The sequence below is a fragment of the Delphinapterus leucas genome, chromosome 15, assembly GCF_059928025.1.
Source record: "Delphinapterus leucas isolate spDelLeu-1000000601 "Yukka" chromosome 15, BTC_Dleu_Yukka2, whole genome shotgun sequence".
Lineage (NCBI taxonomy): Eukaryota > Metazoa > Chordata > Mammalia > Artiodactyla > Monodontidae > Delphinapterus > Delphinapterus leucas.
Window position 1 is genome coordinate 37,569,367 of NC_143143.1, and position 68,492 is coordinate 37,637,858.

A 68,492-nucleotide genomic window follows, 5' to 3' on the forward strand; every position below is an offset into this window, starting at 1 on the left:
CCCATTCTTGTCTGAAGTCAGAGGTGTTGGTTGTGTCCACCTCTGGCTGGAGGATCCCAAGCCTGTAGGCAGCAGGGAGGGTCCAGCCACCCAGAGTCCATGGAAGGGGTCCGTGGGCGGCTCCTGCTTCCTATCCCAGGCCAGACTCTTGGGAGCCCACAGGAGCACTTTGGGGGAAACCCGTTGGCCTCCTGGGACTGAGGTCATGGGGAAAAGGTCCTCCTGCTCCCAGGGGTCCCTGGGGTTCTACTCACTTCCCTGCACCCCACATCAGCTAGAGAGCAACTCAAGAGGCCTTACCAGTCTCTGATGCCTTGTAACACGGAGACCCCTGTTCCCCATCGGCAGAGCGGGGAGACCCGAGCACCCCCCACCCATCTGGACTCTGCCTCCGGAGCCCCTGTCCACCCCTGGTGGTCAGCTCATGTGCCTGACATGAGGCGCTGGGGTCAGCAGTGACCACAGTGGGCCCGCCGCTGCCCTCTTGGGGCTCATGGTGTGTGGGCAGGAGTCCAACCTGTCGCAATGACAGCTGATGGTGACCTGGGCTACTAGGGAAATAATCAGATAGGCTCATTATGTGGGGTAGTGCAGAAGGCTTCTCGGAGGAGGAGGCCTCTGGGCTGAGGGTGACGGGGCCAGCAGGGGAGAGGCAGGGCAGGCACGTTTAGCACTGAGGACACCACTCCCCACTTCTCCCAGGAGGGGAGATGTCCCCTTATGGCAGCAACTTGTAGGACGGTCTGGCTGGTGCGCCTTCCCCTTCCTCCCGACAGTGGAAGCAAACGGGTAACCCACTCAGTTCCCGTCAAGTCTCCTGGGAAGCGGTAATGCCCGTTCCGGCCTCTCTTTCTTCCCCCATCTCTCTGTCTTTAAGTCTGGTGCAGGGACATTCTGGCCAGCCAGCCCGGCTCCCCTCGTTGAACCCTCCCTCCCTGCCCATCTCCTCCACCTCCCCTGCAGCCCCCACCCAGGGGCGGCTCCTTGGAGTACTCACCAGGCCAGGCTATTTGCATCCCCTCTTGACACCCACCCAGGAGCCAGGCGCTATACCTGGTTAATTGTTTCCTACCACTGTTGGGAGCCCCCACACACACACCTCCCCCAGGCTGCCCCCTGCCTGCTCCAGAGCTCCCAGAGTCTGTGTGCACCCCTGATGACCCAAGGGCAAGGTCTCTGGGGCCGCTGGGCACGCGTGTCTCCGTTTCGTGGGCCTCCTCCGCAGGGGCCACCCAGCCTCACAGCCTGGCCCAGCACTCATGGTTCTGGCTTATCCACCCCATGGCTGCATAGGAATGTCCCAATTTAGTCCATTGCTCAGGTTCCGTGGGGCTCAAGCCTCTGCTCACTCAGGCTGACCTCCTGGCTGCCCATGGGGGAAGCTGCTCCTCTCTTTCCCCGTTGGCTCCCTCGCCGCTCTGAGGTGCCCAGGCAGGCGGACTTGGGTGCCCATTTCCCAGATGGGTAAACCGAATCTGAGCCTTCCCAATATGCCCAGCCCAGGGGAGCCAGCAGGGACCGTGAAGCGGCCTCTTGCTGGGGTCCCAGCATCCATCTGGGTGGCAGGGTAGGAGGGCATTTTGCAGACTGGAGCTTCAGGGGCTCAGTATCAAGGAGGATTTGGGTGGGGCCTCTTCGGGGCTTCATGCAAATGAGCCTGCGCTGGGGCTGTTTTGTAACAGCCTCGCCCACACTCCGGATCTGCCGCGCCCGCTGCCGCCCACGGACCCTGCGGAATTAGCTCGCAAATGGGAGGAACAGGTGACAGGGAGCCCGCGTGAGGGGAGTCAGCCCCGCCAATCTCACACCCGGGTGTGCGGAGCGGGAGGCAGGCGGGGGCGAGGGCCCGCGACCCCATCAACCCATCACAATCAAGATGTAGTTTGTCTCCTTTCCAAAGGCACGGAGCTGGCTGTGTCCCTGCTTTGCAAGAAAATGACTTTCCTGTCAGCTGGGAGCAGGACGCCCACCTCCCCAAAGCTCCAGCTCTGTCTTCCTCCACAACAGCGCCTGCTCCATCCACACTGCGGGCATTCCCGAGGCGATGAAAACCCCCGCTCAGCCTGGCCTGTGACATCCATCTGCCCAGCGGCGGGTGGGGCTGGGGCTGGTGTTTCATGGAAGGAAACACTCCAGCCAGTGCTTCCTGCTCAGGTTGCCTTCTGTCCCTGCCGCTCCCTCTGGGCCTGGCGGTCAGGTCACGGAGGCAGGGCCGGGCCAGGCTCCGCGTCCAGCAGCCTGCAGTGTGCACCCCACCCCCACCCACCACTCAAGCCAGCTCCCAAGGGTGCCTGCGGGGCCTCCCTGGCCTCAGGGCCAGCGTGAACATCCAAATGTGCTGGCCGCCCTCCCGGGGTGTCCAGAGGGGTACAGAACATTTTCTCAGCCTTAGATCGTCCTCTAACTAGGACACCCGAGAATGCTTCCCTCTGTGGGTGATGCCAGCGCCTTCGGGTCCCCTGGCAGCCCAGCTTGGGGGCTGATGGGCCAGAGGCACCTCTGGCATGACCCACCGAGGCAGAGCCCAGGAGGAGCGTCTGAGCCCACAAGCCCCTTCCATCCAGCTGACAGAGTAAAGGCCCTTCCCCTTCCCAGCGAGGAAGCCCACAGTGCTCAGAGGACAGACAGGTGTAGGGTGTCCTTCTTTAGGGCAGCAGATCCTGGCGCGCCCTGCCGCTGGGGACTTGCCCCACTTTGCTCTTCTGCCCAGGGCTTGGCCTGCAGCCCCGGCCAGCAGAGTAACCATGGGGGAATCACAGACCCTTCAGGCCTTTGCTGAGATCACACTGGCTGAGCACAGGCCAGCCCAGTGCCCAGCGCATACTGTACGGTCGCCGCTGTCCTCACGACCCCTACCCTCTTCTGCACACCCGCCTGCCCCCCCAACCCCTTACGAATAGATGCCTCCCCAGGTCCTCACAGAGCATGTAGGCTTCCTCTTTTAACAGGACCATGCTCCCCACCCAGACATTCCTCTCCGGGGACCTGGGCAGCTGTGAGGGGCTCCCGCCTGCCTTGCCCTCCTCACCCTCAGCAGGAGAAAGGCGTTCTGGACTCCCTTTCACCATCGCTCTCTTCACCATCACTTACCTGTTTCAGGATATTTTCTTTCTGTCTGCTGAATAGAGTGGAACATTCCACAATGTGGAAACGTGGGGACATGGGTCCCCTGACTCTGGGAAGAAAAGTTCCAGAGACCCCACTTTCCATAGAGTGATCAGCAGAACTTTGGGTTGATTTTGGAAGAAATCCTCCTACATGTTTTTCTCACTGCCCTGCCTTAAAAAAACAACAATAAAACAAAACGCAAAAACCCTTATCCTGGATGTGAATGGAATCTCCCGGGTAAATGGAATCTCACGGTGATCCCTGCCTTGGGAGGCTCCGTGATGCCAGGCTCCTTCTCCCAGCCGTGTTAGACCCCAATGTGTGTAAAGATCATAATTCACTTACTTACTCAAAGGGTACTTGGGAGGCTCCCAGTTTGCAGCCTACAGGGAACCTTCTAGTCTTGTGAGCACAAGAGCTTTTTGGCTGTGTGTGCACACCCAGGAGCAGGACTGTGGGGTTGTAGGGCACCTATGTGTCACCTGCAGGTAGGACTAAAGCCATTTTGAGGGATGAGGCCCTGGTTCCCTACATCCTCTCCAGCACTTGGTGTTTTCCCTCCTCTTAATTTTGGCCTTTCTGGCAGGTGCCACCCCTTCTGGAGAAGGGAGTTCACACACGCTTCAGCTGTTTCTTGATAATTCAAGGTCTCAATCATCAGTGTTACTCACAGTTCCAGATTAAGTAGCTCAGAGCAGACCAGCCCTCCCCATGTTGTGTGCTTAGCTCCCCCCTCACAACAACTCACCGTGCATAGACCACCAGAGTGCCAACCAGAGTGCCCGGGGCTCCCAAGACCTCCTTTGTGCCCTGTCAGCCACACCTTTTCACTCCCTGCCACTCCTGTACAAATATTGTCACTATCTGAGACATACTGAAAGAGAAAACAGTGAGTCCCTGGGCATCCTGCCATGCTGCTGCCCTGCCCTTCTGTGACCACTGGGCCTTTGTCCGGCTTCAGGCTTTGGAAGAACTGAGACTCGCCTCATCTTCCTCTGTTCATTCACAGATTCATAGTCAGCAAATACTCCCTGAGCATCTGGTCTGTGTCCAGAACAGCCTATGTCATGGATGAAGCTCAAGCACAGCCACAGTCCTGACCCTGTTGAGCTCGTAAGGCCACCCAGGGGCACACTGCCCATGCTGGGATGGGGTTGCCCCCCCAACACTGCCCCCACCCACAACCCAAAGTGCATGTTTTCCACAGAGGGGCGTGGGCAGTGTGGGACCTCCCACACTTGTTTATTGGGTGACCACCGTCCTGGTTCTCCAGGGACAGAGGGCCTCCCAGGATACATGACAGTCAGTGCCAAAGCTGGAAATGTCTGGAGAAATTGGGGTGAGTATGGACCCAGAGTTGTGGGGGGCTGCACCTGGGTCCTGGCCCAGACACTCTGCCTGCCTTGGGTATGGCTCAGGTCTGCCCCTGTGTCTTCTCAGTGCTGCTGCCCACTCAGGTCCAGTGAGAAAAGAGCCAGCCAGGGCTGCCTAGATGGGCTTCTGAGGCTGAGTGAAGGAGCGAAGGATGATGCCATTTACCAGGATCTGTACTAGGCAAGGCTGAGGTCACAGATCCCTGCTCAGAGGCAAGACTCTGTGGAGGGGATTTCCCTGGTGGTGCAGTAGTTAAGACTCTGAACTCCCAATGCAGGGGGCCCAGGTCCTATCCTGGTCAAGGAACTAGGTCCCACAAGCATGCAGCAACTAGCAGTTTGCATGCCACAACTGAGGAGTCCATGTGCCACAACTAAGGAGCCTGCAAGCCGCAACTAAGGAGCCCACCTGCTGCAACTAAGACCTGGCGTAACCAAATAAATAAATAAATATTTTTTAAAAAAGACTCAGTGGAAACATCTCAGGGAGACGCCTCCATGACAACCCGCAGAGGAGGCTGGTCCCTGTGTAGGTTCCTACAGTCCCCTTCACTTGTCCTGTGTGACCCTTTCTTGATGCACTGAGAGGGGGGCAGGGCTATGTTAGTCTCCTTCTCCTTTAAAGTCCGGTACCTGGTGTCTGATGGTCATTGGATGGATGGAGGGATGGATGGGGAGAATGTCGGCCCTGTCCAGCAAGCAGGCCGACTCCTTGCTGAGGTGTGAGTCCTAACTTCAGCTCAATGACAACTTTGGGTGATGTGTATTTAGTGGCTGCTCCTAACCAAATCCTGTGCTAAGGACTCATCTCCCAAGCTTCTGATCACCGTTCCTGGGGAGGTACACACCATCCTTCCCATTTTACAGAGGGACCTCAGAAGCCAGAGGGGCCTACCAGATGCCAGGCACCGTGACCCTGTCTTGATAACCCCCTCCAGTTTAGAAAAATGTAGAAGACTCAGGTTTCTAGAGCTAGGGTCATCCAGGCCCTCTGGCCACCTTCATCCCACCCCTCCCTCTCCCTTTAGTGAACAAGCTCCTCAGAAGACCCATGTGACCCCAGGAAATTGGGGAGAAGGAAGGGGAGGCCCCCCCTTTGGGGGTGATGCCCAGAGTGTCCAGGCCCACCTTAGTCCCACACTTGTGTGTGAGAGGGGACGCACACACAACCATTGGGGGTACAGGGTACAGAAGCGTAGACAATACTTCCCAGTGGTGTCCAGACGCCCTGCCACCGATGAGACACTTGTTATCTGGAAATGGATGTGGCCTCTGCTCCACGCAGCCCTGGCTTGATGGAGCTCCCTCCACCCAGGGACACCCAGCACTTGCCCTCTGCCTGCACTAGGGGCTGTCCTCTGGACAGAGCAGCCCCTCATCCTCCATCAGCCGGGATCTGGAGCTGGTCCAAGTGTCCCAGTGGTGGTGTCACCTGTCCCTTAACATCCAGCCCAGGAAGGGGCATTGACTGCCTGGTCACACACCCTGCTTATTCTCCCACATCCCCATCGCCCCGAGGCAGGGGGACCCCTCTCCCAACTTGTCTGGCATTTCAGCCCCCTCCCTTCCACCCCCAAGATGACACCCAGGAGGCACAAGACATGCCGTGAAGGAGCAGGAAACCAGGGAGCCGGCACCGGATCCTCTAGGCGGTTTCCAAATCCAGCCCCCCAGGGGGTCGCAGGGAGGAGCCGGCTGATCCTCCCCCGCGATGCACTCCTAAGTCACAGGCTCAATTTTTCTGGGTGGGAGAGCTAGATCTGTGGGTGGCACTTTTTTTCCTGGTGACGTCTAAATAACCATGACAGCAGCAGCAAAGGATGGCAGAGCCTGGCTCTCGGAAGAGTTTCTTCTGGGTCTTCCAGGCTCCCTCTGCCCTCACCCCTCTCTTTCCCTCTTCTCTCTTTTTTTCTACCCTCCTCACCTCACCTGTCTCCTCTTTCCTCTCCTCTCAGTCTCTCTCCTCCCCCCTCCCCATCCCTGCCTTCTGCTTCTCACAATGCAGGGAGCACAGCCACTGCTGGCCTCTGTCCCCTGAGCCAGGAAGTAGAGTCCAGGGACCAGAATGCCCACTCGCCAAAGTCCCCTCTGTATCCAAATATTTACACTGTGTCTGCACACAAAAATTAATACATCGATTTTGTCAGCCGATTCCCACTGCCTGCTTGGCCTCTGGAGAGTCAGGCCGGTACTGGCCCGTCCTGCCCGCCACAACGGCAGCACCCACAATGCTGCCCAGAGGCCGGCTGGTAGCGCATACAAAGCACCCGTCCGGCCATTATCATTCCGGAGCCGAAATCCACCCCGGCGTGCATCTCATCGGTCATTCAGCAGCCCTTAATGACTTGTCAGTTCCTTGCCCTGCCATTTTCTGTCTAATTAATTCTTTTATTGTGCACCGGATAAAGCAAGACAAAGGCCTCCCCGGCAATAATGATTCATTAAAATGCAGCGCCTTCGCTGGCGCTCTTGGCCCTGCACCAGCCCGGCTGCTCTGCTCAGCCGCCTGCACTCCCGCCAGGCCTCCAGCACCTTAACCCTTTGCGGGGTCCTGCGAGTGGCACCCTGGCACAGGGAGCCAGCGAGCAGGGCCGACCTGACCCGGTTAGGGACCTCTTGGAAAGGCCCAGCAGCAGCCTCAGCAGACCGAGCCCTGCGTTCTGGCCCCAGCCCCCTGGGGACGACAGGGGTTATGGAGAGCTTGGGGTGGGGGGGCGAGGTATCCGCTGCACACAGGACCTTGCTGGGGACAGCCCAGCCTGGGCAGGGGAAGCAGGAAGGCTGTGCAGGCCTCCACCACCGGCCATTCTGGGGCTGAGCTGAGGAAGTCACTATGAGGCTGGGAGAGATGAGGGGAGGGAAGACCCCAGGGGTCCGGGGACAAGTCTGCCAGCAGGATGGGGCAGGAAGGTTCCTGTCCCATGTGTCCAAGTGCTGGCCTCAGGCTCACCAAGTAAATCCCCAAGGCACCTCGGTGAGACCATCATCACCCCATGGTCATGGGGGGAAACTGAGGCACAGAGGGGTTGACAGGAAAGTGGCAGAGCTTCTATCCACCGGCCCAGACTGCCTTACTGCAGGGAAGCTTGGAGGACACCTCGGTGCAGCAGGAGGGGTCCCAGAGGCAGAGGCTGGGACGGGGGCATCCCAGGCCCCTGGCCTTTGAATGCACATTCTCTGCCCATTTCACTTTTACTTAATTTTCTTACCAGCAAATCCACCTTATTCTGCAGATGAGCAAGAAGCAGCATCATGTGATTGAAGGTGGTGATAATAGCACCAAGGGTTCTCTCAGGTATCTGTGCAAATGCTCCATCGCGGGCAGGTCCTACTCTCAGAGTCCCCCCAGTATGTCAGGGGGTCTTTTCCATCTTTCCTCCCTCCCAGAGGGAGGCCAGGTATCCCAAAGCCAGCCTGAAGAAGCAGAAGACAGGACACCCCTCACAGCCTGGTTGCCCAGGCACGCAGCCAGGGGTGGGCAGTGCTGGGCTCTCAGGGCCAGTCCTCGGCCCCACTCTCTGCTCCAGGACGTTCCTTACATGAAGGGGGGGCTGGAGCCCCATGTGCATCTCCCTCTTTTGCTCCTTCCCTCCCTGACTTTTCCCCTTTGTAGCCTCCTGCAGCCCCATCCTTGGAGACATCTGTACATCTGCTCCCTCCTGGAGGAGAAGTGCCTGGGCCAGGGGGCCCGAGTTTGGGGGCAGAGTGCGGCTACAAGTCTCCTTCCTCAAGAATGATTCCTTACCCCCAGTGCCTGGCAGAACAGCCCATCTCCCTTGTCTTGGGGTCTACACTGGCTCTGGGGTGAGACTGGGGGATTTGGCATCACGGGCTTTGTGGCCTCCAGACTAGGTCCTGGTCAGCACAGGTTTTCCATGAAGCCTGTTGGAATGTGTCCAAGGAGGCCGTCCACACAGGGTGTGAGGGCTTGCCTAGTGTCTGGTGGCCATCGAGTCACCACCTGGAAACACATCCTCCTAGCCCCACCTGATGCCATGGACCGCAGCCCCTACAAACCTGATCAGCCAGAGATGGCATCCACAGAGACCCTCTGTCCTGGGCTGGACTGGAGACCCCAGCTACACATTGGGGAGGAAAGAGTTGGTTCCACACCAGGCCAGGACTCTAAGTCTGTGATGCCCATCCTGAGTGCTGTCCCCCTAAATGTGGGCCAAAGTTGCAGCAGGCTGGGTGGGTCCTGAATCTGACCCTTGGGATCGGCCGGGTGCGCGGGACTTTGGGCCTCTCCCAGGCAGCTGCTCAGAGGACATGGGCCTTCCCTGAAGCTGACAGCCACACTGGCCATGAACTCCCATCCAAACAGAAAATCCACTTCTGAAAGCCGATATCATCCCAGGAAGAGTGATTGTGAACCAGAAGGGGCCTTTCCAACCCATCAGAGCAGGGCTGGATCATAAATGCCATTTCCCCTTTCTCCTTGAACAGGGCACTCTGTTCATCTGAGATCAGAGAGGCAATGCTCTCTGTTCTGCATGAGGAAATGAAAAATGAGGAACTTTTCCTGCCGGCCTGGCCCTGGGATGGGCCAATGGAACAGTCTAAATGAGAACAGGACTCCGGACCAGCTTGAGCAGACACTCTCTTAGACTTGGGGCGAGGCCGGGCGAGGCCGACCTTGGGAGTAACCTTGTCTGCTGGGCTTTCCTCAAAAATCCGTCACCAGCCTGAGGACCAGGGTAGCCCAGGGAACCCTCTCAGTAGCCCTGACCCCCCGGGGGGCCGCCCCAGCTGCCTTCTCAGAGTGTCACTGAGGGACCCAGCATTTGGGGAGACAGAGACCCCACCACTTCTAGGGTCCTTGGCTGTGGGTTCGGCCTGCGATGTCTGCCTGAGAATGCTCCCAGCGGGGAAGCCACCAGCCCAGGCCCCAAAGACGGGAGGGGGCCCTGGAGGGGCAGGGACAAGGTGCAGGGCACTGGGTCTCCATGCCCTCGGCCAGGCAGGGTGTGGTTGCGCCAGGACCATGTGGCTGTCCTTCCTCTCCCTGGAGCGTCACGAGCTCAGATGTAGGAAACCCATGGGAACCTTGCCCAGAACCTGGGGCCATGGGGGCTGTCACACAGGGTGGGTCAGCGGGAAAAGACCGGGACCTGGGGAGTTAATACACAGGAGCCCCTCCAACTCCAAACAAAACTGGCAGAGCCTCCAGCCCTCGGGAACCTGGCAAGGCCTGAGCGATCCCAGAACAGCAAAGGGGAGGCCTTGCTCCCTCTGTCAGCAAGCTGGACACTGGGGGCTTTCCTTGGTTTGGGGTGTCAATGCGAGGGCTTAGAGGGCCATATGGACCTGGACAGCCCTTCGCTGGATGCAGGGCAGGCTGGGTTGGCTCCTCGCAGGCGGCCGGCTGCGAAGGCAGCGGGCCTCCGTGAGCCTGGATGTCTACATCCCCCCACCTCAGACCCGCCTCACCCGGGAAGCTTGGCAAACACTGGTCTCACGAACCCTCATAAATCCGGGCAGCTCTTCCCAAACGCTGCTCTTGGCAGGCCCTGGATGTGGCTCCCCAGCGCGGGGTGAGGGACGCGCCCTGGATTGCAGCCACGCGAGCGGCTGGGCAGGCGAGGGGACGGGTGCGTGGCCCCATACCCAGGCCATCCATTAAAATTGCATAGGTTAACTGCCTTGCGTATCTGGGTTCTCTTGAGAAGCATAATCTTCCTCTCACCCCCAGATGCATCTGCACAGCTCAGAGGTGGGTGCCTCCAGGCCCGTGTGCTGGGGAGGCCCAGCCGGGGAGCAAGGCTGCCCCTCGCTTGCTGTTGCTCCCACAACCGTTTCTTCCTAGAAACCCTTTCTGCCAACCAGACAGTCCTGTCCGGGGCCTGCAGGGCGGCTTTTATCCAGCTCCCAGCCTGGCTCTGAGCCAGTGCCCGAAAAATGTCGTCAGCCACCCAGAAACCAGCTCTGGGATTCGCCTGGGAGGAAAACACGGCCCAAATCTGGCCCATCTGGACCCATTTTGCCTACTGAGGAGGTTCCCCCCCGCCCCCCCCCCCCCGCCCCCTCGCAACACACACCAGGAGGAAGATGCATCCCCGGCTTCCTGGAGGCTTCTGAGATCTATTCTTTTCAAATTCAGACGCAGCACCCAAGAGGGAGGGTGGTCTGGCCAGCCGGCCCCTCCCCCCGGGGAGCCTGGGGTTAACCCTCACAGAACCCACTCCTGCCTTGGCCAAACCCCTTCAAAACAGGACCCCCATGGTCTCGGAGACCCACAGCCCCCACGCTTATGGAAAGCAACACACAAAATGCAGCCCACGTAGATAAAAAGCATTTTTTAATTTTATCAAATTGATCTGTACAAAAGTTAGCCTTGCTTGGTCAGAAAGTAGCGAAACACAGCAGGTAAGTGACAGCGAAAGTCCAAACTTGACACCGAAAAATATATTGCATAAAAATGAGTTTGCTGTAGTTCCCTGCCCCCACCCCCAGGAAGAGATATGCAAAACAAAAAATTTTTTTCTAGAAAATGGTAGGAAAAAGTAGAAAAAGTAAAAAGAAGCAACATCTCAGATGTACTTAAATTTACAAAGTTTTAAAGGCACAATTTTCCATGAAGTAGGCGGTTATCATCGCTCAGCACACAGCAGAAGCAGGACAGGAAAATCAGGTATTATTCTTCTAAAACTAAGAATCTAAAAGCGCTTAGTGGAGAAGGTTTTAGTTTCACAGCTTGTAGGTGGCGCCTGGTTCCTAAGAGCCGAGATTAATGCGTTTCTGGAGCCACCACGTCCCAGGAAATTCCCGCCTCCACCACTTGGCACGGTTGTGAGGAGGAATGAAATTCAGCGACACCCTGCCTTCTAAACCTTGACTTAATGCCAGGTGCCAGGGGCACCTCAACCTGATCAGAGACACCACAAGACAAATCCCTTCTCCTGCCTCGGGGTTCCGGCCACCTCTGGGGGGCCTGGAGCTGGGGCTCTGCCTGATGCCTCCCAAACAGCCAGGCTCGCAAATGCCTGGAGCAAGGGCCCCACCCCATCTGCCCCCACCCCCAGCCCTCACCCTCAGCTCTGCGGCTTCCGTTTTGTGTTAAATTCTGCTCTCTGCACAGATTACTTCATTAATTAAAGATAAAATAATACAGAACATAAATACATTTTAACAGCTTTCAAAACAAATCAAACACATTGAAGCTTCAAAAATAAAAATTAAAAAAATAAAATAAAAAGAGAGAAGTGTTAATCACAGCCAAACCTTGCTCGGAAGAACCCTAACTGCAAGGAACACCTCAGGTCTAATGGGCGGGTCCCAAGAGGTGCTCCTGCGGACACATCCCCGCCAGGCTGTGGGTGACGGGTGATGACCAGCCTCAGGAACGTCATCCATTGGTCTTGGGGAGTTCTCAGCGCCAAGGGTGGCCAGGACCTTGGAACACGGGCAGCCTGGAGACCCCACACCTCTTCCCTCCTTTTGTCCTTTGTGCTGTGGCTGCTGCTTTGCAGACACTGAGGTGCAAAACCCAGACGCTGGCATCTGCTCGGAAGAGGGACCCAGCGACTGTCCGTCAGAGTCGCAGTCCCCGCAAAAAGAGAGCGAGAAGGGAAGGAGGGCTTTGTCCATGGACAGGAGTTTGGAAGTCTGGAAGCAGAGGGGACTCGTTTACAAAGCCTGGCTTCCCGCGGACCTCAGCAGGCACTTGACGGAGCCGCGGCTCCTCCCCACGTCACACACCTTCTGGAAGCCCTCGGAGGTCTATCTATCTTTGCCGAGATCAAGGTTGTCCTCGGCCGCAGCCCGTCCACGCGGCCGCACCCTCAGGGTCTGGTCAGGGTGGTGTACACAGGCTGCTCCCAGTTACTGGGGGGGCTGTGGGCGGGCGGCACGGAGAGGCCACCGAGCAGGGGCGAGGCGTAGGGTCGGCGGGGCGAGTGGAAGTAGGGGTACTGGTAGAGGCCGGACGGGTAGCCGGGGTATGGGCCATAGTAGTTGGGGGCCTGCAGGTCGGTGTAGTCACACTGTGAGCTGGTGAAGGAGCTGGCGGCCGCGGCGGAGGCAGCCGTGGTGACACTGGCCTGAGCGCTGTAGGAGCCGTAGTCGGTGTGCCCCGGAGAGCCGTGCGACTGGTCGCTGTAGTGGCCGGGGCTCAGCTGCTCCGTCTTGATGTGCGGCCTCGGGGGCCCTGCCTCAGTGGGCGACGCAGAGGCCGATGGGGCTCCCTTGTGGGCCCACACGGGGGACGCCCCGATGCCAGCCGCCCCGGAGTGTGAGTAGGAGGTGCCTCCGTAGGAGCTGGCGGCCGCGGGCTGGCCTGGCTCTGTGGGCAAGGCCGAGTGGCCGTTGAGGGGCAGGTACTGGTCAAACTCGTGGACGTCAAAGGTGTCCATGTTTCCGATGACCTCACTGCTCAGCTCAGAGATGTCCACGTTGCTGAAGTCGATGTTCTGGCGCCCGCTGTCCACCAGGCGGCGGCCTTCCAGCTTCAGCTCCTGCTTGCCCCCGTGGTGCAGGTCAGTCTTGGGGGTGGTGGGGGGGGTGGGCGGCCCATGGGTCTGCCCTGGGGACAGAGCACATTTCAGGGATGAATGCCCCTTCTGTAGGGGGCGGCCAGGCTGGTGACGTGCACACAGGAGGAAAACCAGCCCCGCTAACTGCCACAGGTAGGAATCAACGGCTTTTTGTTCCTGTACATTTCCCAGAAATTCCAGCAAAGCCAGACCTAGACCTCACTCCTCACCGAGGAAATTCCGTTAAGCACTGTTCTAGGGAAAGGCCTGGGGCCAGGGAGGCCCCATCGTGAAGAGCAAGCTGGGGGCGGGGGGAGGAGAGGAAGTGCCCAGCCCCTCGCCCACGGCAACAACACAGTCCACAAAAAACCTGTCTCCCCAGGCCCGTGGCTGTAGCCAGCGTGACTAAGACTGCTCAGCTGGCCAGGATTCCACCCGGGTCAGTCTGATCCTGAAACTGGGCTGCTAACCACCAGGCCGGTGGCATGGGTGAATCCTAGGTCAGAACCAGCAAAAAGGCCAGCGGAGCAGAAACGCTTTCGGGAAGGACAGAAAACACCCAGGTCACAGTGCGCTAGACCAGGGCAAGATATCAGGCCCTCAGTCTCAGAGGGGGCTAAGCAGGCCCCTGTGGGCATCGGAAACAGCTGCCTTTTGGGGCTATGGGGCCTTTTCCCAGGTACCCGGGGAAGGTTTGGTTCTCTTGAGGGTGCCTGCCCTGGGAGTGAGCCCCTGCTCCCACCCCCAGGAGCCCACCTGTGTGGTCACCGTGGTGGTGTGCGTCACCGAGGCCGGCGTCAGTCTTGTAGACAGCACCGCCCGGGTGGTGGCCCAGCTCGGCGCCTGAGTCTGAGTCGCTCTGGCCAGTCTTCACACTCTTCCTCCGGCGTGGCTGGTACTTGTAATCTGGGTGGTCCTTCTTGTGCTGGACCCGCAGCCTCTCTGCCTCCTCCACGAAGGGGCGCTTCTCACTCTCACTCAGCAAGCTGCAGGGCAAAGGGCAGGAGCAAGGTGACGAGGGGGCCGGCACCACCCCAGGTGTTGGCCCGCGCATCAGGTGAGGCGCTGGGTAGGACCAGGGAAGCCCGAGTGCATGCCCGCAGCCTAGTGGGCACCTCGTGGACACCAGGTGCTCCCCTTCTCTGAGGACAGAAGGGATCAAGCCGGGGGTGAGGGCATTAGGTGAGGTCAGAGGAACAAGCCAGAATAAGACCCAAACCTTCTGGCTTCCATCTTCCTCCTCTGACTTCCCCCCTCCCTGAACCTGTCCCCTCCCTTTGGGACTTTCTATGGCAGGTGGGTGAAGAGGCCAGGACCCAGCTGAGAACACACTGTGGACAAAGGGAGGCTTCTGGGAACCAAGCCGGGACTTTGTGGGCAGCTGGGCTTCCCAGACTTCCAGAAACACTGGCAAAACCCAGTGGTCCTCGCTAAGGCTCAGAACACACACCGGCCCCCCATACCCTTCCAGAAGCTCATGTCTGCCTGCAGGACAGGGTCTAGGGATACAGAGGCATGGGGCTGCCATGGGTCCACAGCACCCTGACTGGACAGAGGCTGGAGCACAGAAGACATAAACACAAGCTTTGAGCGCCCACTCATGAGGTGAGGAGCAGGAAACGAGACCAGCACCCTGGATCCAGAGCCGTTCACTTTAAACCCCAGTAGAGAGCGTTTGGTGGGGATGGGCTGTCCCAAGCAGCAACCTTGTCACTGCTGCCCACTGCTTGCCATCCTACTTTCTGCAAAACGGCCAGCCTCATCACACCAAAGTGCACACCAGTGCTGAATACCCCCTCCATCCCCTTCCTTCCCTGGTGAGGGTGCAGAGGTGGCAGAGCATTGGGAGAAGCTGCGGGGAAGGTGCCGAAGGTGCTGGTGGGGCAAACACACACCATTCCATCTGCCTTCTGGACTCCCTCAACAGGGTGGTCGGGGAGTCCTTTCCAAGGAGGGGGCACCTCCAGAGAGTTGTGTTCTGCTTCCAGAAAGAGGCCACTTTCCTCTGGGAGGGACAAGCTTCCAGGCTCTGCGGCCACTCACAGCTGGGGTCCCCAACTCGGCCTGCCATTCACTGCCTAGAGAAGGCTGTTTCTGGGCTCAGGGAATGTGCTAGGGGCTGCACACTGCTCCTGCTGCCCTCTGCGTGCCCAGGCCGTCCTGTACCCCGCGTCCCATCCGTCTGGCCAGATCGGGTTTTTCCACTACGACTCGCCCTGGGAACAGCCACTGGGAGCAGGGCCGAGGCCGGGCGCTGCGCCACCGCCCAGCTCCACGCACCCCAGAACCCGCTCCCCGCCCCGGCCTCGGGACAGTGCACTCACCGCCACAGCTTGCCCAGCGTCTTGCTGAGTTCCGCGTTGTGCAGGTGCGGGTACTGATCCGCCAGCTTGCGGCGCGCTGCTTGCGCCCACACCATGAAGGCGTTCATGGGCCGCTTCACGTGCGGCTTGGCCTTGAGCGCACCGCCGCCGCCGCCTCGCACCGGCATGGGCACCAGGCTCCAGTCGTAGCCCTTGAGCACCTGCGACACGGCGTCGCGGATGCAGGCGGGGAAGCGCTCGTCCGCCGCCTCGGCTGCGTCGCCCCGGCCGCCGCCCCCCGCGCCCGCCGCACGGCCCAGACCCTCGGAACCGGCAGGCGACGGCGGCGCGTCCGAGTCCGAGTCCTCCACGTGCGACATGGAGCTAGCAGTGCCAGATGGGCTGCAGGGCGGCTGGGCGCGGGTCTCGCTCATGTCCAGCATCGGGGCCGCGCGCGAAGAAGCGCGCACCAGGGAGGTGCACCGAGTCCGATGCCCGGCTGCGCTGCAGCCTCTCTGGGACCCGAGGTCGTCGCGCGGTGGCCCGACCCGCGTCCCGCAGCCTCCCAACCCCGGCCCTCTTGCCGCCGCCGCCGCCGCCGCCGCCGCCGCCGCCACCGCCGTCACCGCCGCCGCCACCGCCGCCGCCGGAGCTCAGTCCCCGCTGGGCTACCCGCAACAAGTTTCTTTAATCGGCGGCCACAAGGCTCCGCCCCCCGCCCGGCTCCCCATTGGCCGGCGCGCACCCCACTGCCACTGGAGGCGGAGCTTGGCCGCCCCCGCCCCCTCCCCCCACCTTAAAGAAAGCGCCGCAGTTCCCCCTGCGCCCCCGCCCACCCCGCCTGGCGCCGCACCACGTGGGGCCGGCGCGCCCGGCAGCCGAGGACCGGATCCCGGGCTGTGCAGCACGCCGCGGGCCCCCCTTCCAGGAGGGGCGGGAAGGAAAAAGGGGGCAGAGACGGGTAGAGGTGGGTGCTCCGGGGTGCCCTTTGCCTGCTGGGTCTCTCCGCTGCGCTCCCTCTGCTGGCTCATAGCTGCTCCTGTGCGTCCGGGCCCCGGTCCCGTTACCCAGCCTCGGCCTCCTGCTGCGTAAGGAGGCGGGTCCTCAAGAGCCTCCCCCACAGCTTGCGTTGAGCCCCGATGTCTTGCCCACAGCCCAGAGGCGCCGGGGTCAACTGCTGCCAGCCTGCGGCCCAGGGCGGGGGGTCAGCTCCCAGCCCGCAGGGCCGGCGCGACGTGCAGGAGCCTCCCGCGCGCCAGTCTGCACGCCGCGCACGTCCAGGTAACGGCGCGCCCAGGGACCACGGCTCGGAGCTGGGCGATCCCAGGACCCCGATCCCGTCCGGGCGCGGAAAGTGCGGCGGGGGCGCTGCCGCAGAAGTCGCGGCAGCCGAAGGGGGCGGGAGCGCTGGGCGGGGCCTGGGCTGACCCTAGCTGAGTCCCTAGGGCGGCCCGGCGGATGGCGTGGCCGGACGCGGGGGCCCAGGGCCTTCCGGGCGTGACCCGGGGGTTGGGGGCACTGAGGCCGTCCGGCGGGGCGGTCCTGGGTGGTCTGGCGGAGGCGGAGGCCGCTCCGGGCGCTTGGAGTGGAGGAGGTGGGCGCGCCAGCCAAGGAGAGAAGGGGGCGGGGTGTGCCGCCCTGTTGGGGGCGGCGGGGTCGGAGAGGGGACATTTACCCGGAGCCAAGCGCCGGGCCGCGGCTCCGAGTCCCCGCCCGAGGCCGCCCCCGCCAGTTGGCCGTGGGCCCGGCGGTCCCGGAGGGCGGCTCGGATTCTTTCGCCAAACCCGCCGAGAGGCGACGGCCCGGCCGCCCAGAGCTTCGCCAGACTACCCCCGCTCCCACCCAAGACAGCCAACTCGGAACACGCGCGTCTCCGACCTTGCGACCCGGGTGACCCTAGTCAAGGGCGCCCAGTTCCCCAACCATGCACCTCCTTCCGAGTCATGGATTCCCGGGCGAGTGGCCACGGCAGCCTAAGGAGTAGAAGGGGCGGGTCTGTTAGCAGAAAACACCAAAGCTGAAGAGTCTCCCCTATGTGCTTTTACCAACCCAGGAGCTCCCTCCAAGGCTCTGACCTCGCAGGGAGAGCCTCCTGCCCTCACCCCGCCCCCACACGTAAGACAGGGCTCCAGCCAGTTTCCAACTGAGTGCGCCGTTGCCTGGGCTGTGAACTCCTTAGTTAGGCCTTGGAGACAGTTTCTGCCAGACGTCTAGTGGGCTCTGGGAGATGCCGGGGATGCCCGGGACCCCCGCAGCCTTGCATCTGGAACAGCTGGCACAGGGCCTAAGAGGCAGGGGCCAGCGCCCAGGCTGCCCTGTTCCCCACCACCTTCAGGTGATGGAAGGGCTACCCCACTGGCCCAGGTCAGGGAACCCGACCTCCAATCTTCCAGGAAAGCACCATGAGGAGCCTCGCTGTAAGGCGAAACAGTGTGCTGGGAGGACGCCCTGATACCAGAGGGAGAGCTGGCCTCCAGAGTGGCCTGTCCCTTTGCCTGCCCTCCTGTCATCTGCCTGCCTTTGCAAGGTCACCTGCCAGGAACATCCTTCCCGCTGGTCTGCGGTGGCTTCCCTTCGGAGGTCCTGCCCTCCTCTTGGAGTCCCACCCTGCAGTCGGAGGACGCCAGGGAGGCCCAAGTGAGGGCTTCCCCAGGGGCATCCACCGGACTTCCTGGCCCGTAGGGATCCATGCAAATAAATGCAGGATTGAAGTGGGGGGAAGGAGGTAAGGATGACAGACCTGGCCCAAACTGTCCTGCCTCCAACCCTGTCCTGGGGATCAGATCCCACCCCTCCCTGCACTGGGCATGCCGTTGGGCACCAGGTCTGCATTTCCATGAATAGCTTTGCTTTGCCAGGGAAAATGGAGCACGGTCTGCATTGGGTACACTGGGCAGGGCAGCCTCTCCCCGCTCCCCACTGACCCATGGTGGGGCACCACACAGCTATGTCCCCTAGGACACAATCAGTTGACCACTGGGACCCTTGGAGGAAAAGAGGCTGAGCTAGGAGAGTCCAGTGCCAGATCCAGGTCACAGTGCGTGGCATGTGCAGTCCTAGGCCCCACCCTCAGCTCCACCGGGCTGCAGTGACCACCTCAGGGACTGATGGGGTCCTGGTGGGCAGCTTCTGTCATATATGTGCAGGCCACCATTCCCAGAGGATGGGCAGGCAGATCCCTGCCAGGGCTTGTCTCAGGCTGGCTGCTGACACAGAGGGTGGCACCCAGAAGTGCCCCAAAGCTCCCTCGTGGTCTTGAAGGCTGTAAAATTTGCCCTGTGCTATCTGGCCCCACCCATTAGTGCTGGCCTCGATTCATATCCTCATCTGCTAGGCAGCCCCTGAGGGACACCAGGACGTAGCCTTCAGAGGAGGTGGTGGCCGCAGTTAATTCCTGTGTTTACCAGTACTGATGAAGTGCCTGCTGCGTGCTGGGGCTTTTCTGGGCAACACAGCACAGAACCACACTACACCGTCCTAGCCTAGAAGATGTGGCGTTTGAGGAGGGGGCCAACAGTGAACACACCAAGGGGCTGAGACATTCACCATGGGCAGCAGGGGGGTGGTGGTGGTGCTGTGATCCAGGAAGGCGGCTTTGAGGAGGTGACAAGTTGGGGCCTGATACTTCTGACCAATCGAAGAAAGAGGAAAGAGCATGGCGGGATGGGGAGCATGTGCGAAGGTTCTGTGGCAGCAAAGAGCACAGGTTATCTGAGAACAGAGCGAGGTTGAGGGGTGGCTCTCAGTCCACCCCCGGCTCCCCTCTTCTCTGAGCTCTTCCTTTCTGTCCCCACCCACCCCAGTCCACATGCCTCTACCTTCATCTGTGGGCTCTGCGGTTTCAGGGAGATGATCTGATTGGCCAAGTTTGGACCAGGTACCTGCCCCGGGACTATCAGCCTGGGGCGTGGGAAAGCTGACGTAAGCAAGGTTTCTAGACCCACACCCCTGGCAGAGGCTCCAAAGGGACCTGCAAAGAAGGAGGTGTGGGCTGCCAGGCACCCCCCATGCCTATGAGACCTGGCCAGTGGAGGGCTGGAGAGGGAAACCTCCTCCAGGTGCAGAGACACCCCCCAGCCCATCCACTCGTTGGCTTCTAGGCCGGCTTGGGAAGTCCATGTGAAGGGGCTGCTGAGGGCCAGATCACCACGGAGAAGGACACCTGCCCATCCTCTGCCCGTCCCCTGCCTGGCTCTTCTCTCAGACAGTCAGGGCGGCCATGTGTGTAATTGGTAGAGTCTTTAAGAGAAAGACCTTGGGGGCAGGTCATGTGGGCCCATGAGCCCCAGGCCGATGTGTCCCCTGTGTGTCCGCAGCCCTGGCCTGGGCCTCTTGGCAAGCCAGCCTGAGGCAGCTGGCATTACATCCTGGGAACCCCGGCTCAACCTTGGGGATTAATTGGTACTTTTAATTACTGGCCGGTCTGCAGAACCAAACTTCCAGGCCAAAGATGAAGGGACAGCTCTGAGCAGAGGCCCCATAAAGGCAGCCTCGTCCTGGCCCACCAGGTCTCCAGAGAGAGAAGAGAGGGGGCTCCCAAGGGCGCCAGGGGTCCAGCATCCCCCAGTAACAGACTCTCAGGGCTCTGGGCCAAGCCTTTTGCTGAAACTCCCCTCCCCGACATAGTTGCCAGCTGGTGTGGAAGTTCTGGTTTGGGTGGAAGCCGGCCCCTGGGTTGGGCTAATATCCCCTCAGGAGTTGGCCGTAGCTGTTCCTTGTCCTGTGCAGAGGACACTGGAAGATCACGCCCGGATTCCTCCCCTCTCTGCCTGCAGGGCCAGGGCGTTGGGGGCCAGCCCGTAGCAGGCGCTGGTCCCATGCAGCTTGCTCCTGAGCCCTGTTACTGCTTCCAGCAGACACCTCCTCAGGATGCCTCCCCACCTCCAGGTAGGGAGAACCTGCTCCAGGCTGTCCCTCTGCACCTTTTCATCAGCTCTAAGGCCTCCTGATAAGTAAACCCATACGGCCTGGGGGTGACTGCTGACTGCTGGTGGGACACCCTGCTGTGGCTGTTCTTCTCTGGGGAGGGGGCAGTGCTTAACCCAAGGACCCCAAAGCACATTGTCTGCCCAGTGAGATGTGTGTGCACAGATGTGTCGGAACAGCTGTGGTCTCTGCTCTGGCCTCCACTCACCCCCTCCTGGTAGTGGTCCCCAAGCCTCCGGCTGTGCCCATCCATCTCTCTCTGGCCAGTGGGCTTGGAGCTGACTCCACCAGCAGCCATTAGGTCTCTTTGACTGCGGGAAGAGGGTGATTCTGCAGCCAAAAACGTCTCCAGGCAGGGTCCCGGGGGTAGAGGGAGCACAAAGGGGTCCAGGCCAGGCACCAGCAGCATCTTCCACAGAGCAACTGAGTGCTGAGGCGTTAGCGTTTCGGCATCGGTGTGTGCCTTCCTCTGGACGTCTCCCCCATCAGCCAGTAAATTCCATTCCTTGTCCCTGCAGAAGGGCTCTGCGTGCTACCAGACTCCTGGATCCCTGGACCCCAGCCCCATGCTGGGCCCTCACTCCCCTGGGCCCTGGACTCCACCCTCATGTTGGGCCCTCAGTCTCCTGAACTCCCAGACCCCACTCTCATTCTGGGCCTTTGTCCCCTGGACCCCAGCGATGGGGCCGAGAGAGACTTCCTCAGCCCCCCTGCAGGAGGGGACCCAGGACATTGAAGCTGACTCTCACTTCAGAAAATCAGCTTTCTGAGCCCGAACAGGCTGCCAAGAGCTTTCAGATTTAATGAGGCCTCTTGTCCAAGTTGAACCCCTCAGAGTGTGACTGGGATGGGCCAACATGGCTGGAAGTAGACACGTCACAGAGAAAATCCCTTTCTGAGTAAGGGGCTCCGGCCAGCAGGAACCTGGCCGCCTCTGCCACAATGGAAGGTTCCAGAGACCCACTAGTGTCAAAGGCAAGTTAAAACACACCCTGTCAAAAGATTACCACCCAGGTCTCCCAGGTATTTGTTTTTCTGAACACAGAGTAGGAGGGTTTAATTAAGATGCTCTCAGGCGGGCACATTGGGGTTCTTCTGCAGTGAGGTGGGAGCCGGCCTGCAGGAGCTCAGACATGGGTGTGGCAAAGCTTTGCATCGGGGGGTGTTGGGCTGGGGCAGAGGTGCAGGAAACTCCTGGTCTTCTCTTCGTGGGTCCCTTGGTCCCTCTGGGCCTGGAACGGGGAGCTGGAGGGGCAGCCGCTGGCAAGAGAAAACCCAGCCTCCTCGGCTGCAAACCCCAACGTCTGCTTCCTCTTGGGACATGGCGTGTGTAGAACAGGACTGTCAGCCACCTGCTCCCGAGCCCCAGGACCTGAGGACTTCAAGATATGGGTCAACTTTGCCACTCAAACTGGTGATTCCTACCCAGTCACCTGGTGTTGGTTTGAGAAGGAATGGGCTCCTTGGCCAGGTGCAAGCAGGAGCCTGGCAGGTCATCAGAGGAGGTAGCTGGCACCCCGGGGGCGGGTATATTGGAGCCTCCTGATGGCTGGTGGCCTGCTGTTCCCTCTCCGTTCCCTTGGACAGAGGGGCCCTGAGCTGGCTGTGTGGAGGTGGGTGCTGGAGTGGCCGGGATGAGCCAGCTCTGAAAGCTCTTGATCACGTGACCCCTGTGCGTTATCTGGAAGTACAGTAATGAATTAACCCGAGCGGTTAGAAGCAATTTCTGGCAGCTTTCAACATTTCCTGTGACCACGATGAAATGGAGAGCCCCCAATGGCCGCTGTGCAGGTCCATTAGACTAGATCGGGATGGGGGAAGTAAGCGTTCTGTATCCTATAGCTCATTCTGAAAACACTTTTGGGGCTTCCAGGCCAGACCTGTGTTGGTGCTGGGACAGTGGGTGACGTTCACAGGGGCTCTGCCCTGTAGAAGCTTATGCCGGCAAAGCGTTCCAATAAAGTGTGGAAGGAGGTTTCCCAGCTGGTTTGTGAACTGGGGCTGCACGGTGGTCCCTGCCCCTGCCTCCTGCCTCCTGCCCTTGGGGTGTGGAAAGGGGCAGGAGGGAGTTGTGGTGCTCCCCCGAGAAGGTGCTGGAGTTCTAGAAAGGAGGGCGTCTCCAGGTCATGGGTTCGGATGCCGTTCTCTGTGGCCTCTAGCTTTGGGCAAGTTACGGGGTTACTCTGGGCAGCAGAGTACCTGTCTGTCCCGGGGGCCCCACCAGACCTGCACAAGTTGATGTCCGTAGGATTCTGGGTGTGCTGTAGACAACACCTGATGTGTCCTGCATTTTCTCAGTGACCTCACCATCATGCGAAGCTGGCAGAGTTCTGAGCACGTCTCCCACTGTCAGGCCCACTGGGTGTCCTGTAGGAGAACCCGTAACAGCAATGCCGCCCTCTCTTTCCAGAAATGAATCGTCTGCTTTAATCACGGGGTGAGTCTTAAGAAGGTAAGGCCTGGTGATGGATGGCACTGGGCACAAGCTCCCCCAGCCCAGCCCTCAGCACCCCCCAGGTTTGGGCCAAATCACGGTCTTGGATGCAGGTGCCTTCAGGAGCCAGGCAGGGAGGGGAATGTGGAAGCTGTTGAGGGCGAGGCTATAAGGAGTGGTGCAGCCTGTGGGTGGCCAGAGAGAGGCCCTAATGGCCAGCCAGGGCTCTGCTGCTACCCAGACCTCAGCTGACTGCAGAGGCATAACTGAGCCAGGCTGGATGGGAAGCACTGCCCAGCGACACAACAACTTGTGGCTTTGAGGCTGTTTGTTACATGGCATTATCGTGGTGATTGGTAAATGATACAGTTCTGTGGGCCGAATTCACCTGCAGGCCTCCTGATTGTGACCTCAGCAGTTTTCAAGACTTCTTCCAATTCAGAATATGATTCCGTGAGAAAAACATAACTGTACACTCTTTCCCCCATAGGGCTCTACAACCAGGGAATGTCACTGCACTGGGATTATTTGCTTTCCACTCTGCCTGGCAGTCATGGCTCACCAGCTTGCAGGTCCACACAGGGTCACAACTCCTTCTGGGGATCAGGGGTAGGAGTGCTCGTGGCCTGGAACCGAGGTGTGGGGACAGGAGACGGGCAAGCCAAGCAGAACAGCCGTCCATGAGTCATGGTTCCAGAACAACCAGCAAATGGCCAGCACCTGCTCACCCACCCCCTCCCGCACCTGTCAGCCTCACCAGGGTGTTCTGGCCGCTGGACAGGCAGGGTGGGGCCGGCCCAAACTGACCACCCCTCCAGAAGAAAGTGACAGATGTTAGCACCAGCAGGTCCTGCCCTCCGCATCAACAGATGTCAAGACATGAAAAATTGGGGTAAATGAAGGGTGCACGATTAGATTTGGGCCCAAGCTGGGTTCTTGTGGGTGCCAGAGACAGCTGCAAAGGCACGTCAGGGACAATCACCCTGATGCAGTGGGGGCTGCCAGGCCCGTGTGCCCAGGGACAGCTGGACGAGGTGCTGACATGGGGCTCCTTCCTCTGAAGCCGTCCCGCAGCTGCTGGGAGTGCCGCCAGCTGTGAGCTTGTGCGCCTCGGCTCCAGGGCCGTGCTGGGGGAGCTGCAGGCGGACCCACCTAGGGGTTCCTGGGACACTAGCCCATCTTGAGCTGAGAGCTCCTCTCAGGGGAGCTCCCTTTCTCCCCTCCCCTCCCCTTCTTGGCCCTTTCTGGCTCTGTCCAGGTGGGGCTCAGCTCCAGGTCTCTTGAAACCAGCCCGGAGGGCAGTCAGGCCTCCTCTCAGCACCTCTGGCCTCTCCTGTATCTTGGCTTGTTTTCATATAGTTTTTTCCTTGAAAATGTAGGTTCAGGAGCCTCCCCCAGGCTCCTGGCGTTGGTGAACAGCTGCTTCATAGAGACCCCAGCATGCAGGCGCTGAGCGGTGGGGCGAGAGGAAAGCATCTCGGTGCCCCGACCCAGCACCAGGCCCCGGCCCTCCGGCTTGGGGTTTGCAGAAGAGGTGTGTTTTAGAGTGGGGCATCTTCGCGGGGCACAAGATGTACCCATGTCTGAATATTATTTTAAAACTGTTAGTTGCTCTCTAGCATAGATGAAGATGTAAGTTTAAATGAAGATGTAAGTATAAATGACATGACTTATTCCAACAGGTAAAAGCAATGCCTTTTTAGGTGATTCTGAAACAAGGACCAGAGCAGATTTTTTTTTTAAATTTTGGTGAAATTCACATAGCATAAAATTAAGTTTTTTTAGGTGTACAATTCAGTAGCATTTAGTACATTCACCATGTTGTGCAAGCATCACCTCTATTTAGTTCTACAATATCTTCATCACCCTACAAGGAAACCCTGTCCCTGTTAGCAGTCACTCCTCATCCCCCTCCCCCAGCCCCTGGGAACCACTGATCTAATTTCTGTCTCTGTGGATTTGCTTATTCTGGATGTTTCATATAAATGGAATTGTACAATATGTGGCTTTGTGTGTCTGTCTGGCTTCACTCACTGAATACGTTTTCAAGGTTCATCTATGTTGTAGAATGTATCAATATGACTCTTTTTTATGGCTGAACAATACACCAGTGCACGTTTGATTAAATTCAGGCTGAAACAGGCACGAACTGAGCCACTGGCCAGCCTTTCCATGGCCAGGCCCTGCTCGATGGGGTTCATTCCCGTGAAGGTTCTAGACGCTCAGATGGACTGGACCTCTGCAGTCAGCTCAGAGGAGGACCCTGGAGGAGACATGAGAACATGAGCTCCCGGTGGACCCTCTGATGGCCTCGCCCACCCTGTGCAAACCCGGGGAGGGAGCCCAGAGCCCAGCGAGCTGGAGGCTGGACAAGGGGCCCCTTTCTGCTCTGCACAATGTCCCATTGTGCCCTTCTCAGGGGGGAACAATGCAGCCTCAGCCAGGGGAAGCTGAGGACAAAGGGCCCTTTGTGAAAACTGTCCCCACCTGAAAAGCAGCACCCGGGGTCACACCTGACAGCAGAGCCATCCTTCCTTGCCTCCGTCCCCTGTGCAGCTCCCACATCCAGGTGGGGACCCAGGGAAGCTTGGGCAGGCTTGGGCTGGGGGCCCTGGACTCTCCCCACTCTTCCCAAGTGGCTGTGTGGGCTCATCCCGAACGTGGCACCTGGACAACAGCGGGTATGGAGGGGAGGTGTGGGTTGTGGGTTCCTGTGGAAGGACCTGGAAGCAGGGCACGGCCAGGGCTCCCCGAGGCTTGAGCCCTCAGGATGAGGGCTCAAGGAGCTAGGGGCTCTCCAGGCTACAGAAGATGTTTGCACCCTCCATTGAAAATCTCTTATAGGTCTTAGAGATGGGGTCCGAGGGAGGGTTTTTCATGGAAAAGAAAAGGGAGCTTTTAAAAAAAAATCACACTATAAGGTACACGTAAATGCTATTAATCCAACAATGGGAGGTTGGGGTGGCAGCTGAGGGCTGGAGGGGGGGTTCCGGAATTTCCTGGTCAAGCCTAATTTGGGAGAACCTATGTCCAGAGGCAATCCCTGCCCTCATGGGGCTTACACTACAGGTGAAGATATAATTAAACATGCCAGAAAAACTGATCATTTGACTACACAACTATTGATAATTTACATACCAAAGACTAGGAACAAGACATAAAAACAAACAAACAAAAAACCCAGAACATTTGCAATATACAGACAAGAAGAAGATCTTTCTTGACAAAATTCACCACTCACTTGTCTGGGCTTGTTGTGTGTAGTGCATTTCACATTGCATGACTAGGCGGTTGTCTCTCCCCTGCTAGACTGTGAATTCTTTCAGGATCAAAACTATTTCATATTTACCTTTGAATTCTAGTGGCCAACACAAATGAAAATGGTATAGTCAAAATGAAAACTATACCTCATGGGCTTTAATGTTTTTTTCTTTTAAACTATAAAGTGAGAATGTTGATCTACTTCCACTTTGAAATGGAAAGATATTTTAAGTAGATAAAATCCCAAGCAATATTTAAAAAAGAGGATCTTTAATATGTAAAGAGCTCTAACAAATGAATAAGAAAAAAAACACACCTACCTCAATCATTTCCTTCCAAGTGCCCCACAGTTTACCCAGTAACCCCTAAGGTCCACTCTCTCACACAGCTCTTCCTTCCTCTGAGGAATGCCTACCATTCCACCTGCTTAGAGACACCCCTCCTGTATCCTCAGAATGTAGAGTTGCTTGTGTCCTCACTGGGGTTATGCTTGGGTCATTGGTCAGTAAGCTATTCCTTACTCTGAATCCTCAGCCCACCACTCTCCCCTGTGGCTGGAGGTCCAGTCTTGAGGGCCAATAGGAGCGCTGACCGTCTAAGGGGACTTTGCTGTCCTGTGCAGAGATGTTGTGGGGTTGGTGGGGGGTAAAGGGGAAGAAAGCTGGAGCGTCTGAATTTTAGGGCCCAGCCACTGCATGCACTGTCCCTCACTAGCTGTGTGATCATCACCCCAGCACCCTCCTCAGACAGCAGAGATGGGGAGTTGGGAGGGGACACCTGTGAGGTACTGGTCCACACCCCCCGTTCAGGCAGTGGCAGCCTGGAGCCCTGGGGTGAAGCTGCTGCTCTGGCCTTTCCTCTGCAGGAATGCAAGTCCACACACAGCCAGGGCGTGCAGCAGGAGCGCAGTACCCTCCAGGGTCCTTGGCCGCCCACATCTCAGCTGCCCTGGACGCGGAGAAGGCCTGTGGTCTGATACGTGCTTTCCAACAATCTCTTTCACATTGCATTTCTGCTTCTGAAGTGCCATCCGTCCCTCTCCAGTGTGAGGGTCCAGGAGGGTAGGCGCCTAGGTAGGGGAGTGCACTGGGGGCCTCTGCAACTTTGGCTAATTCAATGAATGAATGAGCGAGTGAATGAATGAGTGAGTGGGTCAAGCCCGCTCCAGGTGGGGCGACGAGCCGTTCTCCACGAACCCACCCCGTTACTCTCACGGCTGCAGCGCCCCGAGCGACCTGCGGGGAGCGCGCGCGGTATCGGGCCAGGTCCTCGCTCCCCGCGCATGGGCGTGGCTGGCCGGAGTTGGTCGGACCTCCAAGAGTGGGCGGCGTCTCTCGGCGTGGGCGGGGCATTTTCAGCGCGCGGCGCTCCTCGCGCATGCGCTCCGACGGCCCGGCGATGGCGGCGCCGGAGGACCCCTTGAGGAAGCGGAAGGCTGGGGTCGTGGGCCCGGCGCCTGAATCTCCGCCAGGGCCGGGGCGCGACCCCGCGGGCTGCCCTGCCCGCCTCCGCGCGGGCACCTTCTGGCTGACCAGGATCGTGCTCCTGAAGGCCCTCGCTTTCGTTTACTGTGAGTTCGCGGGGCCAGGCGCCCCAGTGTGGCCCCTCCGCTCGCGCCCTGCCCCCCACCCTCAGGCCCACCCCCAAGCGGGTTCGCGGCCGAACCTCGGCCCTGCGCCCCCCTCCGTCCTGCAGGTCCGGGGGGCCCCCACGCCGACCCCGCGCTGACCAGGAGCTCGTGAGGCGGCGACTCCCCTTTGCCGCCTACAGGTCCCACGAGCTGCGGCCCCGCCGCCTCCCCGCGGCTCCAAAGCTTTGAGGCCTGAGCAGCAGGTGCGGCCTCACCTGCGGGGTTCTGTGCGAGCCAGGTTTGATCAGGCGGAGAACCGCGCGGTCTGCCCCAGTCTCCCTCTCTCCCTCCCCTCGCCCCAGGCCGCCCCCCAGAACACCGCTGGACACCCGACGCCCCCCGCCCGCGCGCGCGCGGAGTGCACACCCCCCCGACCCCGATCCCCACGCCTGGAGGGGCGCAAACGCCCTGAGCCGAGCATTGGTGCCTGAATCCAAACTGGGTTTCTCAGACAAACGTGGCAGTGCGGGGGCCAGTGGGGTTGGGGCACAGCCTCCGGCTGAGATGGCCTGGGGCCAGTGGGCAGTCGCCCTTCTAGAGGGTTCCGGAGGGCGCTGGTACCCGGCGGGCCGGCCGGGATTGCACGCCGCGGGCACCGGCCGTCCCGGCGTCATTTCTGAGTTTTCATAACATGCGTTCCAAGGGAGTGGAAATGCCACGCTTTGCACAGCGACCGTCATCACACACCGAGCGGGGCGCCGCGGGGACCAGGGCCCGGCGCGCGGTGAGGCTCGGTGTGCGGCGCTGGGGGATTCAGCTACGATTCTCGTGCGCTCTAAGTTACTATAGAAAATACTTCTTGCCAGTATTGCTTTATTCTCCACGGGATTAGTCATTCTAAACGTTTGAGCTGTCACTTAGTAAAAGATGGAGTCAAGACAAAGTTAATCTCCGAGACTTTAACAGACCCTTAAACCGGCGCCATGACAGTAGAAAAACCCCGCTGGCTTAGCTCGCAGAGAGCACAGCTTATAAAAAACTCAGCTTGGCTTTCCAGTGTTAGGGGTTGCCTTTGATCTCCACAGGGATTCTCTGTTCGGTTCAGAAGGAAACCGTTTTGAACCAGTGGGTCAAGAAGATATTTTAAGGCCGGTACTGAGCAAAGAATGATTTGTTTTGGCATATGCATTCCCCCCACCCCCATCTTTTCTCGCTATTTGGGGTAGAGTCAGTGCTTTTCAGCTGCACGAAGGAACCAGTTTACCATCTTCAGGGACGAGGGTCCCTGGCTGAGATGGCTCTGGCAAGTAGGCAGTTGCCCTGTATTGATTTCTTTCTGGAGGGTTCCAGATCTCCTGGGGACTGTGAGCTACCTCAGAGCCCCTTAAGTCCCAGGAATTTCCCACAATGCCACAGGCTGTCCACAGCTTTCACTTGATGTTGAGTGTTACAGTTGCCCTCATGGACTGCTGACCCCACCAGCAGGCTGAATAATGGACCCCTAGCCTATGCTTCCTTCACCCTCTGCACATCTAACAGAGTTCTTAGTGTCATTAGTCTACCTGTCTGTGCGACTCCCTGGGAGCTCCTTGAAGCCAGGGTCGGTGTTTAATACCTCTGTCCTCTGTCTTCTAGGAGCAGCTCCTGCTCCATAAAATTTCCTTGACGTTTTGCAGTCTTTATCATTGCTCTGTGCCACCACAGGATACTTTTCCAACTGTGTCCTCCCTCCTCCCCAGCTCGGCACCCCAGGACCTGGGTGTGACACTCAGGTCAGAGACTGCCCACCCGAGAGGCTCCTGGTTCTCTCTGAGTTGTAGTTGTAATTCCTCAGATCTCGTGTCTTGTTTTGGGGTTTATTCTCTCTCTTTACTGGAGCATATCCCAAAACAACGTTCCAAGAAAAGATACAGAGAAGGTGAACTTTCTGTGTCCTTCCTTGCACACGTAGAAATTGGCCACTTGCCTGGGTCTGTGGCTCTCAGAGCAGTTTTCCTCAGAACTTTGTGGTGTCAAGGGGTCTTTACACAGTCTGACTCCTGCTCTTTTGCAGGTGACTAAAGGGAAACACTTTTATTTCTTCTGCTCACATGCTTGTGACACCAGATGTGGGTTTTTTCTCACAGCGAGTAATCGTCTGATTGTCCAGACACCACGTGAGTGTCCTGCAAGTCAGTTCGTTTTGACCCTAACTGCCCGGCGTCCCCACAGGCTGAGGGCTCAGTCCCACGAGACACCCCCCAACACCGCAGACGCCAGTGAGAAGTCCAGGCCGTCACCTGTGCTTCTGACCAACCATATGTAAATTGGGGTTCCCACGACCCCCTCCTCGGGTTCCATAACTTGCCAGAACAGCTCACAGAACTCAGGGGAACACTTTGCTTATGTTACTGGTTTATCATAAAGGACATGACTCGGGAACAGCCAGATGGGAGAGATGCCCAGGGAAGGTGTGGGAAGGGGTGCAGAGCCCCCACGCCCTCCCAGAGAGCCACCCTCCCAGCACCTCCCTGAACCCCTCCATTTGGGGTTTGTTTGGAGGCTCCATTACACAGGCAGGACTGATTAAATCCCTGGCTGTTGGAGATCAGCTGCGTCTCCAGCCCCTCCCCATCCCGTGAGGTTAGAGGTCAGGAGTGGGGCTGAAATTTCCTCTGGCAATCAGCCCCCATCCTCCAAGAATCACCTCATTGGTATAAACCCAGGTAAGGTTGAAAGGGGCTTGTTATGAATAACAGATGCTCCTCTCACCTCATCACTCAGGAAATCCCTGGGGTTTTAGGAGCTTTGTGCCAGGAACCTGGACGAAGACCAAATAAATATTTCTTATGATATGACAATACCACAGGGACCTTTTTTCCTCTCTGGGAGCTTTTCGGGTCTGCTGCCTTGCCATCCTGGCCCGGGTCCTTGTCATGTGATGGCGTGGCTCTGTGAGCTCCCTTCCTCGTTCCTTTGCAGGGCCCAGGTGAGCTCACTCAGACTTAAGACTCCTGCCCTAGTTCTGGATGAGCTTCTCTGGCCCTGCCCAGTCTGCTGACTCCGGGCCCCTGTCTGTTCAGACCCCCCAGTGGGTCCCAGATGTACCCCGTTGGAGACCACCAATGCACTGAGGCTCCCAGCTCAGACCAGAGCCTGAAGCTAAACGAGGTTCTGTTGCAGAAGAAGGTGAGCTCCTCCCAGGCCTCGGGAATTGTGCCCTCATATGGGACCCGCCGCTGTGATGGCCAGGACCGTCTGAGTGACCATGTGTAGGTGACTGCCGCCATGGTGCTCTCCAGAAGGAACTGCAAGCACTGGAGCGGATGGAGGACTTTTTGACACATCAGCAAAATTATTTATCTCCCCAGTTTCATATGGTACCTTGGAGTCCCTGGGATAATATATCTTTTAAAATCCTACTTCAAAAAGATCTCACAGCTAGTTTCAGCCCAACTCTGATTCCTGGCTTTGCCAGCTTACGGTACTGTCCTTTTGGTTCAGATTTGCTGTGCAGTGTCATGCTTGTGTCTTTCCTTGTTTGCTTTACCTGTAGTAGAGTTTATTAGGTCTTTCTTTCCAGCTGCCAGTCACTGTTACAGCGTCTGAGGTGAACCTAAACTGCACCCTCTAACAGCGGCAGCTTGTCTCACTCATGGTCAAGAGGTCTCACCTGGGGTCTGGTAGCTTAGCCTTGCGGCCAGTCAGCGCCCAGGCCCAGCACTGGCGCAGCCCAGCAGAACCACACGCACCTGCATTTGCTGAACTCTTAGGCGTTCTTTGGAAATTTTGAGGAAGAAAATGGAACCAAAAGAGTACTCGAATCTTGCTTCATTTTCTGTTGTTCTGAGCTTTCAGCGCTTCCAAGATTCATGGGAACTTAGTTCTTCCCTCCAGGCCCCTTGATTGCTAATGAAATGCTCTGCTTGGTTTCACAAGCTTCTCTGTAGAATGCTTCCAGTTTGTTTAAGAAACAAACCTGCCCTACGTCTGAGCTCTCTACAGCACACACCTTTAAAGAAAACCTTTAAAGAAAAAGTACTGGAGGTTATTTTTCTAAGGCCCAGAATTTAGCCACAGTCCATAAAACCACCCATCGGAGAGTGACATTTCGGAGATGATTCTGTTTTAATTTTATAGCACTTTATCTGAAGGGGAGAGAAAACTAAATTTTTTCTTTTTGATTTTTTAAAGAAAATATTTGTGGACATCCTTGATAATGCATATTAGGTGACCTGGTAACCTCTCCTAGGTCAGTCTGTGGGTTACCCCACCAGGGAGCAGCTGAGAGTCTCATGCCTGGGCCCTGTCTCCTTCCTTCCTAGAGCTGGGGGGAAGGGGTGTCTCCTTCCTTCCTAGAGCTGGGCAGGGGCTGTCTCCTCCTTTCCTAGAGCTGTGGTGGGGGGGGGGTGTCACCTTCCTTCCTAGAGCTGGGCAGAGGACTGTTTCCTAGAGCAGGCTGGGGGCTGACTGAGCCTTTCTAAGGTTGGTTGTTTGGTTTAGCTTTGAGATCCTATGATTTTTTGAAAACTTTTTTCTTTATTTAGCCATTTCTATAACAGAAGTGAAAAATGAATAGGTTCTTTTCTTCTGAAATTTAAATCCATTCTATTTTCATTTTTTCCTGTAAGGTAGGAAGTTTCCTATGATGCTTGCCTTAGATTTACTTTTTTTTTTTTAGTTAAGATGGTATGTTTTATGCTTTGTGTATTTTACCACAATTTAAAACTTTAAATTTTTTTAAATTAAAAATTGAAAATATTGTAAATGGGTGTTGAACTTTGTCAAAAGTTCTTTCTCCATCTGTTGAGATGATCATATGGTTTTTATTCTTCGATTTGTTAATGTGGCATATCACATTGATTGATTTGCATATATTGAAGAATCCTTGCCTCCCTGGGATGAATCCCACTTGATCAGGGTGTATGATCCTTTTAATGTGTTGTTGGTAGATTTACTTTTTAACTAGTGAGACCAAATTTCGTTTTTCTTTCATGGCATTGGACTGTGGTTGTGGGGAGGGAGGATGTGCAGCTGTTCAGCCATTGCTAATTACGTCCCCACGTAGTCTGAGTCGGGAGAGACAGGCTCCACCTGGGTGCGTGTGTGTGGATGTGCACACACACGGCCAGGGCTGGGTGGGCACCACTGTGGGGGTGGCCTCCATGTTACCAGGAAAGTCGGTAGCATATGGACTTGGGCAGCTTTTGCCCAGTGATGGAGGCAGCAGGAGGGGTGCGAGGAGAAGACCAGGGGAGCCCTCCCTGCTGACCCTCTGGTGTCAGAGGTGTTCTGTCTTTATTCCTGACATCCTGGACATCTGCTGCCATGGGGGGATCAGGTCTCAATATTCTTCCTGCAGTTACAGTGAGCCGCACGTAGTATTCAAGAAACATTTGCCTTTAAAAACAAAACAACAAAACTATTAACCAAACTCCAGACCTTATTGGTTTTCCACCAGCACCCCTTCCCATCCGGTGTCCCCGCACTGCGTTAGCCGTCATGGCTCCTCTGTCCCCTCTGGTCTGCAGCAGTCTCTGGACTTCCCTGCCTCTTCATGACCTTGACAGTTTTAAGCATGTCTGGTCATGTGTTTGGTAGAATGTCCCTCAAATTGGGCTTGTCTAATGTCTTCTCGTGACTGGACAGGTTGTGGGGAGAATCTCACAGAGGAGAGGTACCCTTCGCATCACGGGTGATACTGACCTGGATCACCTGGTTGGGGTGTGTCTGCCAGGTGTCTCCTCTGTCAAGTTCTCCTTTTTCCGTCTGTCATGGGGTCCAGTCCATGCTCCAGGGACCCCCCGCAAGGGGGCATCTCCACATGTTATTTGGATCTCCTCTGTAAGGAATTTATTTGGCAATTGTCATATTTGTTTACACTGTGGGTTGTGGTCCAGCAGTGTTACTCGTGGTATCAAATTGTCCGGCTCTGGTCAGTGGTGGTTCTTCCCAGTTGTTTCCCGTATCCCTGTGACATGCCTCCATTCTTTATTTTTCGAGAGCTTCCTTACTTTGTGGTACTACAGGCTGCTGCAGGCTCCTCTCATTTCCCAGCCCTAAAACCAGCCATTTCTCCAGGAGCCCTCGTTCCTTTTATTGGAGAGTGGTGTTAGGAAACCAGATCTGGGTGCTGTGCTGAGAGTGCCCATTGCTACTGAGGTGTCACTGCTTCCAGACTCTCTTAGCAAACAGAGCTAGGTTACATATGTGGGTGTGCTCACTCACATATGGTCATTTCTCTGCATATCCATTTGAATGTATATTAGGGTAAACATGAATTCTCATTGGCATCTCCGATTCTCATCCAGTATGTGGGGTGTGTGTTGGCCTCCCCTTTTTGCTTATCTGGAACCTCCTTCTCCACTAGTGAGAAATCTTGCCCCACCATCCCCCATGGTTTATTTGCTTAACCCCAATGCACATGCAAAGCAGTCTTAGAATTGTTCGCCTACCCCCAATTAGACTCCGGTGTTTCTATACAGTTACTTTTGTCTTTGTCCTTAGTTTTTACTCAGAACAATTTCCAAAGTTTCTTAGGCCAGCCCTCCCTCTTTCCTTGCATTCAGTGTGGCCGAGTTATACATTTGTGATAGAGTTTGATTCATTTGTCACAGTCTGCATTCCATCCTGGCATCCCCTAACCTCCTGGCTAGGTTGTTTTGATAGTTTATATACATTAAAGTTCATTTTCTATGATGTACAATTATGGGTTTTGACAAATGCATAGTTATCAATCACTCTAGTACTGTACCAGAATAGTTACATCGCTTGAAAATTCCCCTGTCCACGTAATCGGCTTCCCCCCCGCAGCCCCTGGCATGCTCTGGTCTGTGTTCTGCCCCATGGTTTGGTCTTTTCCAGTGTGTCAGATGAATGGAATCCTACAGTGTGTAGCCTTTGGGTCTGGGTTCCTTTACTTAGTAAAATGTACTTGAGATCTTTCCATGCTGTTGAGTGAATCAACATTCCGTTGATATTCTCTCTGAATATTATACCGTTTTATGAACACACCACAGTTTTTATCCATTCAAGCTCTGAGGGACATCTATGTTGTTTCCAGTTTTAGCAATTATGAACAAAGCTCCTGTAAACATTTGCATGCAGGCTTTTTTGTAAATGTAAGTTTTCAGTTCACTTGAGTGAACACGTAGGAGTATAATTGCTGGGTCATATGGTAAATCTGTGTTTAACTTTATAAGAAACTGCCAAACTGTCCTCCAGAGTGACCGTACCAGTTTGCCTCCTACCAGCAATGAATGAGAGTTCCTCTTTTTCTGAATCCTCTGGAGCATTCGGTATTTTCAGTTTTTTGGATTTTGGCTGTTACGATAGGCGTGTGGTGATACTGCATTGCGTTGTTGTTATTTTTTTAAGTTTTTAAAAATATTTATTTAATTTATTTATTTTTGACTGCGTTGGGTCTTTGTTGCTGCACGTGGGCTTTCTCTAGTTGCGGTGAGCGGGGGCTACTCTTCATTGCGGTACGCAGGCTTCTCATTGCGGTGGCTTCTCTTGTTGCAGAGCACCACGGGCTCTAGGCACGTGGGCTTCAGTAGTTGTGGCTCATGGGCTCTAGAGCGCAGGCTCAGTAGTTGTGGCTCCCGGGCTTAGTTGCTCTGCAGCATGTGGGATCGTCCCGGACCAGGGCACTAACCCGTGTCCCCTGCGTTGGCAGGCGGATTCTTAACCACAGCACCACCAGGGAAGCCCCTGCATTGTGGTTTTAATTGGCGTTTCCCCACTAACAAATGATATTAAGCATCTTTTCATGTGCTCATTTGCCATCTGTGTATCTTCCTTGTGTGAAGCAGATGACTTTCAGTATCTGTTCAGATCTTTTGCCCTTTAAAAAACTGAGTTGTTTGTTTTCTTGTTGTTGAGTTTTAATGGTACTTTATTCTGGATGCAAGTCCTTTATCAGATATGTGATTTGCAGGTATTTTTCCCAGTCTATGGCTTGTCTTTTCGTTCTCTTAAAAATATCTTTTACAGGGCTTCCCTTGTGGCACAGTGGTTGGGAGTCCGCCTGCCGATGCAGGGGACACGGGTTCGTGCCCCGGTCCGGGAAGATCCCACATGCCGCGGAGCGGCTGGGCCCATGAGCCATGGCCGCTGGACCTGCGCGTCCGGAGCCTGTGCTCCGCAACGGGAAAGCCCACGACAGTGAGAGGCCCACGTACAGCAAAAAATATATATATATCTTTTACAGAACAAAAGTTTTTCATTTGATAAAGTAGAATTTATCAGTTTTTTCTTTCATGGATCATGCTTTGGGTGTTGTATCTAAAAACTCATTGCCAAACACAAGTCACATAGATTTTCTTCTATATTTTATTTTAGAAGTTCCATACTTTTATGTTTTACATTTAGGTCTCTGGTCCTTTTGAATAAATTTTTGTACAAAGTGTGAGTTACGTGTCAAGTTTCATTTTTTTGGCATATGACGTCTAGTTGTTCCAGCACCGCTTGTTGAAAATAACTGTCTTTGTAATTGTCTTTGCACCCTTGTCAGAAATCAGTTGACTGTCTTTGTGTAGGTCTACTTCTGGACTCTCTAGTCTCCCATTGATTTATGTGTCTGTACTTTTGCTAATACCACACTGTCTTGATTACTGTAGCTTTGTAGTAAGTCTTGAAATTGGGTAAAATGAGTCCTCGAACTTTGTTCGTCATCGGAATTATTTTGGCTATCCTAGTTCCTTTGCTCTTACATATACATTTTAGAATCAGCTTGTCAATATCTATGGAAAAGCTTACCGGATGTTTTGATTGAGATTGCATTGAATCTATAGATCAAATTGGGGAGAACTGACATCTTAATAATGCCGACTCTTCTTCCAGTTCATGAACACAATGAATCTTTCCATTTATTTTGATCTTCTTTGATTTCTCTCATCATGTTTTGTAGTTTCCCATGTACGGATTCTGCATATATTTTGTTAGTTTTTTATCTAGGCACTTTTTTTTTTTTTTTTTTTTTTTTTTTTTGCGGTTTGCGGACCTCTCACTGGTGTGGCCTCTCCCATTGCGGAGCACAGGCTCCGGACGCACAGGCCCAGCAGCCATGGCTCACGGGCCCAGCCGCTCCGCAGCATGGGGGATCTTCCAGGACCGGGGCACGAACCCGTGTCCCCTGCATCGGCAGGCGGACTCTCAACCACTGCGCCACCAGGGAAGCCCTAGGCACTTTTTTTGGTGGCTAATGTAATATTTAAACATTCAGCTTACAGTTGTTCATTGCTGATATATAGGAATATAATTGACTTTTGTATATTGGTCTTGTATTCTGTGACCTTCTTAAACTCACTTATTAGTGCCATGAGGGCTTTTTTTTCTTCTTCTTTCTTTTTTGTCGATTCTTTGGGATTTTCTACATAGGCAGTCTATTAATAGAGATAGTTTCATTTCTTCCTTTCTAACCTATATACCTTTATTTCTTATACTTGCCTCATTGCACTAGCTAGGATTTCCTATACAGTGTTGAATATGAGTAATAGGAGAAGAGATAGTCTTGCTTTGTTCCAAATCTTCAGGGGAAAGTATTCAGTCATTAATCTTTAAGTATGATCTTGGCTGTAGGTTTTTCATAGTTACGTTTTATAGACTGATGAAGTACCCTTCTATTCCTAATTTGCTGAAAGTTTTTTTTACCATGAATGGATGAATTCTTTCATGTACTTTTTTGTGGGTCTATTGATACTATCTTATGGTTTTCTGATTTAGTTTGTTAGTGTGGTGATTACAATGATTCTTTTAAAAATATTTATTTATTTATTTGTTTGGCTTCCTGGGTCTTAGTTGAGGCACTTGGGATGTTCCTTGCCGTGTGCAGGATATTTAGTTGCGGCATGCAGAATCTTTTAGTTGTGGCATGTGGGATCTTTTAGTTGCGGTGTGCAGGATCTTTACTTGCGGCATGTGAACTCTTAGTTGTGGCATGTGGGATCTAGTTCCCCGACCAGGGACAGAACCCAGGCCCCCTGCATTGGGAGCACAGAGACTTAGCCATTGGACCACCAGGGGAGTCCCCATGGATAGTTTTTTGTTTGTTTGTTTTGTTTTGTTTTGTTTTGCGGTACGCGGGCTTCTCATTGTTGTGGCCTCTCCTGTTGCGGAGTACAGCTCCGGACGCACAGGCGCAGCGGCCATGGCTCACGGGCCCAACTGCTCCATGGCATGTGGGATCTTCCCCGACCGGAGCACGAACCCGTGTCCCTTGCATCGGCAGGCGGACTCTCAACCACTGCGCCACCAGGGAAGCCCTTAAGTTATAAATAAAAGTAAAATAAGTTGTATTTTATTTTTTTTACATCTTTATTGGAGTATAATTGCTTTACAATGGTGTGTTAGTTTCTGCTTTATAACAAAGTGAATCAGTTAATACATATACATATGTTCCCATATCTCTTCCCTCTTGTGTCTCCCTCCCTCCCACCCTCCCTATCCCACCCCTCTAGGTGGTCACAACGCACCGAGCTGATCTCCCTGTGCTATGCGGCTGCTTCCCACTAGCTATCTGTTTTATGTTTGGTAGTGTATATATGTCCATGCCACTCTCTCACTTTGTCACAGCTTACCCTTCCCCCTCCCCGTATCCTCAAGTCCATTCTCTAGTAGGTCTGTGTCTTTATTCCCATGTTACCCCTAGGTTCTTCATGACACTTTTTTTTCTTAGATTCCATATATATGTGTTAGCATACAGTATTTGCCTTTCTGTTTCTGACTTACTTCACTCTGTATGACAGACTCTAGGTCCATCCACCTCACTACAAATAACTCAATTTTGTTTCTTTTTATGGCTGAGTAATATTCCATTGTATATATGTGCCTCATCTTCTTTATCCATTCATCTGATGATGGACACTTAGGTTGCTTCCATGTCCTGGCTATTGTAAATAGAGCTGCAGTGAACATTTTGGTACATGACTCTTTTTGAATTATGGTTTTCTCAGAGTATATGCCCAATAGTGGGATTGCTGGGTCATCTGGTAGTTCTATTTGTAGTTTTTTAAGGAACCTCCATACTGTTCTCCATAGTGGCTGTACCAATTCACATTCCCACCAGCAGTGCAAGAGTGTACCCTTTTCTCCACACCCTCTCCAGCATTTATTGTTCTAGATTTTCTGATGATGGCCATTCTGACCGGTGTGAGGTGATACCTCATTGTAGTTTTGATTTGCATTTCTCTAATGATTAATGATGTTGAGCATCCTTTCATGTGTTTGTTGGCAATCTGTATATCTTCTTTGGAGAAATGTCTATTTAGGTCTTCAGCCCATTTTTGGATTGGGTTTTTTGTTTTTTTGTTATTGAGCTGCATGAGCTGCTTGTAAATTCTGGAGATTAATCCTTTGTCAGTTGCTTCATTTGCAAATATTTTCTCCCATTCTGAGGGTTGTCTTTTGGTCTTGTTTATGGTTTCCTTTGCTGTGCAAAAGCTTTGAAGTTTCATTAGGTCCCATTTGTTTACTTTTGTTTTTATTTCCATTTCTCTAGGTGGTTGATCAGAAAGGATCTTGCTGTGATTTATGTCATAGAGTGTTCTGCCTATGTTTTCCTCTAAGAGTTTGATAGTCTCTGGCCTTACATTTAGGTCTTTAATCCATTTTGAGCTTATTTTTGTGTATGGTGTTAGGGAGTGTTCTGATCTCATACTTTTACATGTACCTGTCCAGTTTTCCCAGCACCACTTATTGAAGAGGCTGTCCTTTCTCCACTGTACATTCCTGCCACCTTTATCAAAGATAAGGTGACCATATGTGCGTGGGTTTATCTCTGGGCTTTCTATCCTGTTCCATTGATCTATATTTCTGTTTTTGTGCCAGTACCATACTGTCTTGATTACTGTAGCTTTGTAGTATAGTCTGAAGTCAGGGAGCCTGATTTCTCCAGCTCCGTGTTTCGTTCTCAAGATTGCTTTGGCTATTCGGGGTCTTTTGTGTTTCCATACAAATTGCGAAATTTTTTGTTCTAGTTCTGTGAAAAATGCCAGTGGTAGTTTGATAGGGATTGCATTGAATCTATAGATTGCTCTGGATAGTAGTCATTTTCACAATGTTGATTCTTCCAATCCAAGAACATGGTATATCTCTCCATCAATTTGTATCATCTTTAATTTCTTTCATCAGTGTCTTATAATTTTCTGCATTTTGTCTCCTTAGGTAAGTTAATTCCTAGATATTTTATTCTTTTTGTTGCAGTGGTAAATGGGAGTGTTTTCTTGATTTCCATTTCAGATTTTTCATCATTAGTATATAGGAATGCCAGAGATTTCTGTGCATTACTTCTGTATCCTGCTACTTTACCAAATTCATTGATTAGCTCTAGTAGTTTTCTGGTATCATCTTTAGGATTTTCTATGTATAGTATCATGTCATCTGCAAACAGTGACGGCTTTACTTCTTCTTTTCCGATTTGGATTCCTTTTATTTCCTTTTCTTCTCTGATTGCTGTGGCTAAAACTTCCAAAACTATGTTGAATAAGAGTGGTGAGAGTGGGCAATCTTGTCTTGTTCCTGATCTTAGTGGAAATGCTTTCAGTTTTTCACCATTGAGGATGATGTTGGCTGTGGGCTTGTCATATATGGCCTTTATTATGTTGAGGAAAGTTCCCTCTATGCCTACTTTCTGCAGGGTTTTTATCATAAATGGGTGTTGAATTTTGTCAAAAGCTTTCTCTGCATCTATTGAGATGATCATATGGTTTTTCTCCTTCAATTTGTTAATATGGTTTGTCACATTGATAGATTTGCGTATATTGAAGAATCCTTGCATTCCTGGAATAAACCCCACTTGATCATGGTGTATGATCCTTTTAATGTGCTGTTGGATTCTGTTTGCTAGTATTTTGTTGAGTATTTTTGCATCTATGTTCATCAGTGATATTGGCCTGTAGTTTTCTTTCTTTGTGACATCCTTGTCTGGTTTTGGTATCAAGGTGATGGTGGCCTCGTAGAAGGAATTTGGGAGTGTTCCTCCCTCTGCTATATTTTGGAAGAGTTTGAGAAGGATAGGTGTTAGCTCTTCTCTAAATGTTTGATAGAATTCTCCTGTGAAGCCATCTGGTCCTGGGCTTTTGTTAGTTGGAAGACTTTTAATCACAGTTTCAATTTCAGTGCTTGTGATTGGTCTGTTCATATTTTCTATTTCTTCCTGATTCAGGCTTGGCAGGTTGTGCATTTCTAAGAATTTGTCCATTTCTTCCAGATTGTCCATTTTATTGGCATAGAGTTGCTTGTAGTAATCTCTCATGAATCTTTTTTATTTCTGCAGTGTCTGTTGTTACTTCTCCTTTTTCATTTCTAATTCTATTGATTTGAGTCTTCTCCCTTTTTTTCTTGATGAGTCTGGCTAGTGGTTTATCAATTTTGTTTATCTTCTCAAAGAACCAGCTTTTAATTTTATTGATCTTTGCTATCATTTCCTTCATTTCTTTTTCATTTATTTCTGATCTGATCTTTATGATTTCTTTCCTTCTGCTAACTTTCGGGGTTTTTGTTCTTTCTCTAATTGCTTGAGGTGCAAGGTTAGGTTGTTTATTTGAGATTTTTCTTGTTTCTTGAGGTAGGATTGTATTGCTATGAACTTCCCTCTTAGAACTGCTTTTGCTGCATCCCATAGGTTTTGGGTCGTCGTGTCGCCATTGTCATTTGTTTCTAGGTATTTTTTTGATTTCCTCTTTGATTTCTTCAGTGATCACTTCGTTATTAAGTAGTGTATTCTTTAGCCTCCATGTGTTTGTATTTTTTACAGATCTTTTCCTGTAATTGATATCTAGTCTCATAGCGTTGTGGTCGGAAAAGATACTTGATACAATTTCAGTTTTCTTAAATTTACCACGGCTTGATTTGTGACCCAAGATATGATCTGTCCTGGAGAATGTTCCATGAGCACTTGAGAAAAATGTGTATTCTGTCGTTTTTGGATGGAATGTCCTATAAATATCAATTAAGTCTATCTTGTTTAATGTATCATTTAAAGCTTGTGTTTCCTTATTTATTTTCATTTTGCATGATCTGTCCATTGGTGAAAGTGGGGTGTTAAAGTCCCCTACTATGAATGTGTTACTGTCGATTTCCTCTTTCATGGCTGTTAGTATTTGCCTTATGTATTGAGGTGCTCCTATGTTGGGTGCATAAATATTTACAATTGTTATATCTTCTTCTTGGATCGATCCGTTGATCATTATGTAGTGTCCTTCTTTGTGTCTTCTAATAGTCTTTATTTTAAAGTCTATTTTGTCTGATATGAGAATTGCTACTCCAGCTTTCTTTCGGTTTCCATTTGCATGGAATATCTTTTTCCATCCCCTCACTTTCAGTCTGTATGTGTCCCTAGGTCTGAACTGGGTCTCTTGTAGACAGCATATATATGGGTCTTGTTTTTGTATCCATTCAGCCAGTCTGTGTCTTTTGGTGGGAGCATTTAATCCATTTACATTTAAGGTAATTATCGATATGTATGTTCCTATTCCCATTTTCTTAATTGTTTTGGGTTTGTTATTGTAGGTCTTTTCCTTCTCTTGTGTTTCTTGCCTAGAGAAGATCCTTTAGCATTTGTTGTAAAGCTGGTTTGGTGGTGCTGAACTCTCTCAGCTTTTGCTTGTCTGTAAAGGTTTTAATTTCTCCATCAAATCTGAATGAGATCCTTGCTGGGTAGAGTAATCTTGGTTGTAGGTTTTTCTCCTTCATCACTTTAAATATGTCCTCCCACTCCCTTCTGGGTTGCAGAGTTTCTGCTGAAAGATCAGCTGTTAACCTTATGGGGATTCCCTTGTGTGTTATTTGTTGTTTTTCCCTTGCTGCTTTTAATATGTTTTCTTTGTATTTAATTTTTGACAGTTTGATTAGTATGTGTCTTGGCGTGTTTCTCCTTGGATTTATCCTGTATGGGACTCTCTGTGCTTCCTGGACTTGATTAACTATTTCCTTTCCCATATTAGGGGAGTTTTCAACTATAATCTCTTCAAATATTTTCTCAGTCCCTTTCTTTTTCTCTTCTTCTTCTGGGACCCCCTATAATTCGAATGCTGGTGTGTTTAATGTTGTCCCAGAGGTCTCTGGGACTGTCCTCAGTTCTTTTCATTCTTTTTTCTTTATTCTGCTCTGCAGTAGTTATTTCCACTATTTTATCTTCCAGGTCACTTATCCATTCTTCTGCCTCAGTTATTCTGCTATTGATCCCTTCTAGAGTATTTCTAATTTCAGTTATTGTGTTGTTCATCGTCGCTTGTTTCCTCTTTAGTTCTTCTAGGTCCTTGTTCAATGTTTCTTGCATTTTCTCTATTCTATTTCCAAGATTTTGGATCATCTTTACTATCATTATTCTGAATTCTTTTTTAGGTAGACTGCCTATTTCCTCTTCATTTGTTAGGTCTGGTGGGTTTTTATCTTGCTCCTTCGTCTGCTGTGTGTTTTTCTGTCTTCTCATTTTGCTTATCTTACTGTGTTTGGGGTCTCCTTTTTGCAGGCTGCAGGTTCGTAGTTCCCGTTGTTTTTGGTGTCTGTCCCCAGTGACTAAAGTTGGTTCAGTGGGTTGTGTAGGCTTCCTGGTGGAGGGGACTAGTGCCTGTGTTCTGGTGGATGAGGCTGGATCTTGTCTTTCTGGTGGGCAGGTCCACGTCTGGTGGTGTGTTTTGGGGTGTCTGTGGACTTATTATGATTTTAGGCAGCCTCTCTGCTAATGGGTGTGGTTGTGTTCCTGTCTTGCTAGTTGTTTGTCATAGGGTGTCCAGCACTGTAGCTTGCTGGTCGTTGAGTGAAGCTGGGTGTTGGTGTTGAGATGGAGATCTCTGGGAGATTTTTGCCATTTGATATTACGTGGAGCTGGGAGGTCTCTTGTGGACCAGTGTCCTGAAGTTGGCTCTCCCACCTCAGAGGCACAGCACTGACTCCTGGCTGCAGCACCAAGAGCCTTTCATCCACACGGCTCAGAATAGAAGGGAGAAAAAGTAGAAAGAAAGAGAGAGAGAGGGAGGGAGGGAGAGAGAGAGAGAGAGGAAGAAAGAAAGAAAGAAAGGAAGGAAGAAAGAAAAGAAAGAAGATAAAATAAAGTAAGATAAAATAAAGTTATTAAAAAATAATTATTAAGCAAAAAAAAATTTTTTAAGTAAAAAAAAAAAAGAACGGATGGACAGAACCCTAGGACAAATGGTGAAAGCAAAGCTATACAGACAAAATCTCACACAGAAGCATACATGTACACACTCACAAAAAGAGAAAAAAGGGAAAAAATAATAAATCTTGCTCTCAAAGTCCACCTCCTCAATTTTGGATGATTTATTGTCTATTCAGGTATTCCACCGATGCAGGGTACATCAAGTTGCTTGTGGAGATTTAATCTGCTGCTCCTGAGGCTGCTGGGAGAAATTTCCCTTTCTCCTCTTTGTTCGCACAGCTCCCGGGGCTCAGCTTTGGATTTGGCCCCGCCTCTGCGTGTAGGTCGCTAGAGGGCGTCTGTTCTTCGCTCAGACAGGACGGGGTTAAAGGAGCCACTGATTCCGGAGCCTTGGCTTACTCAGGCTCGGGGGAGGGAGGGGCACGGAGTGCGGGGCGAGCCTGCGGCGGCATAGGCCAGCAGGACGTTGCACCAGCCTGAGGCGCGCCGTTCTCCCGGGGAAGTTGTCCCTGGATCCCGGGACCCTGGCAGTGGCGGGCTGCACAGGCTCCCCGGAAGAGAGGTGTGGATAGTGACCTGTGCTCGCACACAGGATTCTTGGTGGCGGCAGCAGCAGCCTTAGCGTCTCATGCCCGTCTCTGGGGTTCGCGCTTTTAGCCGCGGCTCGCGCCCGTCTCTGGAGCTCCTTTAAGCAGCGCTCTTAATCCCCTCACCTCGCGCGCCAGGAAACAAAGAGGGAAGAAAAAGTCTCTTGCCTCTTTGGCAGGTCCAGACTTTTCCCCGGACTCCCTCCCGGCTAGCGGTGGTGCACTAACCCCTTCAGGCTGTGTTCACGCCAACAGTCTTCTCCCTGCCATCCCCTCAGCTCCCAGCCCGCCCCGGCGGGTGAGCAGACAAGCCTCTTGGGCTGGTGAGTGCCGGTCGGCACCGATCCTCTGTGCGGGAATCTCTCCGCTTTGCCCTCTGCACCCCTGTTGCTGTGCTCTCCTCCACAGCTCCGAAGCTTCCCCCCTCTGCCGCCCGCAGTCTCCGCCTGCAAAGGGGCTTCCTAGTGTGTGGAAACCTTTCCTCCTTCCCACTGGTGCAGGTCCCATCCCTATTCTTTTGTTTCTGTTTATTCTTTTTTCTTTTGCCCTACCCAGGTACATGGGGAGTTTCTTGCCTTTTGGGAGGTCTGAGGTCTTCTGCCAGCGTTCAGTGGGTGTTCTGTAGGAGTTGTTCCACGTGTAGATGTATTTCTGATGTATCTGTGGGGAGGAAGGTGATCTCCGCCCATGGATAGTTTTTTGAGGGTTGAACCAGCCTTGCATTTCTGAGATGAAGTTGGCTGGTTGTGATGTATTATCTTTATTTCTTCTTTTGTGAGTTTTGGTAGTTTGCGTCTTTCAACTAATTCTTCTATTTCATCTAAGTTGTCAAACTTAAGATCTTAGAGAGATGTATAGTATTCCTGTATTATCTTTTTACACCTGTGGGATCTGTAACAGTGTTCTTTTTTGATCCCTGATATTGGTGTCTTCTTTCCTTTCCTTGGTTAATCTGACTAGAGTTCTAACAGTTATATTGATTTTATCGAAGAACCAACTTTTGGTTTTTATTGAGTTTCTCTGTGTTTTTCCCTGTTCTCAATTTCATTTATTTCACCTCTTTTTAAAAATGTCTTTTCTGATGCTTGTTTTATATATAATTTACTCTTTTTTCTGATTTCTTAAAGTAGAAGTTTAGATTTGAGGCCTTTCTATTTTCTAACATGAGTGTTTTACTGTAAATTTTCTTTAAGCAAAGTTCATTCTGGGATAGTTAACTAACCATTTTATGTAATCAGGCACATATTTTATATAAATGTGTGTCTATTTTATATACACATATACATTGTGTATAAGTAGATACAACACACGTAGCTATGTATACATATACACATACATTGTGACTTCTCCAGGTTGGATCTTCTAATATCTCCCTCAGGATTTTGTGAAATACCCTTGAGTCCACGCTTTGATTCCAAACCACTGGTCAGACTCTGCCTCATCTTCTTGCCTAGCCGAGGCCCTGCACATCTGAAAAGTATCTACAGAGGGCTGTGTTCCTGTTCATGTTCCTTTTGTCTTCTTTTCCTTCCAGTTGTGGCATTCTTGGTGGCCTTCCATCAGAACAAGCAGCTGATTGGAGACACGGGACTGCTGCCCTGCAGAGTGTACCTGAGGAGTGTGCAGCAGCACTTCCGTGGGCAAGTCAGCTGGGAGACCGTGAGCTACGCCCCCACCGTCCTCTGGCTGCTGGACTGGTCTCACATGGACTTCAACCTGGACGCGCTGGCTCTTCTCGGGCTGGGCATCTCCTCTTTCATCCTGGTCTCCGGCTGTGCCAATATGGTTCTCATGGCTGCTCTCTGGGTCCTCTACATGTCCCTGGTCAACGTGGGGCAGATCTGGTAAGAGGGAAGGATGGGGCACCTATAATGCAGGCACGTGGTAACTCAGGGTTCTAGGGGTGTTACCCCTCAGAGCCCAACGAGGCCTCCTGGTAACAGGAGCAAGCAAATGAGCTTACTTCTTGCGTTAATTTGGAAAATATCACCCTTTTAATTAGGCTGTGGTAGACCCTGCTGGTCGCGTTCAACCAAAGTCCAGGAGCTTCCTTATTTGGGCGTAATTGGGATTCTGTTGGGAGTATCATGGCCACACCTGAGATAGCATTGCCAGCCTCTTGTGCTGGGGGGCCATGAGATGGAGGTGGAAGCTGCTGGGTGGGCTGCTGGGAGCACTCTGGTGGTGGGGCTTGATTTGGAGGCTTACTCCTCTGCTCCTGCTCCCACCTGCTCCTTCCTTGTTTGAGAGGAACTGGTGCCAGTGGTCACAGTTCAGGCCAGCCCTGCTGTGGGGAATAGGCTCCACTGCCGGACAGGTCAGAGGCAGCGTTGGGCTCCATGGAGGGAGAGTCACATGGGAACACGGACGGGGGCATCAGTGCAGCGTGTGGCTTGGATAGGCTTGGAGGAAAACTGAGGGCCATGAAGTGCTGTGCCACATTTGACAGTGGAGGAGGGGGTACCGCTCTTCTTCAAGTTCTGGGCTCTGGCCCTGGGGAAGAATCACCTACCAGAGGAAGCACAGAGGACTCTGTAAGAGAAGGTGAAGCCTTGAGAGAAAGCTCTGGGGTCGGGGCGGGTGTCTGTGTAGACATGGAGGAAGTAGACAAGGGGGTGGTGTCTGCGTGGATGAGCAGGAAGTGGAGGAGGGGTGGTGTCTGTGTAGAGGAGCAGGAGGTTAAGCACCTCTGGGGCTCCTCATGCCATGTTCCCACCAGAGCCTTTGTTTTCTGGGAGGAAAGGTTCATTCGGTGGCCTGACATTCTTGGCTGCTGGCCCAGGTCAAAGGGGCTGGCTAGGTCCTGGACCATGATATGAATGGGTTTTAACCCAGATGCCGGACTCCTTCAGTGTCACTCACTCAGCTTGTGAGCCATCAGAGGTCCCCTCCCAGCTCCTGTCGTCTGGCCCTGGTCCCCGAGCAAGTGTGAGTGACGCTCAGTGTGTGAACTGAAGACACCTCTCCCCATCCAGCCTACGGAAAAGAAGGCTGACGTCTCAGTCACCCTGGCTCCCCTCCCTGCTCCCGGGGCCTTCATGTTGATATTGAACTATTGACCAGCCAGCACCCTCGTAGTCAGAGCCAGAATTTATTCGGAGACTTTGGGAAACTTCAATGCCCTGGTGTTGTGGCATGGGCTGCGTGGATCAGAAGAAACAGCGATGGGCGTCGGTTACCAGGTTTTGCAGGGGTCACCAAGTGGATGGCAACATCATACTGTGGTGGTGCATCCTGTGTCCAGTTCCATACAGAAGCTGTGTGGGTTCCTAGACAAATGATATTTACATCTGATTTATGGCGTTTTCTTTTCTGAAGGCCCAAGCAGTGAGGGTAGAAATAGGGGCTGGCTCCCGGTAGGTGGAATGTGCCTCGTGCCCGTCAGGCAGCTGTGAGGCGAGGGAAGCGTCCTTCATTCCTGTCTGCTCCTCCCCACCTGGGACTCATGGGTGCTGCCACCTCGGGCTGTCTGACCTCCTCGGCGGCCACAGGCATTCACTGCCCGCCTCTAGTCTCTCTGGTCAGTGGATGTTTACAGCACAAGAGGACTCTGGCTGGGGTTGTCTGTGATGTCTAAAAGGCTGCTGTTTCTTGGCACGTGTGATTTAGCGCATGTCAGAGGAGGGAGAATTCTGGGTACGTTTGCCCCGTTTTAACAGCTGGAGTTACAGAGAGGGGGAGCGCAATGCCTGGCTCCAGTGTCCTGCTCAGAGGATGCACCTGTCTGTAACACGGGGCTCGGGCCATACTGTACCTCACCCAGCAACCGGGAAAATTGTATCCACTGTCAGTTTGGGGTTTTTTTCTTTTCTTTTTTTTTCTTTGCGGTACGCGGGCCTCTCACTGTTGTGGCCTCTCCCGTTGCGGAGCACAGGCTCCGGACGCGCAGGCTCAGCGGCCATGGCTCACAGGGCCCAGCCGCTGCGCGGCATGTGGGATCTTCCCGGACCGGGGCACAAACCCGTGTCCCCTGCATCGCAGGCGGACTCTCAACCACTGCGCCACCAGGGAAGCCCTCTTTTTTCTTTTAATTTATTTTTGGCTGCATTGGGTCTTCGTTGCTGCTTATGGGCTTTCTCTAGTGGTGGCGAGCAGGGGCTACGCTTTGTTGCAGTGCGCGGGCTTCTCATTGCAGTGGCTTTAGGCATGTGGGCTTCAGCAGTTGCGGCACGTGGGCTCTAGGGTGCACGGGCTTCAGTGGTTGTGGCACGCGGGCTCTGTAGTTGTGGCTCACGGGCTCTAGAGCACAGGCTCAGTAGTTATGGCGCATGGGCTTAGTTGCTCTGTGGCATGTGGAATCCTCCCAGACCAGGGATTGAATTTGTGTACCATGCGTCAGCAGGCAGATTCTTAACCACCGTGCCACCAGGCAAGTCCCTCCACTGTCAGTTTTGTTTTGTTTTGTTTTTTAATACATTTGTTTATTTTATTTTTGGCTGTGTTGGGTCTTTGTTGCTGTGCACGGGCTTTCTTTAGTTGCGGCGAGTGTGGGCTACTCTTCGTTGTGGTGCATGGGCTTCTCACTGCAGTGGCTTCTCTTGTTGTGGAGCACGAGCTCTAGGCGTGCGAGCTTCAGTAGTTGTGCTCGTGTGCTCTAGAGCGCAGGCTCAGTAGTTGTGGTACACGCGCTTACTTGCTCGGCAGCATGTGGGATCTTCCCAGACCAGGGCTCGAACCTGTGTCCCCTGCATTGGCATGCAGATTCTTAACCACCATGCCACCAGGGAAGCCCCTCCACTGTCAATTTTAAACAGTAATTTCTAGTCACATCTAGAATGTGTTGGTCAGGAAGATTTTTGAAAACTGGTCTGAGTACACATGGCCAAAAATAGAGTTTTGTATTTTTTCAGTGGAAAAGATGTTCTGCTCCCTTCCACTTGGATGTGTTTAAAAATGTGATTTGAATTAATTTAAGCTCACTCAAGGAAAATAAAATAACTGGTTTCTCAGAAATGACACATGAGGGCTTCCCTGGTGGCGCAGTGGTTAAGAATCCACCTGCCAATGCAGAGGACATGGGTTCGAGCCCTGGTCTGGGAAGATCCCACATGCCACGGAGCAGTTAAGCCCATGTGCCACAACTACTGAGCCTGCACTCTAGAGCCCACGAGCCACAACTACTGAAGCACACGCACCTAGAGCCTGTGCTCCACAACAAGAGAAGCCACTGCAATAAGCCCGCACACTGCAATGAAGAGTAGCCCCAACTCCCTGCAACTAGAGAAAGCCCACGTGCAGCAACAAAGACCCAACACAGCCAAAGATAAAATAAATTTATTTTAATAAAAAATGACACGAGATGTTTTAGGTGAAAAATGTAAAACAAAACAAAACAAAAAAACCTGTCAGTGGAGACCAGTGGATTATTTACCACATTCTTGATGCCGAACATCTGTGTTCCCAGCGGAACTGCAGGCTGCTTGCTGTGGCCCACGTGTGGGGCCCCAGGCGAGGCTGGGCAGGCCACTCGATCTGGAAGGTGTCTCAGGTCACCTTGACTCAGGGCTCCTTAATGGATGATAGTTTCCAGGTTGTCAGAGTGATGCTGGAAACTTACTGGGAGAGTGAGGACCCCTTAAATGGAAATTGGGCTTTCCTTTTCTTGATGCCCCAGCATGAGAGTTAGACACACTCTGTTCTTTCCCGTCCCATTTATTCTAAGTTGAGGGAAAAGGATATCTGTTTGGGGTGAGATCCTCAGATAATGGACACTGTTGATTGGATGTCTTTCAAGTGTCATCCAGCTGGTGGCCTGCAGTGGGGACAGGAAGCCCACATGGGGCAAAGAGGCACCAGGCAGGTGCACGGGGCACATCTTGGCCGGCAACGAGGCCCCTGCCCTGGGGTCCCGTGGTGGTGGCTCGGCGCCTGCCCAGCCTGGCTTGTGTGCACTATGGCCGCTGCTTCACTTGAAGCCTTGCTCACTCCCTTCTCTTAAGTGGGTGTCCCCTCTGCTCCTGCTGACCCCAACTGGCATCTGTGATGAAGTCCCAGTGTTGGAAATGAACGTCCTCAGCAGACATGGGATGCAGCGTTGCTGCCAAGTGAGGCTGGTGGGGCCCCACGTCGATATCTTGGGCGGAGTCAGGCAGCCTTCCAGACAGCCTGCTCCTTCTGGGATCCTGGGATCGTGCCCGCCCTTCTCCCGCCCTCCTGACATGGTCCTAGTACATGCGTGGTGAGGCTAGCAGGAACCTAATTAATCCAATTCATGGTGGCAATGGTCAGAGATCTTCATTGTGGGGCGAGTGGCTTTAGTCATGCAGTTAGTGCTTTGTAGGGTGATGACCCAGGTCCTCAGACTCGGGAAGCGATACTTTCAGAGGAGCCAGAAAAGACTGGTGTTATCAACTGCTTGTCTAGTGGTGGCAGGAGGGAGAGCAGGATTACAGTGTTCCCACCTTGCAGCAGAAACAAGGGAACCAAGACAGGGCCAGCTGGGGTGGTCTGCCCCTGGGTGAGGGTCCGGCTCTCTGGGGTCCTCTCCTGGAGCTGCACCCTGGAGGCAGCGCAGTGCATGGGTAGGCTTGGGGCCAGCCATGGCCATGCTGAGACCCAGCCCTGGCCCCATAGACACTTGGGCTGTGTTGTTGGCTTAGCTGTGTCCCTAGCTCCACAAATCAGCATGTCCACACTCAGCCTGTCCCCCAGGTGGGATCCTGGGGAGATCTGGGACTTGTTTGTGAGTCTTCCTGCTTCCCCCATGTTTCACCAACCTCCACATCCTCCTGATTTCACCTGCAGGGTATCTCCGGAACCTTCCTCTGCTGCCAGCACCAGTGTGGCCCTGAGTCCATAGTGGCTGTCAGCTCTGCTCCTCACACGCCCTGTGGTTTGTCAGGGACACGTGCCAGCTTCCTCTGGGTTTCTGCTGTTCCAGGCCCGGCAGTTAGAAGGCGGTACTTTCACATGTGGGCAGGTCTAAGGCGAGGACCACAACCGCCCTCCCCACCTGCCCCACCTCGTCTTGAAGAGCAGGGCAGGCATGGTTTTGGGTTTTCAGGCCTTGGAAGCTGGGCCCTGTTGCCTCTAGACCAGGGCTACTGTCAGGCTCCTTTCAGGGAATGGGAACGACTCCCACGGCCCGAAGGGAACAACTCCCACGGCCCGTAGGAGGGGGCCCCATAGGGTCAAGGTGCCACAGACTTACAAAGCGGGCCAAGTGGGTCGGAGCTACGGGGTGGGTGAGGGAGTCCTTGGACTTCGCTGGCCAGAGGGAGGAGAAGGAGGAGCAGATGCACTGCCATCATGGTGTTTCCTTAGGCTGTGGTTCTGTTCTGTCTGGGTTGGTTGAGAAACTCTGAGAGAGGGTGCAGCAGGCAGCAGGGGTACACCTTCCTGACACCTGTTGTGTCTTCTGGACATGGGAAGGAGACGACACCAGACGGTTCTTCAAGACAGGAAGTGAGGCAGAGGCTTGGCGCCCAGGGGCTGGACATTTGGGAGCCTCCCTGAGGACAGTGCTGCCACCTAGAGCGGGCAGTAAGAAGCCCACCAGGCCAGCAGGTCCCTCAGGAGAGGTGCAAGGCCGACCCGGGGGGCCCAGAGTTTCCAAGGACACAGGTGTGGCCGCGCCGCATGGCTTTGGGATCACACACCGCCCCCCAGAGTCTCAATCAAGTGTGGCGGGAGTAGGTTCTGATTTAATGGTGCCCCGGGACTGGGTGACAGCAGGAGTCATAGTCGTCCCCGAAGGGCAGACAGCCAGGGCCAGCTCCGTGACACTCTTGGTTCCATGTCTGGGTTTCATAGAGGAGGCCTTGCTGGCAGAGGGCGCAGCTCTGGCAGGCGGGACGGGGTGGGGGGTGGCCAGGCACTGGGTCTGCAGCAAGGAGCTTTGGGCCAGGCACATCAGATGCAGGGCAAGTCTGTCCTGTTCTGACCAGAACTTGAGTTCACCTCCCTTGGCCGTCGCCAGAGCCCCCGGGTGTTGCACTCACAGGAGGGGAGCTGGGCTGGCCTTGAGGTGATGGCCGTTCTGTGCGTTCTGTTTGCGGGGTTGGAGGCAGCTCTCCTGACAGGTGCAGATGTTGTTGCTGCCCAGCTACCTCGACTTTTCTTAATTTCACAGACTTCATTTTTAGAAGAGTTTGAGACCTACTGAATTACTGCAGAAGCAGTGCGGAGTTCCTGTGTGTCCCACTCCCAGTTTCCCGCTATTATCCTCTACATTAGACGGTGCATTTGTCACACTTAACAAGCCAGTGTTGACACTATTGTTCATTCACCTCTTCTCAGTCCTTCCCATCCCGGGACCCCATCCAGGCCCCACAGACATCTGGTTGCCGCATCTCCTTGGGCCCCCTTGGGCCCCCTTGGGCTGGGACCGTGGCTCAGACGCCTGTTCTGGACGCCTAGACAGTGTTGAGGAGGACCGATCAGGGGTTTTGTAGAATGTCCCTCCGGCGGGATTTGTCTGATGTTTTTCTCATTGTTGTCGTGGTGATGGGTTTGAGAGGAAGACCAGAGGTAAAGTGCTGTTGTCGACACGTCGGATCAGGAGTCCCTGCCCTCAGCATGACCTGTCTGCGGACGTTGCCCTGACCTCTGGCCGAGGTCATGCCTATCAGGCGTCTCCACTGTCCCAAGTCTCCACCGTGTCCTCATTGGGGGTCATCACAGCGCAGCCCACACATGGAGGGGGTGGTGGTGTCAGCCCCTCCTCGAGGGGGGCACACACAGTGACGTGGGCTCTTCCCCACAGGTCTCTCTGGCATCCCCGTGTTTACTCAGTCATTGGCCAAGTCACCGTGGACTGGAGCATGTTTATTGGTGCCCTGGGTGCCCGTCCTCTTGCTCTAGGCATTGAAACATCTTGGGGTCAGTGACACTGAAGAGAGACAGAGCCAGAGCTCAGTGACTGTTGTTGCGTGAAATGCGAGTGACCTCACGGAAGACGGACCAGCCCAGTGCTGTCCTGCTCAAATGGCATCGGAAGCCCGAGTTGTCCCTTCTTCTCCAGTTTCTTCAGTTAGTATCAACTTTCCCAAAAAGTTGGATTTCTGGTTCTGTTATCTGTGCTTTGCTTTGACAGGAATCCTAAAGGGCTTCTTTGTTGCTCTTAAGGATGGCCGTGTGGCCGTCCTTTCCTCTTCCCACCTTCCCGGCCCCCACAAAGAAGAAAGGATTATCTCTAGAAACTTGGAGCGAGGTCGGGGGCTCCGGAGGTCCCTTCCTGCAGAGGAAGCCACCTTGGCACTTTCCTCTGGCAGAAGGGACAGAGTATCAACTTCAAAGAGTGCCGGCAGCAGATGCCCGAGGGCTGCAGAGGTGCGGAGGGGACCCCTGCATAGCGGCCGCCTTCAGACTGTTGAGGATGAAAACTTTATTTTGGCCTTAAACGCAGTTGATGTCCACGGCTGCCCCTGCCCGTAGCCCCAGGTGCTTTTACGGGTGTAGATAGATTTGATGTGTAGAAATGAATTCCTGCTACGGTTTTGCGAGGTCCGGGCAGCAGCATGGTGCCATTTCTGCCGTGTGGCCGTGCAGCAGGGCCCTGTCCCCTGGGGAAGCCCCATGTCCTTGTCGAAGGAGTGGCTCACTGCTGCCCACGGTCATCGGACACTGACACGGGCCTTCTCTGCTCTCTCAGACGGTGCCAAGACGTAGCGGGTCCCAAGACAGACCATGTTCCTGGACTGGGGGCGGGGGGGGGGCAGTCACCCATTGGCTGCATCGGTCGGGCCACTGCTTCACCCCCTCTGGCCTTTCTGTCCTGCCCTGCTTCTGTTCAGCCGTCTCCACGCAGCACTCATGGGCACGGCTTGGAAGAACATGCTTTATCATGAATTCCCATCCACCTGCTTCCCGAGTGGGCCTTCGAGAAGCGCTCTGTGCCAGGCAAGAAAGTGGGAGAATTCTACAAATTCACAGCTGCCCCTCCACAGCCAGGGGAGAGCAATCTAAAATATTTATCCAGGACTTCCCTGGTGGCGCAGTGGTTAAGAATCCGCCTGCCACTGCAGGGGACATGGGTTCGTGCCCTGGTCCGGGAAGATCACACATGCTGCGGAACAACTAAGCCCGTGCGCCACAACTACTGAGCCTGCACTCCAGAGCCCGCGAGCCACAACTCCTGAAGCCCAGGCACCTAGAGCCTGTGCTCTGCAACAAGAGAAGCCACCGCAATGAGAAGCCCGTGCACCACAACGAAGAGTAGCCCCTGCTCACTGCAACTAGAGAAAGCCCGTGCACAGCAACAAAGACCCAACACAGCCAAAAATAAATAAATAAATCTTTTTAAAAAATTTATAAAATAAAAATAAAATATTTATCCATGATGCCTTCTTACAAAGTGAAAAATCACTGGGAACTGCTTTAGTTTTCTAATCAGAGGCTTTCTGTAAAACAGGAGCCTTGCATAGAGGTCGCTGGGGTAGCTCAAGGCCTAGGGCTGCAGACATGGGCGCGAGGAGGCCTGGCACACACACCCCTCCCTTCTTGGTTCTCTGGCTTCCTTGCCGTGGAGATGAGTGGTCAGTGGGCTGTGGGCCACCTCTGACGGGGGAAGGCCTGTCACTAACAGACAGTTGGAGGTAAGGCGTTAATACAGACCATTTGGGAGCAAAATCTGGAACTCTTAGACCAGGGAGGACTTGAGTTTCTTTAAAGAACAAAACAACAGACCATCCCCCAAAGTAGTTCCGTGGACAGCCATCTCTTCTAAAATAAGTTCCAGCTGTTAAAAATATAATAAAAGCTGTAAAAGTCTAATGAATACTTTTTAACTTTTCATGTGATTAGATATAACTGCCTATATTTAAAAATCTTATATCAAGCAGCCTTGAAATTTAAAATTCAAAACAGGTGAAGTTAGGAGAGAACGCATTTCCAAATGCCGTCAGCAAATTTGACAGCAGTGATGCCACAAGCCCGTCGCCGGTGTCCACGGGGACACTGTTCTGGTGGCCAGGCTGTGGGTGGGAGCTGGGCCAGGCCTTCTCTGTCCTGTTAGCTTTCAGTCTCTTCCAGTTGGTTCTGATGAAAATGTAAAACGTCCATTGTTTGTGAGGTTTTAAAAGTCCGCCCTGGGCTTCCCTGGTGGCGCAGTGGTTGAGAGTCCGCCTGCTGATGCAGGGGACACGGGTTCGTGCCCCGGTGCGGGAAGATCCCACATGCCCCGGAGCGGCTAGGCCCGTGAGCCATGGCCACTGAGCCTGCGCGTCCGGAGCCTGTGCTCCGCAACGGGAGAGGCAACAACAGTGAGAGGCCCGTGTACCGCAAAAAAAAAGAAGTCAGCCCCTTCCCTTTTCTCTGCTCACCAAGGTTGTTTATTGGGAGAATTTACTGGGTAAACTTATTTGTCGCATTAGCCAGTGTGTGCACTGGCTGTTTATAGGTTTTTATTATGGAAACTCAGAATCCTGCTCAGAAGCAGAGGGAGTAACGCAGAGCACTCAAGCCCATGTTCTGTGCTCGTTCTGTCCTCACTCCTCTGTGCAGCTTTCCCTGTAGGAAGCCAGCATCTCTCTGGGTTGGATTGTTAAAACGCCCCTACTCAGTGAGGAAGGGCCCTGGCCTCACCATGTTCTTTATTGCCTGGCCTGCAGGGTCTGTGTCCTGCCTTCTCAGGTGGGAAATTGCTTTGTGTGGGAAACAGGCAGTCAGGGCGCCCTCCTCGCGACCCCGCACCCTGCCCTTCCCTCCCCTCACTGGGAGCTTCCAGCAAATCTCAGACTTCGTATCGTTTCATTCACACCTCCTTAATCAGACAACTTTTTTTTTTAACATCTTTATTTACAAACCATAAAATGTAACCATTTAACACGTGTAAGAACAATCACCATCTGCCTCTAAAACATTTCATCAGCCTGGGCCTGCGTCCTCACCCCCTGGCACCCGCTCTTGCTTCCTGTCTGTGCGGGCATGCCTGCTCCGGCTGCTTCACACAGATGGAGTCACCCTATGCGGCCTGCCTGTGCAGCTGCCATCACTGAGAAGGCGCTGCATGGCTCATCCACAGTGTAGCTGGGACCGCTGCCTTGCTCCTTTCACTCCTGATCACTTGCAGAGTCAGTTAGAGACAGTTGTGTCCCTTGTATTCTCGGGTCCTCCTGCTGGGTGTTGTGTTAACTTGGGCAGAGTGATGGGCAGAGGATTCACAGGTGTGAGGAATGTGTTCTGGAGCCACTGTGATTCCAGCCAGGGCCACTTGTGTTACATTGTGGGGTTCTTTTCCATGACCTGGGGTCCATACACATGTTTGTGCTCCCCAGGGGTGTGTCCTGGAAGCCCTTGTGGGCGAAGACCCCCAGCTCGCTCAGATTCCACAGGGAAGGCATGTCTGACATATCCTCCATTTAGGGTTGCTTTTCTAATAACCTGTGCTCGTGGTAATGGGGTGTCCTTTGAAATTAAAGATTCTAGGGTAGGACATTTTCATGGTGTTTGAAGGAAATTATTAACTGCAGTAAAACCAAGTACAGTTGACCTCTGAATGCATGGGTCAGAATTGCGTTGAGTCCACTTCTACACAGGTTTCTCACTAAAACCTATGAGGAAACCACTCAACCTGCAGTGAGAGGGCCGATCTAAAAAAAACCTCCACTGCAGAATAGCCCGCCTAAATGCCAAATTGTTCAAGGGTGAACAGTATTACATTTACTTTTCCAAACATGTTTATTGATACCCTGTTGTGGGCGTGGCCCTGTAGTGTGATTGTACAATGGGGCAAATAGGAAACACTACTGTCAATGACAGTTACCTGGGTACCTAAGGTGTGCACCCCAAGTTCAGTAAACTAGGACAGGTCTCCCCTCAGCTTCACCTCCACTCACACCTCAGAGCATGTCTCCCCTCAACTTCATCTTTGCTCAGACACTTCAGGGCAGGACTCCCTTCAGCTTCACCTCCACTAGAGAGCTGATGGCTGGTCTCGCCTCATTTTTATCTCCACTCAGACGCCTGAGAGCAGGTGCCCCCTCAGCTTCACCTCCACTCAGAAACCTCAGTGCATATCTCCCCTCTTCTTCACCTTTACACAGACACCTCAGGACAGGTCTCCACTTCAGCTTCACCTCCACTCAGACACCTGAGTGCAGGTCTCCCTTCACCTCATCTTTACTAAGAGACCTAGGACAGGTCTCCCTTGACATTTATCTTCACTCAGACACCTGAATGCAGGTCACCCCTCAACTTTACCTCCACTCAGGGACCTGAGGACAGGTCTTCCCTCAGCTTCACCTCCACTCGCACACCTCTGCACAGGTCTACCCTCATTTTCACATCCACTCAGACACCTGTAGGAGGTTCTCCCCTCACCTTTACCTCCACTTAGACCTTAGAGGGAAGGTCTCCGTCACCTTCATCTCCACCTGGAAACCTGAGGGTGTATCTCCCCTTAGCTTTCTCTCCACTGTGTCACCTGATGGCACGTCTCCACTCACCTTCATATCCACTCAGATACCTCAGGACAGGTCTCTTCTCACCCTCATCTCCACTCAGGAACCTCAGGTCAGGTCTCCCCTCCCCTTCACCTTCACTCAGACACCTGAGGGCAGGTCTCCCTGCACCTTCATGTCACTCAAACATCTGAGACCAGGTCTCCCCTCAGCTTCATCTCCACTCAGACTCCTCAGGATAGGTCACCCCTTAGCTTCACCTCTACTCTTACACCTGAGGTGACTTTTCCCCTAACCCTCACCTCCACTCAGACACCCAAATACAGGTCTCCTCCACTCAGTCACCTGAGGGCAGGTATCCCCTCAGCTGCCCCTCTACTCTGTCACCTGAGTGCATGTCTTCCCTCACTTTTTCCTTGTACCTCAGTAATGTGGTGACCTCTGTAACTTGTCCCCGTTCTGTTTGGAGACACTGTGTTAATCTTTCTTTAGCGGGGTGAAATGATGCTTAAATTAGAAGTTTTTGGTAAAGCCGTCCTAAATTGATACATTCTTCCCCTTCTGTCTTTCAGGTATTCATTTGGTAAGTGGCAGACACTTAGGATAGCCTACCATGTTAGAGGTAATCTGGGGTATGTATCTTTGCACGTGTCCTGGCTTCTCGTGCTGGCGTCTCTCGTTCTCTGTGGTTGCACCGTCTCTCTCTGATAACCCATTTGCCCTTGACCTGCATCCTCACCCACGGCCTTCCACCAGATGGGGGACTAATGCTACTGTCATGCCTCCATCTGTCATGCCCTCATATGCTGACATCTGTTTTCATACTGGTGATGGGCACCCAGTGGGGTGTCCCAGGACATTGTCATTGGTTGTACCCTTCTGGTGATGGAGGGACTTGTGGCATGAGGACTGCAGTGTCCTGCAGGCCTGCTCTCCACTCCCAGGCGTCCCCGGGGACACCCCATGCAGCGCAAGTTTCCTGGGTGCCCCACAGTCTCAGGTTTTGCTTGGTTCTCTGTGGGGAGACTTCAGGTCCCACCTGTGCTCTGTGAGCAGCACAGCCCCAGAGGCTCCCGAGCCAGTAGAGGCGCAGGGCTCTGGGCACGTGGCCGGGAGTGATCAGGCAGGCTGAGCGCGCAGCTGGTCTCGACCCCGGGGCCTCTGGGCAGCCCTGGGGACATAGCGGGTTCAGCAGTTGACGCGTCTCAAGGGTCCTCCCAGGCTCAGGAAGCAGAAGCAGGGGTTCCCCGGGGCACCAAGATCCATGTCGGGTGGGATGGGAGCCCAGTGCCCTCCCACCCCTCCTACTCCCATGCTGACCTCTCCCTCCATGCACGGTAGGCAGTTGGGGTCCAGGGCTGCCCCCCTCACCGTCTCCACCTGGCCTCTGAGGCGCATGCCCCCTGCATCAGAGGTCACTGTCTTCGCGCTTCATTCCTTAAAGGTCATTCCCTTACCAGCCGTGCAGGGCCTCCTGTGACAAGTATGACGGGTGACTTGGAGCTTGTGGCCTAGACTAGGAGCTGGAGACGGGATTCGTTGACTGTCTCACAGTTATTACATCAACAAGAGGCAAAGCAGTGCATAGCATTTGTTTTCAGTTCTGTTCGAGGGGACTCTGGGTGAGGAGAGGCCGTGTGAACACAGGAGACCGTGGTGCCCACCACCATGCACTCTCTGCTGTGCACTTTGGAGGCCACTAGTGTTGCAACTTTTACTTCAAAAAATAGGTCTAAAATTCTGTGCCCTGTAAGTGCGGCCTGTTTCCTGCTCCCCTGCAGGAAGTGTGCTTTTTTGATATTTGCGAGCTTGGGGCTGGGAGCCTTTTTCGAACTTCATGCTGGTCCCTGTGCATTTGAAAACTATGCAGGAATCTGGCAGTCCTGGCTTAGCTGAGGCTTCCAGGAAGGGCTTTCTGGTCTTTTCCCCCAGGACGAGGCTGCTCTTGGCCCAAGGCTGACTCCTGTGGGGCTCCAGGCGGGGCCATAGGGAGGGAGGCTCCAGGAAGGGACTCCCCTCTGCCCGCATGTGCTCAGGTCAGGGTGAGTGAAGGGTCACCTCAGTCGTTTTCTCCGGGCTGACCTGTGATTCCCTCCAAGTGCTTCTGCAGAGTCCACGCTCAGAGGCAGGCCCCTCCCAGGCCTGGGCAGGCGAGAGCGCCAGAGGGACAGGCCAACCCACTGGAGGATGGGTGATGCACGCTGGCCAGGCCCAGGTCGGGATCTCCTCGGCTCCGGCTCTTGGCCATCTACCAGGGTCCTCACGCCCAGGCACACAGACAGACAGACAGACATGGGGATGCTAGTGCTTTCCTGAGGCCTCACTCCTTCTTTCATGGCTCCTGAGGCCTTGGGAGTGAATGTTTTGTAACTTCTTTGATTTGATTTTATCTTGAGGGACCTCAGTGTGTGCAGATGGTGCCTCCAGGTGACCTCCAGGTGGTGACCTCCTGGCAGGTGACCTTCAGGGATGACCTCCCAGCAGGTGACCTCCAGGCAAGTGACCTCCAGGCACCTTCATCCCTGTCTCCACTTTTCAGCACTGAGATTCATCTGTCAGGAGCCTTGCTGTCCTGACAGGCACAACATAAGTGCGTTTGATTCACTCCTTAGGAGTTTTCTCTTAAGGGACATATTTCCCTATTTCTCAACTCTGGTGGGGAGGGAGGGGGAAGAGGGAATTTTAAGGAAGGATTCCGAAAGTCTCCATGCCCAGGATGTTCCTTTTGAGGATAAGTGTTCACTGTTTTACTGTAGGCTCATCAGGCCAAGAATTGGACATTTAGGGATCCTTGGTTTTATTGAGAAGCTCAGTGGATGAATTTTTGATTTAGCCTAACGTGAAAACTGTGTCAGCTAGTGCACAGTCTTCCTTGGGACTGGGCAAGTGTTGGGGTCCCGCCTCGAACTGCAGGGTCAGGGAACAGGACCACAACAGAGACGGTGAGGGCTGACCACTCGGATTGTGTGTGCCATGTGAGCCGGGAGCACACCAGGTCCTCTCTGCAGGTGCATGGAGTGGATCGCAGCATTTAAAATAAACACGGCCAGGCTGCGGAGGCCCGTGTGGGTGAGGCCGGGGAGGCGGGGCAGGCAAGCAGCATCCTAGGCAGGTAGGTGTCTGGCAGCGGAGCTGCTGTGTAGTGGGGCCGTGCCTCCTGTGCGGGGCGTGGAGAGCCTGGGCTGCGGGCAGGACGCGAGCAGACAGGCCGTGTTTAGGTCTGTCACCTGCCGCCATACCTTTGGTGCCTTGCTCTGCTGTGCTCTTGCCGAGTGGGCCACCCTCACTCCTGTGTGTTGAGTCTGTTTCCAGGCAGGCCGAGGGCAGGTCAGATGTTTACGCGGCCTGCACCCCCAGACCCCACATCCCCTGTCACAGCAGCACCTCCCGGCAGCCGTTGCAAATTAAATGCTCCCTGTGACCTTTACCTCTCTTAAATTCATGCTTTGAAAACAGCTTAATGAGGGGTTTACTGACCCAATTGGAAGTTTTTATTAAAACCCATTGGTGCTGGAGTGGAGCCTGCCTGCAGGAAGCGATTAGCCAGCCTCGTAGCTCAGAGCTGCCTTGGCCACAGCAGGGCCACCAAACCGTTTCCAGACCCTCACCGGCCCCGGCTCCAAGATTCGCCTGGTTCTCATATCCTCCACTTTAATTCATGGTTCGTCTAGTTCTCCCTCCAGCCCCATGTCCAATAAAGCAGTTTCTTGTGATTAAATTATTCCCGTAATCAGAGGCAGCCGCGGCCGCCCTGTCCTGTGAGCTCACCAGGCTGCAGACCCTTCCGGGGAGCCTGTCCCTGCTGACCCCTTCCCGGCCCTCCAACCTACCCCCTGGAATGTGAGCTCTGCTAGGCAGTGTCGGTCTTGATCTCATGTCTTGTCGTGTCCTTCTTAGAAAGGACAGAGAGCCTGGATCAGGTGACTCTCAGAGCCGCCATGTGAACCAGCAAAGGTGGTCATTTCCAAAGTGAGGGAAACAGGCGCCATTAGTATTCTCACTGTGAGTGGCCCTTGGTGACCCTCCCTGCTGGGGGCTCCCGGCACCCGCCTGCCCCCTCTGGTCTGAGTCTCCTCCTTGGTGTGGGCCAGTGTGGCCTTGTTCTTTCCTCTCCATCCCCCTCCCGGTCATGGGGAATGAAGTGCAGGAGACGTGCTGCCCAGTGGTCACTGTCCATTGCTGGAGGGGAAGGAGCAGCAGGTGAGGGGCTGGAGCCGGGGGAGACTGAAGGTGCCATCCCCACAGTAACCACCTACCTGGTCATGCCTTCCTTACCCTGGAGTCTGCTTGGATCTGCACACAAGCACAGACCAGGCGGGCCATAGTATATGCATTTCTGCCCTTCTCTTTTTTTCACTTGGTAATATCCAGTGAAAATTACTTAGTGGAACCTAAAAGAAAATATATTTTAAAGACTTTTTTCTTGTTCACATGATTATTAACACTTTGCTTGTTCTAAATTTTTCCCATCTAGTACCCGTTTCTGCTTCTAAAACAGAATATGCAGAATTCTAGAATACCAAAGAAGCATTTTGTGGCTGTGATTCATATTTCCAGTCCTGAATCCTTTTGGGGGTGTTTTGTCTGGAATATTCGAAATAACCTTTTATTATTATAAAATTGTGTAGATGTTGGACTAGTATTGCCTTTTCAGTTCACAGTATAATTAATAATTACAGCATTGCAGTTGACTGTGGAGGCTCCTGGGTGCCGGCACCCTGGCCATTGAAGGCAGGTTCATCACCACCCATTTTCCAGAGACTTGCTGTTAGTCCTGCAGCCCAGGGTCTGCCTGCTGGCCATCCGCCCTCCTGCTCACGCCCTGGCCTCACCACTCCCCCACCCGTGGTGCTGCCTCGACTCTCCTGTGATGCCAAGTGCGTGTTTGGCTCCTCCCTCCCCCCACATCACAGTAGCCATATGGGTCCTTTCAAAGAACTGGCTTTATTTATCAGATTTTTTTAAAATGTGTTCTGGCTCATTAAATTTTACTTTTTGCAGGTTGCTTCCTCCTTCTGGGAGGAAGGGGTTTAATATTTTCTAAGATCTTGAGTTGATTAACTCATTAATTGTCCATTCTCCTTACCTGCAAATGAAAATATGGAGAGGGGTGATCACTCCCCTCTGAATGTGTCCCTGGCCACCCTGGCAGCTGACCCCAGTGTCCCCGACAGTGGCAGACAGTGTAGTTTTATAACCTTCAGATGCTGATGCCTCTTTGTCCCAAGTGCTGTTTAGAGAAGAGTGTCAAATGCTTAAGGTTTTATAGGTTATCTTTTGTTAGGCAATTTCTGATTTTATTACACTACGGCCAGATAACATGGCCTAAAGATTGTGCTTTTTTTAAAATTTTTATTTATTTATTTTTGGCTGCATTGGGTCTTCATTGCTATGTACTGGCTTTCTCTAGTTGCGGCAAGCGGGGGCTACTCTTTGTTGCGGTGCTCAGGCTTCTCACCGTGGTGGCTTCTCTTGTTGCAGAGCACGGGCTCTAGGCGCGTGGGCTTCGGTAGTTGTGGCTCGCGGGCTCTAGAGCGCAGGCTCAGTAGTTGTGGCACACAGGCTTAGTTGCTCCACGGCATGTGGGATCTTCCCGGACCAGGGCTCGAACCTGTGTCCCCTGCATTGGCAGGCGGATTCTTAACCACTGTGCCAGCAGGGAAACCCAATTGTTCTTTTAATTATTTTTTTTTTTAAGTTAGACATGAGAGTGGATTAGAAATTCAAGTTGTATTACACAGCTTCTAACAAAAATAGCTTACCTTCTGTTACCTGCACTCACCCCATCCTGTTCTCAGGGTAACTCCTTCATCTCCTCAAGCAGTTCTGACTAACATGGTTATATAGATTATTCTTACTGTATCACCTCTAGACATTATCCGTGTACTTCCTGTTATTACTCTCTCACACTTCTAATGCTCTTCCTCTATCTCAGTTCAGCTGTCACAAATGTAATTTTTATTAAATTAATATTCAGTCTTTACATTATTGCAACTATGTAATATTGTTGATTGCTGAGCTGGTAGAGACGTATAATGATTTTTTTCTAATAACTTTTTTTTTTTTTTTGGCTGCGTTGGGTCTTCGTTGCTGTGCGCAGACTTTTCTCTAGTTGCAGAGCACAGGCTGTAGGCACGCGGGCTTCAGTAGTTGTGGCTTGCGGACTCTAGAGCACAGGCTCAGTAGTTGCAGTGCACAGGCTTAGTTGCTCCGCAGCACGTGGGATCTTCCTGGACCAGGGCTTGAACCCGTGTCCCCTGCACTGGCAGGTGGATTCTTAACCACTGCGCCAGCAGGTAAGTCCCTCTAATAACTGTTTTTGGGGGAGCTGCGCAGCTTACGGGATCTTAGTTCCCCAACCAGGGATCGAACCTGGGCCCCCTGCAGTGGAAGCACAGAGTCTTAACCACTGGACCACCAGGGAATTCCCTAATAACTCTTTGTTTTTCCTGGAGTTAATGGTTGCCTCTTCTTTTAAAAAAAAAAAAAAAACATTTTTTCCTTCCTTTTTTTTTTTTGGCCATGCCACACGGCTTACAGGATCTCAGTTCCCCGACCAGGGATTAAACCCGGGCAGTGAAAGCATGGAATCCTAACCACTGGACTGCCAGGGAATTCCCTAGTTGCCTCTTCTTTTTTTGGTTTGCTTTGTTTTTCATCTCTGATCATGTTTCATTCAGCAGTTTGTTCCAAATACAACAGCACAACTGCTTGACCCCTCCCGATAACTGTTTTTTTTTTTTTAACTGAATCAGACACATTAGATAATCTATCAGTGCTTTCTCCCCCTTCACAGAGATTTCTCCTTGGGTGCTGCTACCACCTGGAGTGCATGCTATTGAGGCCTTGGATTTGGAGATGGTGGGCAGGTTAACTCTGCCAGATTAGGTACACTGACTGACTGGTCCCTCTCCCCATCTCTGGGATCCTTGTGGTTCACAGGGCAGGTGCCTTGTGCTGGGGGTAAGGCCAGAGATGCATCCATGTCTCCACTGCCTTCCTCCCCATTGTGTTCTGGAGCAGTATTCTCAGGGAGGATCATTTTTAAGCCCTTTCCTTGATCACATTTATATAAAACAGCTAAAAGCATCTGGCGAGATGGGTGCTTCTCTTTACTTCTCCAGCATTAATAGTCACCTGTCTGAGGCAAGGTGAACAAGCTGATTTTATTCACCTTGCCCCAGTGCTGCTTCCTTTCCAGGTAAACACCTGTGTGTCCTGAATCCTGAAAAGCACTGAGGAGCCAGAGAAGGGCTCTTGGTCTCACTGGACACCATCTCAGCCACTGGCTGGCCTGGAACCTCCAGAGTCTGGTGTGTGTCCCTGGAGCTTCCTGGCTGCAATGCCCCATTGTCGGGTGCGGGAGGAACACAGCGTCGGCAAGCCTGACCTTTGGCAGCACAGTAACAGGGAGAGGCATTGTTAGGTTAGCTCTGGAGCAGCAGCTGTGTGCCAGTTTCTTTTGTAAATGCTTTGATATTTTAAAACAGAAATTTTAAACGAGGAAACCATGCTTTGTTGCTGTTACAATAGCAGCTCTTGTCCATGTGGGTTCATTGAATGGAGACAGACACCGATGCAGCTTTAGTACCATTAATGGCTCCCAAGTGTGTCAGACAAATCTCTTCTTGATGGCTGTGTCCTTCTCTTACCAAGAATGTTATACCTCTTTTAAAGAAGGATCCTGTACTTATTACGGACATGTTGGCTGATCTCAGATTAATGTCCGTTTGACAGGGTTTTCTATTTGTTTGCAGCCTTAATGCCTGTCTTTTGAGCATTTAGAAGATTGACATACAAACAGGATTCAGGGGTAAAATTTGTGTGATGTCCACTGACCCTTATGGGCCTCCGTACGGGCTGTTCCTGCTGTGGGACGTGGCCCCTGGAGCTGCGTGCTCCCCTGCCGCCGGCATCCTGCACATCCCCGGGGGCTCCTCCAGCCGCTGCCCCGGCCTTGTCCTTCCCTGGCCCAAATCCCTGCCACTCCTGACGTGGATCTTCTTGTGCACTGGTGCCCCTCCCTGCAGTGTGCAGACCTAGTCCCAAGAGGAACTTGATCACAGCTCGGAGCCCGCATGTGGGATGGGGACTCTGGGTCCCCCAACTTGGCACAGGGGCGGGCAGGTGGTCAGCCCCCTGGAGGGAAGCCTCATGCCGGCTCCGGGCACCCACTCAGGAGGCCATGCTGGTGGTGCACACGCACATTGAGAAACCCGAGTCCTTGTTTCCTTTGATTGTCTGTGAAACAAGTGTGTGTGCGCCCTGGTGTCTGGGCGATTGCGGGTAGAGAGGCTCATGGGGCCTCCTCGGGCATCAGCCCATGCTCTTGGCCTTGGTGCGGACCCGGGAGAGCGCTGAGCAGAACCTCCGCAGTCAGTTCCCCCCAGCAACGGCAGCCGCACAGCGAGGGCCATGGGCTGCCTGGCTCTGCTCTCCTTGGCCTGGGCCCGGGCAGCGGCAGGATGGGCAGCGGCCACGGCCACGCATTGTTCCCAGGTGGTCTGAGGCAGAGTCCCTGAGTCTGTCCTCTTCAGGCAGCTTGTCCTGGTGAAATGTGTCAACAGCACCTTGAAAAAGATCTCGACGTAGCTTCCAAGTCGGTTCAGAGCCCAGGGGCGCTTCGCCCAGCCCCCCGTAGACATCTTACTGACCCAGCACTGGCCACCACAGCTGGACTGTAGACAAAATTGGGCTTGTCTGGTGTTTTCTCAAGACTGGACAGGTTGGGAGTTGGGGGCTGGGTACCACGGGGCAAGTGAGTTGCTGTGACCTCCCTGGAGCACAGTTATGCGCCTGCCAGCGGCCTGCTCCCCTCAGGGTTCCTACTGCAGGACCGGGAAGGTGCAGGCAGGCTGGGACAGGGCTCCTCACTGTGTTGGGGCTAGAAACGGAGGTGTGTCAGAGGCTTAGGTGGGGAGCTGGTTAAGTAATGTGCATCTCTGCTCTGGGTTACTGCATGATAGAATTCAGTGACCACAGTGCTGTTTAACGAATGAAGCCGTGTTTATGATGTGTTAAGCAGTGTGTCCTGTATTCCATTTTGTCTCTAAAAAAATCTAGCAGATCTGTTTTGAAATCCATGACCAAGGGGTTAACCAGATTTACCTCTGGGTGAGCAGGTCACTTCCTTCTTCTCTCTGGTTCCGATTTATCTTCACTAAACATTTTTGCTTTCAGTTAAGGATAAATACGTTAGTTTTTTGGGGGTTTGTTTGTTTGTTTGTTTTTAATACATTAGTTTTAACAAGTTAGTTTTAATAAAGGAAATCAAAGGTGAAGGGACGTGAGCTGGGCCAGGGCACGTGGAGCCTGTGTTCACGACAGGGCTCCTGAGGCTGCGGGACTTGCCTTGTGGGAAGGCGATTCCTTCCCTGGGATGAGGTCTCAGCTAGGCGGAAGCGGGTTGCAGGCAAGGTTCAGGCCCTGTCTGGGTTGGGGGCAGGGACCCAGCGTGCTGGGATTTGGGAGGGTGGAGGTCTTCGGGGCTGGGGGGATAGTAGGGGGTCAAGCCACCAAGTAGGGACCTGTCTCTGGCCAGGCCCAAGGTTGACCTGCTCTCTGCACCGCTGCCCAGCAGGAGGCACTGGCCAGGGATGCCTGGATCCCACACATGGTCATGGAGACAGTCCTTAAAGGAGGGCCCATCTGTGAGGTGGTGTCGAGCAGGCAGGGTGGGACGTGACGGTCTCGAGGTCTGAGCTTCAAGGACACCCAGCTGCGGGCGTGGAGGCTGAGCAGGAGGAGGAGTGTGGGTGCAAAGAGCTTCTGACCTGACCTCTTCATCTTCTGTGCCGAGTGCTTGGGTGGGTCTGCAGAACGTGGGGCAGGGGTGTCACTGGGCCCTCGCCAGGCACTTGGCACTTCATCGGGGCCTGGCTAGTTCAATATCCTTCTACCCGTCGCCTTTGTGCTGTGTCTTGGGTTTTGTATTTTTTGATGGCAAGAAATCTCCTTTCATCTGAGGAAGAGCTCTTTGATCTGCCTCAAGAAAGGCAGGAGTCTTGAGGGATGAAAGCAGTGACACAGGAAACAAAACCTGATTCTCGTCACGCAGCGGACCTCTCCAGGCCTCGGACCTTCTGGACTCTCCATGGCCTGGGCCCCTTCTTCCTGCGTTCCGAGCGTGCGTGTGTGGTTTTGTTGAGAGGCTTACGTGAAGGTCTTACTACGTCAGCGCGTCCCAGGCTTTAATTTGGTGAAAAGCACTGTTCCAGGATGGAGAGAGTGGGTCTCACCCTGGTCTGTTTACGCAGGACAGTGTGGTAAGCATCAGCCTTTCGGCTTAAGCACTGTTAAGCGGTTTTCACTGGTGAAACCTTGCCCCCGCCACCACCACTTGGTTCAGGACCCAGATTTGGGACAGTTGACACCATTGAACATTTGGCTCATCTTCAGTAACCGGACAGCTCTGTTCCTTTTTTCCCCTTTTGGATTGTGCCAAAATCAGAAATTTTGTCATAATCCCAATGAAAATAACAGCTGAGAAATGTCAGGGGATTTGCAGGTAGCCAGCAGGTGCGCTGTGGATGGGGCATGGCCAGCTCTCTGGTTTGGGAACAGGAGGCCCTGGGTGGGTGCCCCTTCTTTCTTTCCTGAACACTGAACTGGAGCAAAGCCCTACAGTTTTCTTAGAGAACATGGCCGTCTGCACAGAATCCTGGGTCCTAGTTTTCTTCCCTCAGGCCCTCATAAGGCCTTGCTCTGTGTGGGAAGAGCCCAGGGCATGAGCAGTTCAGCGTGCAGGGCACGTGGCTCTGCTTCCACCTTACTCCCACCTCGGGCTGCAATTGGACAACCTCGGAGTGGGGGGGAACACATTCAAAGAAGCTCCATCAGTCCCATTTCAGCCTCTAGCTCTTAGCCTCCTTGGGGAAATCAGTCACTCTGAAAAACACACCTCCTGTTTTGTTCTGGAAAAAAGTTTTGTTTTTAGAGTTACACCTGAATAATTTGATCAGACTCACTACTGCAGCTCCCAAGATGATGACTTGCAGCTGTTCTGTAAAGTGAGTGCTCA

At 53.4% G+C, this 68,492-nt stretch overlaps 2 protein-coding genes across 2 annotated transcripts; one reads left to right on the forward strand and one right to left on the reverse strand.

The window, feature by feature from the left end:
* Window positions 1–12,169: 12,169 nt before the first annotated feature.
* SOX8 (SRY-box transcription factor 8) lies at window positions 12,170–15,981 on the reverse strand. The gene is made up of 3 exons (XM_022594416.2): window positions 15,277–15,981; window positions 13,709–13,938; window positions 12,170–13,002 (listed from the first exon to the last, which is right to left on the reverse strand). The coding sequence occupies exons 1-3, from the start codon at window positions 15,696–15,698 to the stop codon at window positions 12,263–12,265; spliced, it is 1,392 nt and encodes a 463-aa protein (XP_022450124.1). The 5' UTR covers window positions 15,699–15,981; the 3' UTR covers window positions 12,170–12,262.
* Window positions 15,982–17,491: 1,510 nt separating this feature from the next.
* On the forward strand, window positions 17,492–58,031 carry LOC149747436 (uncharacterized). The gene is made up of 7 exons (XM_089895414.1): window positions 17,492–17,672; window positions 17,783–17,892; window positions 20,031–20,142; window positions 26,686–26,784; window positions 27,099–27,446; window positions 45,667–45,976; window positions 52,837–58,031. The coding sequence occupies exons 1-7, from the start codon at window positions 17,492–17,494 to the stop codon at window positions 52,958–52,960; spliced, it is 1,284 nt and encodes a 427-aa protein (XP_089751540.1). The 3' UTR covers window positions 52,961–58,031.
* The last annotated feature ends 10,461 nt before the right edge of the window (window positions 58,032–68,492 follow it).

Bases quoted from the DNA above. Each gene is read 5' to 3' on its own strand.
- SOX8 (XM_022594416.2), bottom strand. From the start codon at position 15,698: ATGCTGGACATGAGCGAGACCCGCGCCCAGCCGCCCTGCAGCCCATCT. The intron at 13,939-15,276 runs GTGAGTGCACTG...TTTGCCCTGCAG, and splicing joins ACGCTGGGCAAGCTGTGGCG to CTTGCTGAGTGAGAGTGAGA. The intron at 13,003-13,708 runs GTGGGCTCCTGG...CTCTGTCCCCAG, and splicing joins CCACCACGGTGACCACACAG to GGCAGACCCATGGGCCGCCC.
- LOC149747436 (XM_089895414.1), top strand. From the start codon at position 17,492: ATGCCCGGGACCCCCGCAGCCTTGCATCTGGAACAGCTGGCACAGGGC. The intron at 26,785-27,098 runs GTACCCTCCAGG...TCACGGCTGCAG, and splicing joins GGGCGTGCAGCAGGAGCGCA to CGCCCCGAGCGACCTGCGGG. The intron at 27,447-45,666 runs GTGAGTTCGCGG...TTTTCCTTCCAG, and splicing joins GGCCCTCGCTTTCGTTTACT to TTGTGGCATTCTTGGTGGCC.